This window comes from Scyliorhinus torazame, chromosome 6 (genome assembly GCF_047496885.1).
Source record: "Scyliorhinus torazame isolate Kashiwa2021f chromosome 6, sScyTor2.1, whole genome shotgun sequence".
NCBI lineage: Eukaryota > Metazoa > Chordata > Chondrichthyes > Carcharhiniformes > Scyliorhinidae > Scyliorhinus > Scyliorhinus torazame.
In genome coordinates, this window is record NC_092712.1 from 111,229,532 (window position 1) to 111,301,620 (window position 72,089).

Consider the following 72,089-nt stretch of genomic DNA (forward strand, 5'->3'; position numbering starts at 1 on the left):
AGAAGCGAGGATGAGGACACGGACAGCGATGGAAGCCATCGGCCTGCATCCCGTGACACCCCGGAGCTCAAGTCCGGGGAAGACACTGACTTTCCATCACAGCTGTTTCCAACGCTCTCCACCATCCCAGAGACACTCATCTCCATTGGTCACTTTAGTGAAGAGGCTCCTGGGGCACTATCTGGTACACACCACAGACATTCTGTGGTAAATCAGTTGAAGGTAGGAACCACCTAAGGGGAAGACAGTTTTGGGCTTCTGGAAAGGACGGTCCCATCTATAGTGGAGATGCAGTCACAGAGCCAGGGACTGCATGACGGGTTGTCAGCAAACATCAATTGCCTGCAGGTGCAGTTGGAGGAATCCAACCACCTGCAGGAGCAGAAAGTTGCGTCAACCATGCGTGCCACACAGGCAAACACCACACAGGTAGCATCCGCAGTGGAGGCCTTGGGGGTGAAGGCTTCGGCCATGGGTCAAGATGTCCAAGGCCTGCGGCAATCTGTTCAGGCGGTGGCCGAGGCCCGGGACAGGGCTTCCCTGTCACAGGCAGCCATGTACCAGAGCCACCTGGAAAATTGCTCCAGAGCCTGGCCCAGTCACAGCGGGTCATGACTGAGAGCATTGGTGGCATCGCACAGGCACTGGCACAGACCCAGAGGGAGGTGCCCCAGTCCCAGAGGGAGATGGCGGAGTCACTGGCTGATGTGGCACAGACCCAGAAGGTGGTGGCACCATCACAGTGTGATGTGGTGTAGTCCCAGAGGGAGGTGGTCCACTCCCTGTGCCCCATGAGCGTAAGCGTGGAGACCCTGGTTAAGACAAGAGCGGGCCTCCAGGACTGGCAGCGTCAAGTGGCGGGGGAGCCCCAGGGGTTAGCTCCACGTGCAACACATCCCATGGAGCAGTCCGTGGGCCATCAGCACCCCAAGGGAGGAAGAGGTGATGGGGCCCATGCTGGTACCTCCCGCAGTAGAGGTGCTGGAACACAGCAGCGCCTCGGACACCATCTTCCTGTCACTTGTGTATCACTTGGGCAGAGAGCAGAATGCAGCGGCACAGTGCCACCTGGGTCACCTGAGCAGCAGCCAGGCCCATCCAGATCCAGTCCCCTCAGAAGATGGCCGCCAAAGGAGACCCCCATGTCACAGGGTGGGAATAACAGCAGGCCACCTCCACTCCTGATGTACCTCCTGGGGATTCACCTAGACACTGCATTCGGGCCCGTAAGGCCAGAAAGGTAGACACCGGTTAGGTTGGAGGTTAGGTTGGCACAGGTGCAACACATCATACAGTCATAGGGGCTAGGGCACTCACCGTCCCGTGCCCAACCCACATCCCCCTCCTCCCCCCTCCCCCACCTCCATCACCCCAGGGATTCGGTGCAACCATGAGAAGGAATGGCTAGCTCGCATGCAGAGATCACCCAGGTGGACGGTGGAATGTGCTGCCGTAGGCAGGAGTCAGACATCGGCAAATGATGCGGAGCACCAGAGCTCATCGCAGAGCGCGCCGTCATCATAGGCTACACAGATTACACAGAGTTACAGTGCAGAAGGAGGCCATTGAGCACCGACTCTTTTAGAAAGAGCACCCTACCTAAGCCCATACCTCCACCCGATCCCCGTAACCCAGTAACCCCACCTATCCGTTTTGGACACTATGGGCAATTTAGCATGGCCAATCCACCTAACCTGCACATCTTTGGACTGTGGGAGGAAACCGGAGCACCCGGAGGAAACCCACAGGAACACGGAGAACGTGCAGACTCCGCACAGACAGTGACCCAAGCCGGGAATCAAACCTGGGACCCTGAAGCTGTGAAACAACTGTGCTAACCACTGTGCTACCATGCCGTCCCTCTATCGCCTCATCCTCCATCCCATGGACCAGAGCCGCTCCTCGTAATGAGGCAGGTAGATATCACGGAAGGGGTTACGGGGTGGGGGAGGGGGGCGGTGATAGCTCAAGGGGGGTGTTCATGGGAGAAGGGTGGTTGGCCAGGGGGGCGGGGGGGGGGGGGGCAGTGGGGATGGGATGGGATGCCCGTGCTGCTGGTCAGGCTCCCCAGTCAGTGAACCTGGATTAGAGCTCCCTTGTGCATCGGCCCTAGGGCACACATTGTGTGGCCTCCCATACTGTCCAGGCCCCACCTCCTGCCTATCCTTGCCCTCCCCCGCATCCTCCTCGTTGGACGAGGATTGACATTCATCCTCCTCCTCCAGCACGTCGCCCTTCTGCTGCACCATGTTGTGGAGATGATGCAGCAGGCCACCATGATATGGGGAACCCTCCTAGCACTATACTGGAGGGCCCATCCAGAAGAGTCCAGGCACCTGAACCACATTTTCAGGGTGCCGAAGCAGATCTCGATCACACTCCTGGTCGTGTATGGTTGTCACTGTAGCAGGTCTGCACATCAGTCTGTGGCCTCCGGATAGGTGTCATCAGCCATGACCGCAGCAGATAATCCCTGTCACCCAGGAGCCAACCCCCCAACCAGGGGTGCGCCTCAAAGAAGCCAGGAACTGTTGATTGTGCCAGGATGAAGGCGCACGCATGCTGCTCGGCTGTCGGCTGCAGACGTGCATAATGTGTATCTGATGGGCACACACCAGCTGCACGTTCATCAAGTGGAACTGCTTTCGGTTTGTGAAGACCGGCCTCTCATCTGCAGGCGCTCGTAGGGGGACATGTATCTCCTTGATCACCCCCTGAAACCGGGGCATCTTGGCAATGGCGGTAACCCTGCTGCCTGGGCATCCTGTTGGACTCGGTCCACATTGAAATTGATGTATTGTGCCGACCGGGCATATAGACCCACCATGAGTCTATGTGAGATCCCGGACAGGTCCCCCTCTGCGCCTGAAAAGGCCTCATGGCATAAAGATTCAGGGCGACCGTCATCTTGATGCACATCAGGAGTGGGTGTCCTTCCCCCATTCTGCTGAGGTGCCAGGTGTGCCATGATCTGGCAGATACATCGCACTGTCCCACTGCTCTTCGACGGCATGCCCGGTCCGGCAGGTCCTCGAATGACAGGCGCTGCCAGTACACACGAGGCCTCATGCGGTACCTCCTTCCCACCTCCTCCTCGTCCTTTTGAGCGGCCGGTTCCCCATTCTCAGCGGCTGCCTCCTGTTCCTCTTGGGCACGCTCTGCTGCTGCAGGGTGCTCCTCCTCGTACAGCCTCAGTGCATCCCCCAGGACTGCGCCAACTTGGAGGAAGGCCTTCATTCCTGATTGAGTGCCAATATCCATTGTCTGCAGGGGTGAAATGTCGACAAAGGTAGTTATACTCTGAGTAGCTCAAAAATGATTTGTCTAATCATTCAAAATTTGATTATTTGGACAAAGACTGTGAACACCCAAAGCCTATGAGTACAGCCACTTCCTGGATTGACAAGTCAACCAAGTAACTTGTTCTCGTCCACAAACGTAACTAAAATTTTGGACAAATGTAGAATAAACATTGACATTTCTGTGGCCCTTTTATCCAGTTGTGCACCCAATTCAATTGGAGATTTCTATCACTCAGATTTTGCAGTCAGTGGTAAAGAAACATCACCTCCTGTTCAACTTGCTGACAGCAGTCCAGAAAGCAAGCTTTTGATCACAGACTTACTCTAGTATGGCATCTGGGGCAAAATTCTCCGTTATCGGCGCAAAGTCCGCCGACCAGCGGCAAAAACGGCGCAAATCCCACCTGCATCACACCGCCAAAAATGGCGCAAAGTCTCCGGCCCGGAATGGGCTAGCAGCGACGTGACGCTATCTGCGCTGGCTCACGTGGTTCACGCCGTGCGGCGTCATACACGCCGCACGGCGTGACGGCTCATTAAGGGCGCGCTGCTCCCCCCACCCGGCCCGAACACCCGACCGGATGGCCGCCCACCGCTCAGCCGCGAGGTTCGAGTCTCGTGACATTGTGGCGCTCCTGGACGCAGTGGAGCAGAGGAGGGAGGCCCTGTATCCCGGGCACGGCCGCAGAGTTGCCCCACGCCACAGTCGGCGTCTGTGGAGGGAGGTGGCAGAGGTCGTCACCGCTGTGGCCCTGACACCACGGACAGGCACCCAGTGCCACAAGGTGAACAACCTCGTCAGAGCAGCCAGGGTGAGCCTCCCCCCCGCCCGATATCCATATACCCCATATCCCCCATATCCCCCCTCCCCCATATACCCCATATCCCCCCTCCCCCATATCTCCCTCCCCCATATCCCCCATATCCCCCTCTCCCATATCCCCGATATGCCCCCTCCCCCATATCCCCCATATCCCCCCTCCCCCATATCCCCCCTCCCCCATATGCCCATACCCCGTCGCCCCATACCCCCATATCCCCCCTCCCCATATCCCCCTCCCCCATATCCCCCATATCCCCCCTCCCCCATATCCCCCATATCCCCCCTCCCCCATATCCCTCCTCCCCCATATCCCCCCTCCCCCATATCCACCCTCCTGGACGCAGTGGATCAGAGGAGGGAGGCCCTATATCCCGGGCACGGCCGCAGAGTTGCCACACGCCACAGCCGGCATCTGTGGAGGGAGGTGGCAGAGGCCGTCACCGCGGTGGCCCTGACACCACGGACAGGTACCCAGTGCCACAAGAAGGTGAACGACCTCGTCAGAGCAGCCAGGATGAGTCTCCCCCCCTGCCCGATATCCATATCCCCCATATCCCCCCTCCCCCATATCCCCCTTCCCACATATCCCCCATATCCTCCCTCCCCATATCCTCCCCATATCCCCATCCCCATATTCCCCATATCCCCCCTCCCCCATATCCCCCATATCCCCCATATCCCCACTCCCCCATAACCCCATATCCCCCCTCCCCATACCCCCATAACCCCCTCCCCCATATCCCCATATCTCCCTCTCCCATATCCCCCATATCCCCCCATATCCCCCTCCCCCATATCCCCCCTCCAATATCCCCCATATCCACCCTCCCCCATATCCCCCTCCCCCATATCCCCCTCCCCCATATCCCCCATATCCCCCCTCCCCCATATCCCATCTCCCCCATATCCCCCATATCCCCCTCCCCCATATCCCCCATATCCCCCCTCCCCCATATCCCCATATCCCCCTCCCCCATATCCCCCCTCCCCATAATTCTCTTCCCCCATATCCCCCATATCCCCCTCCCCCATATCCCCCATATCCCCCTCCCCATATCCCCATATCCCCTCCCCCATATCCCCCATTCCCCATATCCCCCACATCCCCTACCCCATATCCCCCCTCCCCCATATCCCCCATCCCCCATATCCCCCATACCCCACTCCCCATATCCCCCCTCCCCCATATCCCCCATATCCCCCTCCCCCATAACCCCCTCCCCCATATCCCCCTCCCCCAAATCCCCCATCCCCCATATCTCCCCTCCCCCATATCCCCCATATCCCCCTCCCCATATCCCCCATATCCCCCCTCCCCCATATCCACCATTTCCCCCCTCCTCCATATCCCCCATACCCCCCTCCCCCATATCCCCCATATCCCCCCTGCCCCATAACCCCCATACCCCCCTCACCCATATCCCCCATATCCCCCCTCCCCCATATCCACCTCCCCATATCCCCCCTTCCCCGTATCCCCCATATCCTCCCTCCCCATATCCCCCATATCCCCCTCCCCATATCCCCCTTCTCCCATATCCCCCTCCCTCTTAGTCCCCATAACCCCCCTCCTCATACCCCCATATCCACCTACCACATATCCCCCCTCCCCCATATCCCCCATATTACCTCTCCCCCATATCCCCTCCCCCATATTCCCCCTCCCCCATATCCCCCATATCCCCCTCCCCATATCCCCCATATACCCCCTCCGCATATCCCCCATATCCCCCCTCCCCCATATCCCCCATATCCCCCTCCCCCATATCCCCCATATCCCCCCTCCCCCATATCCCCCTCCCCATATCCCCCATATCCCCCCTCCCCCATATTCCCCATATCCCCCTCCCCTATATCCCCCATAACTCCCCTCCCCCATATCCCCCATATCCCCCTCCCCCATATTCCCCAAATCCCCCCTCCCCATATCCCCCATAACCCCCCTCCCCATATCCCCCCTCCCACATATCCCCCTCCCCCATATCACCTGATCACTGCCTGCGTGTCTAACCATGCATGCTTCATTGTGTATCGCAGGAGCAAACCACACAATGCCACTGCTGTCACCAACACCCTCCACCATCGCAGAAACACTCACCTCGGTTGGGCACTTTAGTGATGAGGCGTCTGATACACTCACTGATGCGCACAACACAGCCGTCCCGGTACAGCAGGTGGAGGTAGGAGCAGCAGAGGGGCCGGGTGGTCGGAGGGCAGCCCAGCCGAAGCGAACATCTGCCGCCCAGATGGATCCCGGGTTCCTGGAGTTACCACACCCACCCATAGATCCGATGCAACCACCGAACCGGAGACGAGCGAAGAGGGTGCCGTCGGCTTGCGGCGGCTGCAGTCGCAGGTGGAGGAGTCCACCCGCGTCCAGGAGCTGGGAGTGGTGCCGGTCATGCGTGCCACCCAGGCCGACACCGCACGGGTGGCGTCCGCGGTGGAGGCAATGGGTGCAACAGTGTCAGACATGGGGAACGGTTTGCGAGGCCTGGGGCTTTCCGTGCAGGTGGCGTCTGTGGCCCAGGAAATGGCTGCCCTCTCACAGGAGGCCATGAGCCAGCGCCAGCGGCAGATGGCAGAGGCGCTCAACGCCATGGCCCAGTCTCTGCAGGCCATGGCCCAGTCTCAACAGTCCATAGCCCAGTCTCTGCAGGCCATGGCCCAGTCTCAGCAGACCATCGCTGAGGGCATCGGCGCCATTGCCCATGTGCGAGCCGGCGTCGCACAGTCACAGACAGGGTTTGCCAATCCCCTGAGCTGCAAACCTGCAGACCCCTGTCGATACCAGCACGGGCCTCCAGGACTGGCAGCGCCAGATGTCGGGGGGGGGTGTTGGATGGCCAGTCCGTTCGCATCCCCCACCCATGTAGAGGCCTGGGGGCCATCGGGCACCCCGAGGGAGGAGGAGGTGCTGTGGTCCGTCCCGGGTCCCCCTGTAGGGGAGGTCCTGGAACACCGCGACACCTTGGACTCCCCCCCTTCCGTCCCAGGTGCATCGGGTGGGCAACGGGCAGGACAGGCTGGCAGCTCGCCATTCCAGTCGCCCGGGCCGCAGCCTGGCCCATCTAGGCCAGGACGCCCCAGGAAACGGCCGCCAAAGGGATCCCGTGTCAGAGGGCAGGAATCACAGGAGTCCACCTCCAGTTCTGCTGTACCGTCTGGGGAACCACGTAGACGTAGTCATAGGGTCCGTAAGGCCAAACAATTAGACACTGAGTAAGTTGGCACGGGTGCAGGGCACAGATGAGTTTTAGGGGCTAGGGCACGTGCATGAACTCCTTTCGTCATTAAAGTCAATGTTACACCTACAGAAGCTGCCTTTGTTCTCTGTCCAAAGCATGCGGGGGTGTCATGTACGTTGAGCGCAAGTGTGTGTGTGAGGGGTGGTCTTACCTCAGCCCCAGGTGAGTCTGCCCCCTTCCCCCTGGGCTGCCATCAACATCCCCCCGGGCAGAGGACGGGACCGTGCGCTGCAGTGTCACAGCCGCATGCAGGGATGGTCCGGGTGGATGGTGGTACTGTGGCCATGGGTCAGACATAGTCCAACGATGTGGAGCCAGGAGCTCATCGCAGGGCGGGTTGTCATCATCCTCCATGGCCTGCATAGACACGCGTCCACCGGCAACTGTGTGAGCCCGGCCGTTGTGCCACAGGTGGATCGGCAAATGGGGGGGTGGTGTGCATGCGGGTGGGGTGGGTGGGGTTGGGGAGGGGGTGAGGGTGCTGGGTGGGTGGATGGGTGGGGGGTGTAGGTGGTTGGCTGTTGCCATGGTGTGCGGCCTGTGGCCATACTACCCGATTCCCACGCCCATCTAGTCAGTGAAGCGGGCGGCTATCAGCCTGTCCCGTGCCCGCTGGCCCAGCCGGTAACGGTGGACAGCCACCCGCCCGTGTCTAGCACGTCTGCCCTGACCATTGCCCCCATCCCCCTCATCTGGGGAGGACTGTGCCTCTTCCTGCTGCTCCTCCACTCCGCTCTCCTCTGCCTGCGGCACATCGCCCCTCTGCTGGGCTATATTGTGCAGGACGCAGCACACCACAATGATGCGGCCGACCCTATCTGACCGATACTGAGGGCGCTCCCAGAGAGGTCCAGGCACCTGAAACGCATCTTCAGCACGCCAAAGCACCTCTCTATCACTCCCCTTGTCGCTATATGGGCATCATTGTAGCGGTTCTCCGCCTCATTGCGCGGCCTCCATATAGGCGTCATCAGCCACGATCGCAATGGGTAGCCCCTGTCGTCCAGCAACCAGCCCCTCAGCCGGTGGATGGCGTCCCTCGTAGGGACGTGCAGGATCATCATGCGGTGGTCGCAGACCACCTGTATGTTCATCGAATAGGTCCCCTTCCTATTGGTGAACACGGCCCTGTTATCTGCAGGTGGCCGCACGACGATGTGCATCCCATCAATCGCGCCCTGGACCATGGGGAACCCGGCCACGGCAGAGAAGCCCACGGCCCGGGCATCTTGGCTGGCCCGGTCCACAGGGAAGCGGATGCACCGGTGCACCGATGTCTGCGATATGCCGGACAGGTCGTCACTCGGTGCCTGGAATGACCCTGTTGCATAAAAGTTCAGGGCCACCGTAACCTTGACAGACACGGGGAGAGGGTGTCCCCCGCCAGTGCCACGCAGTGACAGGTGCGCCAGCAGGTGGCAGATGTGTGCCACGGTTTCCCGGCTCATCCGGAGTCTCCTCCTGCATTCTCGGTCCGTGAGGTCCTGGTATGACTGCCGGGGCCGGTACACACGGGGCGCCCTCGGGTGCCTCCGTTGCCGTGGGGCCGCGATGTCCTCCTCCCCCTCCTCGTCCTGTCGGTCAGGTGTCCCTCCAGCCTGGTCGGCTGCCACCTGCCCCTCTGCGGCAGCATGCTCTGGCACGCCCCTCCTCCTCCTCCTCCTCATCCAGGGCAACATGGACATTAGCAGCTGCCGCCACGGCGGCCAACATCGCTGGCTGATCGGAAAACATGACGGCCTGGGGGGGGGGGGGGGGAACGACGGCATGTCATCATTGCCCATACCCCCTCCTCCCCCCAGCCAGGTGGCATGGACCGCATGGGTCCGACTGTTAGAGGCTGGCACCTGGCCAGGTGGACCAACTCACTTGCCCCCCCCCCCCCCCCCCAAGACCCTCCCCGGCACGGACCCCCCCCCCCCACCCCCACCCCCGCCGCGCACACACACACAAAACCCTACACACACCTCTCCCCCACACATTCAGACTGCGGCCACGCCTTCGCCTCTCCAGCGGCCAACCCCCCAGGCCGTCACCCACCTCCACGCCGATTGAAAGGAGGTTTGATTTACGCCGACGTGACCCGTCATCACGTCGACGGGACTTCGGCCCATCCGGACGGGAGAATATCGACAGCCCCAAAATCCATTGCCTTGCGCCCACCCGTGCCATTCTCCGAGGTGTGCGGCGCCATTGACGCCCCGCCGACTTTTCTCCCTTCGGAAACTTCGGCGGGCGGCGGGGGCGGAATTCACGGCGGCCAACGGCCATTCTCCGACCCGCTGGGGGGGTCGGAGAATCTCGCCCCTGATCTCAGAGTGTTTGTGAGCAGGTCATTGATCTTCCACCCATCAGATTGAAGAATCCTCCATGAGACATACGGGCTGCATTCCACCAGTCAGAAAGTAAGTGGAAATCCCAGCATAGATGAGATTAAATGTCTATCAGGTAATTAGCTGCCTGCCATTATATTCCCGCATCTTCGAAAGCAGAGGTCTCACCTCCAAGAGTTGCCAGCCACCTGACTGGATGGCTTCTTCAGTCCCAGCAGTGCCACAGGAGCAGTGACCACTGCTGGTACTGAATGAAGCCTGCAGCAGCTGTAAAAATGGCGGCCCTAGGACACAGTTAAGTGGGATAAGACTGCAGGCGCCAGACAGACAGGCCCCAGCAAAGTGGGTATCTATGTCAAGGGCAGGGTTTCTTTCAACAAGGTTGGATCTTGCCACTGGCAGGTGCACTCTGGGATATATGGTGCTCTATCAGGAGCGCCCTGCATCCTACTGAGCTTGCACACAGTCACCAGAGTATACCTGACAGCCCCTCCACATAGTGTACTGCACCCCTTGCCGCTGATATCATACCAGTAGTGAATGATGAGCCCTTAAGCAACCCTTCATTTGCCACGTAAGGACCTCAGTTACTCTGGGATGAAGGCCAATTTGGACCTTCCCAACACTGATTTAATTTAGGGGGGGTGGCAGAGGAGTAGTGGTATTGTGGCTAGACTAGTAACCCCGAGACCCAGGGTAATCCCTGAATGTCACCATGGTAGATAGTGAAATTTGAATTAAATTTTAAAAATCTAAGGGCAGCACAGTGTGCAGTGGTTAGCACTACTGCCTTATGGCACCAAGGACCCGGGTTCGATCCTGGCCCCTGGTCACTGCCTGTGTGGAGTTTGCACATTCTCCCCATGACTGCGTGGATCTCACTCCCACAACCCAAAGATGTGCATGTGACATTATACAAATGTACAGCATGTGAAGAGTTAATGTTATGTTAAGCCTCGCCACTAGAGGGAGCTGAGGGACAGTACTATAAATTACACTGACTCTTAAGATAGGGGGGAGGAGATTAGACTGGAGCTGACGAAGATAAGATTCATAGTGTATTGCAGAGTTAGTTAAGACATAATAGTTATAATTAGTAGATAAAAATAGTATTAGTGAGTGTAGTTTAATTCTTACACGTATGTTTGTTATTCAGAATAAGTGTCAAACTCAAATTTAGTAGCGTTAATAAAATTAGTTTTGTTCTTTCAAAGAGCTTTGTGCATCTTTATGATCACTATGCCTTCCATTCTGGAATCTCCTCACAAAGATCACCACAGTGCAGGGTAGGTGAATTGGCAATGCTAAATTGCCCCTTAATTGGAAAAAAGAGTTGGGTACTCGAAATTTATAAAAACAAAAAAATTGTTAAAAATCTGGAATTAAAAGTCTGATGAAATCATTGTTGTAAAAGCGGATCTGGTTAACTGATGCCCATTAATAAAGGAAATCTGCTGGCCTAATGTGACTCTGAATTGCCCCCTGATTAGCAAGCCACTCAGTTACCAGGCAATTAAGAATGGCAATAAATGCCTGTGGCACTCTCATCCAATGAATTAAAAAAGATTGGGACAAGTCTGCTCTCCATCTTGTACCTCACACCCAAATATATGGCCCACCCTGCTTTCTGGTATGGTGGGGCATTAAACCCCCCATTAGTTTTAAATTGTATACACGGTTAGAACAGAAAGATGGATTGAAGAGAGAGGTAAAAAAGATAACAAAAATAATATTTAAATTGTGTTTTTAAATCTCCATCACTCATTAACTACTGAAGTTAAGGAGACTCTGGGTGGGATTCTCCAATCTCTTCCGTTGCCGCCCAGCTGCAAGCAAGAACGGGGAATTTGGCGTTCCAGCCTAAACTCCAGTCCCTTTCAGCGAGACTGAAAAATCCCAGCCACGAGGTCGGAGCTCTTCAGCATCGACGTTTGTAAAGTCAAACTTTCAGCGACACACTCAACACAAGTCATCTGTGGATTGAACCAAGCAAGTTTATTGACGGATATGCATGTACAGGAGATCGCCAAGAGGCATCTCCCCAAAGCAAGTTTCTCCCATACGTCTAGAGTATTTTTGTAGACATTTATTTTTGTCGAGAATTTTACAGCATTTGTCATGATTACAAAATGTATCATATGTCAATGATTCCATCCTGTAGGTAAAAATGATATGCCCCGTACCTCATTCCTCTATTATTCTCCTCCCCCTCAGACCACACACATTGATCTTCTCAACTTTCTAGCTCCTTCTCATATCAGCTAAGGTATGCTGTAAGCTACTGCGAGAAAAACTCCCTCACCATGTGAATGGGCAAGCCCATGGTTAGGTTTGCTTTAAATGGCAGGGCGCAATGGCTCATATTCCTCCGCTCCTCTTGGTTGTTCAGTTGAAATGAAAATGAAATTTAAGAAAAATCGCTATTGTCACAAGTAGGCTTCAAATAAAGTTACTGTGAAAATCCCCTAGTTGCCACATTCCGGCACCTGTTCGGGGAGGCTGGTACGGGAATTGAACCTGCGCGCTGGCCTGCCTTGGTCTGCTTTAAAAGCCAGCTATTTAGCCCTGTGCTAAACCAGCCCCTGGTTGGTAGTTATAGGCCATGGCGTGTGTCATAATATACACCAGTATATCATGGTGCAGACACACACACACTGATGGACACACAGCAAGACCAATCAACACACACAACACCGCAGCCAATCACCAGTTAGAACACACTCACTATATAGACAGATATAGAGTTCCCACTCATTCGAGATGCAGCCTCTCAGAAGGACAGAGCTCACAGCTTACAGCACAGATCTTCACCATGTGCTGTGTGCATAGACTGGTTAGGACAGGCATAGGTCTTTAGTTTAATCTAACATCGTGTTAACCCACAGTGAAAGTATGTTCAACAGTTTCTAACTTAATAAAATAGTGTTGCACTATTTTAAGTGTTGGTGGCCTGTATGTGTTCCACGAATCCAGAGCACCCAACACATCATGGTACCAGTAGTTGAGGGATGTTAGAACTTCTTAGACCTACCTGCAAGTGATCTGCCTTCCACCGGCATACAGCCATCCTGCAAAATGGACAGCGTTCGCCCGCCGCCGCCGCTCCGCATCACCAGTAACCTTGGGGCCAACTGGAAGATATTCAAACAACGCTTCCAGCTCTACCTTGAAGCCACAGACCGGGAAGCTGCCTCAGACACCGGGAAGATCGCTCTCTTCCTATCTACGGCCGGGGAACATGCCATCCACATTTTCAATTCTCTCACCTTTGCTGATGGTGAAGATAAATCAAAATTCAAGACGGTCCTCCTTAAGTTTGACAGTCACTGCGACAGTGAGGTGAATGAAAGTTTTGAGCGCTATGTATTCCAACAGCGTTTGCAGGGTAAGGATGAACCTTTCCAGTCCTTTCTCACCCACCTCCGCATCCTTGCGCAGTCCTGTAATTACGAGCCCACCTCCGACTCCATGACACGCGACCAGATCGTTTTCGGTGTTCAGTCGAACCCCCTATGCCAGCAGCTCCTCAAGGTAAAGCAGCTCACAATAGTGATTGCCATCGAGACCTGCGTGCTACATGAACACGCCACTAGTCGGTATTCCCACATCCAAGCGACTGAAACGGCGCAGCAAGGTCCCCACAAGGCAGAACGGGTCCAAGCAATTGAGCAACTCCAGGGCCTCAGCCTGGATGAGGGCGGCCATTTTGCGTGCTTTTCGCGGACTCCCCCGCTTGTGCGCACTGAACGAGGGGGCGGCGACGTCGACGAACGTACTGTGCAGGCGCGCACCACGTACGACTGCACGACGCATGCGCAGTGGTGCAGCGAACGTACTGACGCTACAACGTGTGGCAACTGTGGCTCCGCCCACTTAAAGCGGCAATGTCCTGCCAAATCCCGACGATGCTTGCGATGTGGCAAACTTGGTCACTATGCTGCTTTTGCAGATCAGCTCAGCCTGCCAACTCTCGTCGCTCCAGCCAGCCTCGCAGGAATGTCCGGGCCATTCAACCCACGGTCACTGAGCCCGATTCGGACCTGCTACCCGATATTGACACCGAGGACCTGAAGGCGCTTTTTCGAGTCGGTATCATTACAAAAAACAGGGTGTCCCCGAAGCAAAGAATCCAGCCTCTATCGGTATACAGCATCGATCCGGATGTGTGCCACCCTTACGGTCAACCGATCCCAAATACGATTCCGCCTGGACACTGGTGCCTCCGCCAATCTCATTGCGCGGTATGACCTCCAAAGCCTTTGTGTCAAACCAGCCATCCTCCCATCAGCCTGCCAGCTATTAGATTATAATGGCAATGCCATTGCTGCCAGCGGCTCATGTCAACTTTAAGTGACGCACAGGTCACGCAAAGCCATCCTTCCCTTTGAGATCGTGGGCTCCTCGAAAGCCTCCCTGCTTGGCGCGCAGCTGTTGAACCTAGTTCAGAGAGTTCACTCTCTCTCTCCTGCTGACGCGTCTGCCTTTCAGAACACTGACTTCAGGGCACAGCTCGACGACATTATCAACCAGTACCACAACGTCTTCGGGGGCATGGGCACGCTCCCGTACACCTACAAGATTTTATTAAAACCAAATGCCACGCCTGTGGTGCACGCACCTCACAGGGTTCCTGCACCCCTGAAGGACCACCTCAAGCAGCAGCTGCAGGACCTCCGGAACCAAGGAGTGATTTCCAAAGTCATGGAACCGACCCACTGGGTCAGTTCCATGGTATGTGTAAAAAAGGCTTCCGGCGAATTGAGAATTTGCATTGATCCCAAGGATCTAAATCGCAATATTATGAGAGAGCACTATCCAATTCCCAAGCGTGAAGAGCTCACCTGTGAGATGGCTCGCGCCAAGCTCTTTACCAAACTCGACGCCTCAAAAGGATTCTGGCTAATCCAGCTCGATAAATCCAGCAGGAAACTCTGCACATTTAACACCCCCTTTGGAAGATATTACAAAGTACAAAGAACAAAGAAATGTACAGCACAGGAACAGGCCCTTCGGCCCTCCAAGCCCGTGCCGACCATGCTGCCCGACTAAACTACAATCTTCTACACTTCCTGGGTCCGTATCCCTCTATTCCCATCCTATTCATGTATTTGTCAAGATGCCCCTTAAATGTCACTATCGTCCCTGCTTCCACCACATCCTCCGGTAGCGAGTTCCAGGCACCCACTACCCTCTGTGTAGAAAAGTTGCCTCGTACATCTACTCTAAACCTTGCCCCTCTCACCTTAAACCTATGCCCCCTAGTAATTGACCCCTCTACCCTGGGGAAAAGCCTCTGACTATCCACTCTGTCCATGCCCCTCATAATTTTGTAGACCTCTATCAGGTCGCCCCTCAACCTCCGTCGTTCCAGTGAGAACAAACTGAGTCTATTCAACCGCTCCTCATAGCTAATGCCCTCCATCCTAGGCAACATTCTGGTAAATCTCTTCTGCACCCTCTCTAAAGCCTCCACATCCTTCTGGTAGTCTGGCGACCAGAATTGAACACTATACTCTAAGTGTGGCCGAACTAAGGTTCAATACAACTGCAACATGACTTGCCAATTCTTATACTCAATGCCCCGGCCAATGAAGGCAAGCATGCCGTATGCCTTCTTGACTACCTTCTCCACCTGTGTTGCCCCTTTCAGTGACCTGTGGACATGTACTCCTAGATCTCTTTGACTTTCAATACTCTTGAGGGTTCTACCATTCACTGTATATTCCCTACCTGCATTAGACCTTCCAAAATGCATTACCTCACATTTGTCCGGATTTAACTCCATCTGCCATCTCTCCGCCCAAGTCTCCAAACAATCTAAATCCTGCTGTATCCTCTGACAGTCCTCATCGCTATCTGCAATTCCACCAACCTTTGTGTCGTCTGCAAACTTACTAATCAGACCAGTTACATTTTCCTCCAAATCATTTATATATACTACAAACAGCAAAGGTCCCAGCACTGATCCCTGTGGAACACCACTGGTCACAGCCCTCCAATTACAAAAGCATCCTTCCATTGCTACTCTCTGCCTTCTATGACCTAGCCAGTTCTGTATCCACCTTGCCAGCTCACCCCTGATCCCGTGTGACTTCACCTTTTGTACTAGTCTACCATAAGGGACCTTGTCAAAGGCCTTACTGAAGTCCACATAGACAACATCCACTGCCCTACCTGCATCAATCATCTTTGTGACCTCCTCGAAAAACTCTATCAAGTTAGTGAGACACGACCTCCCCTTCACAAAACCATGCTGCCTCTCACTTATACGTCCATTTGCTTTCAAATGGGAGTAGATCCTGTCTCGAAGAATTCTCTTCAGTAATTTTCCTACCACTGAAGTAAGGCTCACCGGCCTGTAGTTCCCTTTGTTACAACAGGATGCCGTTTGACATAATCTCGGCATCAGAAGTGTTCAATAGGATTATGGAACAAATGATGGAAGGTATTGAAGGTGTACCCGTCTATGTCGATGACATAATCATTTGGTCCACCACCCCGAAGGAGCATGTTAGTCGCCTCCACCGCGTATACATGAGCAGGCCTCAACAAGGCCAAATGCTCTTTTGGTCAGACAGAACTTAAGTTCCTCGGGGACCACATCTCCCAATTGGGTGTGCAGCCGGATGCAGACAAGGTAGCTGCCATCACAGCTATGAAAACACCAGAGGACAAGAAGGCGGTCCTCCGATTTCTGGGCATGGTCAATTTTTTAGGGAAATTCATCCCTAACCTCGCCTCTCATACCACGGCTCTCAGGAACCTGGTCAGGAAGATGACAGACTTCCAATGGCTTCCTGCCCACGAGCGCAAATGGAGAGAACTCAAGGCAAAACTGACCATGGCCCCGGTCTTAGCTTTCTTTGATCCAGCAAAGGAGACCAAAATTTCGACCGATGCCAGTCAATCCGGCATTGGGGCAGTGCTCTTTCAACGTGCTGAGGCCTCATCATGGCCCCCGTTGCATATGCGTCATGTGCGATGACCCCCACGGAGCAGCGCTACGCGCAGATAGAAAAGGAGTGCCTGGGCCTTCTGACCGGTGTTGTTAAGTTTCACAATTATGTCTACGGACTTCCTCAATTCACCGTTGAGACCAACCATCACCCGCTGCTCAATATAATACAGAAAGACTTGAACGACATGACGCCTCGCCTCCAGCGTATTCTTCTCAAGCTCCGGCGATACGACTTCCAGCTGGTATACACCCCAGGCAAAGACCTCATCATTGCTGACGCTCTCTCCAGGGCAGTCAACACTCCATGTGACCCAGCGGGATTTGTCTGCCAGGTTGACGCCCATGTAGCATTCGTGGCCTCCAATCTACCTGCCTCGGATGAACGCCTCGTCCAAATTCGCCGCGAGACAGCGGCTGACCCCTTGCTACAGCGTGTCATGCGCTACCTAACCGACGGGTGGGTCAAGGGCCAATGCCCTCAGTTCTATAATGTCAGAGATGATCTGGCGGTAGTAGACGGGGTTCTTCTAAAACTGGACCGCATTGTCATCCCGCATAGCATGCGCCAGCTTTCCTGGAACAATTACACGAGGGCCACCTTGGCGTGGAAAAGTGCCGCTGACGGGCCCGAGAGGCAGTGTGCTGGCCCGGCATTAATGAGGACATAGCCAACACAGTGCTCAACTGCCCCACTTGTCAGCGCTTCCAGCCGGCCCAACCACGTGAGACCCTGCAGCCCCATGAGTTGGTCACGTCACCATGGACCAAGGTGGGCATCGACCTGTTCCACGCGCTGGGTAGACACTATGTCCTGATCGTGGACTACTTTTTGAATTACCCGGAGGTGATACGGTTGCACAACCTCACCTCGCCTGCAGTCATTCGTGCATGTAAAGAAACCTTTGCTCGACACGGCATCTCATTCGCGGTTATGTCGGACAATGGCCCCTGCTTGGTCCAACTTTGCCAGGCGGTACAATTTTGCCCATGTGACTTCCAGTCCCCTGTACCCCCAATCCAACGGCAAAGCAGAGAAGGGAATACATAGCGTCAAACGGCTCCTATGCAAGGCTGCCGATGCTGAGTCTGATTTCTACCTTGCCTTGCTCGCCTATCGCTCCGCCCCACTGTCCACTGGCCTGTCGCCAGCCCAGTTACTCATGAGTCGCACCCTGAGGACGACAGTGCCGTCCATCCATGTCCCAGACCTCGACCACGTTCCGGTCCTTCACCGGATGCAGCTGTCTCGTGCACAGCACAAGGCGGCTCATGACTCCCGTGCAGCTGATCTCCCTGCTCTGGCTCCAGATGACAACGTTCGCGTCCATCTTCCAGATTGTGGCTGGTCTGCAACCGCTGTTGTCCTTCGGCAGGTGGCCCCCCCGCTCGTTCCTGGTTCAGCTACCGGATGGCTTTATTCTGCGCCGCAATCGACGCGCCCTCCGTCTCGTTCCACGCTCGCCACGTGATCCTCCAGTATCGCCTCGCCCTCCTGCTGACCCTGCCACGAACTATGCAGAACTCCCTTTTACTCTGCCTCCCCCTGACCTTGACGCAGTCCAGCCCGCTCCTGAACCGGCGGCTCTCCACCCACCCTTGAGGCGGTCAACCAGAATTCATCGCCCACCTCAGAGACTAGAATTTATGAACTTTTCGAATTTATGGACTCTCTGAATTGTTTCGTTGCTTTGTTTGATCGTTTCCCTGGTTTGTATATAGTGTTGATCTCGTTACTCTAGTTGCATACTGCTTCTCTGTACCAGGAACCTTCCCATGTAAATAGCTTAGTTCTCATGTACGTAGTCCTGTAAATATATCTTCGCACCCCACACGTAGTTAGGAACATTCTCGCCACACATTATTTATTGCCACACACATACATTTTTTATTAAAAGGGGGATGTCATAATATACACCAGTATATCATGGTGCAGACACACACACTGATGGACACACAGCAAGACCAATCATCACACACAACACCGCAGCCAATCACCAGTTAGAGCACACTCATTATAAAGACAGAGGGCATCAGAGTTCCCGCTCATTCGGGATGCAGCCTCTCAGAAGGACAGAGCTTACAGCTTACAGCACAGATCTTCACCATGTGCTGAGTGCATAGACTGGTTAGGACAGGCATAGGTCTTTAGTTTAATCTAACATCGTGTTAACCCACAGTGAAAGTATGTTCAACAGTTTCTAACTTAACAAAATAGTGTTGTCCTATTTTAAGTGTTGGTGGCCTGTATGTGTTCCACGGATCCAGAGCACCCAACACATCAGCGTGTTGCTGGCTGCACCATAGAGCGATGGTAAATTGGGACTATTGGATTACTGCCAGAATTTGTGTTTATTATGTGACCATAGGTAGCATTCCTCCAACAGCGAAGGCATCACTCAAAAGCAGAACAATAACAATTAGCAATTGAATCACTACTGATGCATGGGAAACTATTTTAACCCATGGCTGAACATCAACCCCAAGGCCTCATGCCAGGTTGTCCGCCACCATGTGTCCTCAAACTCCTTTTTCACATCCTCTCCCAGACATTTAATCTCATGTTTGATCCAATGATATTGCTTCATTGCTGCCTTCTCTTAGCTGTAGCAGATGATCCAGTAGTTCAGAAATTTACTCCTCCCATGAAGCAGTTATTGCAGTAAATTGTCCTTTTCTTCTGCTACTGAGATTGCCAAAAATCCATTTACTATGTCTAGCACGGTGAATATTCACTCTTCCAGCTTGAGGTCATTGAATATCATCACAGGATAAACCACAGTCGGGTATTCCCTCGAGGTAAGCGCAGTATAATCAATTGTCAAGCAGTGTGATTGATCTGGTTTCTTAATGACCCACTAGGGTGGGTTTTGTGGGCGCCACGGCAGCACAGTGGTTAGTACTGTTGCTTCACAGCTCCAGGGTCCCAAGTTTGATTCCCGATTGGGTTAATGTTTGTGTGGAGTCTGCACATTCTCCCCATGTCTGCATGGGTTTCCTCCAGGTGCTCCGGATTCCTCCCACAAGTCCCAAAAGACATGCTGATAGGTGAATTGGATATTCTGAATTTTCCCTCTGTGTACCCGAACAGGTACCGGAATGTGGCGACCAGGGGCTTTTCTCAGTAATGTCATTGTAGTATTAATGTAAGCCTACTTGTGACAATAAGGATTATTATTATTAGTGGTCGCGGGGTCAATTAAAAATTCTCTTGCTCCTGAATGCACCAGCCCCAACCTTTAATGGCATCTTAGGTGGCAGTACCAATGGCCAATAACACTAGGTACCTACTATTGCATATCTTTCAATGCCAAGTCTACTGCTGGGGACTGTTGCAGCACATCCTGTGGAGGAGTGGGGTATCATTGACAACATCTTTCTGATTTCTGTGCTAAGATACGCATCTGTGAACACCAAAGTTGCTGTCCAGTTTCTTCATCGTAACAATCAGCATTGATAAGGTTGACCAAACAGGTGGATGAGGGTAAAGCAGTTGATGTGGTGTATATGGATTTCAGTAAAGCGTTTGATAAGGTTCCCCACGGTAGGCTACTACAGAAAATACAGAGGCATGGGATTCAGGGTGATTTAGCAGTTTGGATCAGAAATTGGCTCGCTGGAAGAAGACAAAGGGTGGTGGTTGATGGGAAATGTTCAGACTGGAGTCCAGTTACTAGTGGTGTACCACAAAGATCGGTTTTGGGGCCACTGCTGTTTGTCATTTTTATAAATGACCTGGAGGAGGGCGTAGAAAGATGGGTGAGTAAATTTGCAGATGACACTAAAGTCGGTGGAGTTGTGGACAGTGCGGAAGGATGTTACAAGTTACAGAGGGACATAGATAAGCTGCAGCGCTGGGCTGAGAGGTGGCAAATGGAGTTTAATGCCGAAAAGAATGAGGTGATTCATTATGGAAGGAATAACAGGAAGACAGAGTACTGGGCTAATGGTAAGATTCTTGGCAGTGTGGTTAAGCAGAGAGATCTCGGTGTCCATGTACATAGATCCCTGAAAGTTGCCACCCAGGTTGAGAGGGTTGTTAAGAAGGCGTACGGTGTATTAGCTTTTATTGGTAGAGGGATTGAGTTTCGGAGCCATGAGGTCATGTTGCAGCTGTACAAAACTCTGGTGCGGCCGCATTTGGAGTACTGCGTGCAATTCTGGTCGCCGCATTATAGGAAGAATGTGGAAGCATTGGAAAGGATGCAGAGGAGATTTACCAGAATGTTGCCTGGTATGGAGGGAAGATCTTATGAGGAAAGGATGAGGGACTTGAGGCTGTTTTCGTCAGAGAGAAGAAGGTTAAGAGGTGACTTAATTGGGGCATAAAAGATGATCAGAGGATTGGATAGGGTGGACAGTGAGAGCCTTTTCCTCGGATGGTGATGTCTAGCACGAGGGGACATAGCTTTAAATTGAGGGGAGATAGATATAGGACAGATGTCAGAGATAGGTTCTTTACTCAGAGAGTAGTAAGGGCGTGGAATGCCCTGCCTGCAACAGTAGTGGACTCGCCAACACTAAGGGCATTCAAATGGTCATTGGATAGACATATGGACGATAAGGGAATAGTGTAGATGGGCTTGAGAGTGGTTTCACAGGTCGGCGCAACAACGAGGGGTGAAGGGCCTGTACTGCACTGTAATGTTCTATGTTCTACGATAGTTATCATCCGTGGAACATCCAGTCCAGTATGTTTTAAAACAGGCGTAGCTGATATATCGGACTGACTCCCCAAATGCAGGTGCACCCAAATGCAAGTGCACCCAAATAAGACTTTTTGCTCCCCAGAAAGGAGTGCTGGGTCCCAGTTTCTGTAGCCTCTCACCCCTTGTGTTATCTCTTCTGTAGCTCTCTCACTGCAGCCTCACATGAACGAAGAAACATAGGACAAGATAGAATGGGGTCATTTAAAACTTTGGCTGGGGGGCGGAATTAAAGCGGTCGTGATTGCCTTCAACTGAAAGAAGTATTGGTGTGTATTGTCTGGCCAATCAATACTGCCAGTTTTACACACTATGACAGAATTGTAAATTGCTCCCAATAATTTCACTGCATTCTAACAATTGATAACTCAGACTTCCACAGAATAATATGAGATTCAATATTATCCTGACATGCAACAAATAACACAAATCCTTAGTTTATAAAGGATAATCTCCCGACATCAAACCATAATGTTTAATTTCAACATGTATCCTGTTTACAAGAATTAGCCATATTAGCAGTTGAAAAGAGGTTATGCCCGATAAACATATCTGAGTTTACGCAACCTTCAATGAGCCGCTGTGACATGCAACATAAATAAATAGGGAAATTAATTTATTACGATTACACTGAAGAGTTTAAGCCACTTAAGGAAAAATGTTTGCCTTCGTATTTTGCGCTCCGGAATTTGCTTCCATTGAGCAACTGAAACGGTTTATTTCAAACTGTACAGAAAAATACAGCATGATTATCTTGTCCCCATTCATTCCTGGTGTTTAATGTGTTTATTTGGAAAATCTTTCTCAATCACATGGTTGCAATCGTAGCGTTATTTGAAATGAAATGAAATGAAAATCGTTTATTGTCACAAGTAGGCTTCAAACAAAGTTACTGTGAAAAGCCCCTCGTCGCCCCATTCCGGCGCCTGTTCGGGGAGGCTGGTACGGGATTTCTGGGTCACGACAAAGCAATTTTGTTGTGAAAATGTCATTAAGAGTTAGAAATCAGGGCAAAATAACTATATGTACAAAGGTCAAATGGTGTAATACCCCTTGCACGATACTGCATCACAGTTTTTTGCATCAAGTGGAATATAACTCCAAACCAAACTTATCCCGTCGTCATGTGAGAGTACCTTTAAGAAATGGGTGTTTATAAATGGGTGTATATAAATATCTGTAGTGAGAGTACATTTAAGAAATGAGTGTTTATTACTGCAGTGATGTCCGAGAGTGGATGGAGCTGGGCTGTCTGTCAGCTTTTTACTTTCATTTTAGGCTGTTTGCTGCAGGGTGCGTTTTCGTTTCTTTTTCAGAGCTGGATATCTGCAGTCACACCCAGAAGGGGTATGAGTCTCTCTCTCTCTGTAATCTAAAAACTGTAAATCGATCCTTTGGTGATTTAAAACTAATAACTGCTCTCAGTAGTGACTTTAACCTGATGTGCTTCTGTTAAAAGTTATTTTTTAAGTCTTATAGATGTTAAAAGGATAGCTTAAGGATTACTTAGTGTTGTATTCTTTGGGGGTTGTATTTGAATTAATGATTGCTAAGCTGTTCACTGTATGTTTTAAAAAGATTAACTTGAGTTCATAGAATAAACATTGTTTTGCTTTAAAAAATACTTTTCCATTTCTGCTGTATGACGCCTGTAGAGTGGGCCATGTGCTCTCCATACCACAATCTAGTAAAAGTTGTGGGTCAGGTGAACTCCATGATACACTTTGGGGTTCTCTAAACCCTGGCCCATAACACCGTCATCACCGATGACGTATTTGTGCAGGAACCTTCCCTGGTTAGGCCTACATATGACTCCAGACCCATAGCAATGTGGTTGACTCTTAAATGCCCTCTGAAATTGCCAGGCAAGCCATTTTGTTGCATCCAAACACAACAAATGAAACAAAAAAAGGAATAAAGCTGGACGGACCACCTGGCACCAACCTAAGCACCAGAATGACAACCGCAAACCCAGCTCTGTTGACCCTACAAAGTACTTCTTACTAACCTCTGGGGAGTCTGCCATAATTGGGAGAGCTGTCTTACAGGCTAGTCAAGCAGCACCCTGACAAAGTCATACTCATGGATCATACCTTACAGATAATGGCCCAGACATCGGTATCACGATTCCTGGGTGTATCCTGTCCCACCGGGAGGAGAGACCCAGCAGAGGTGGGGCACAGTGGTATACAGTCGGGAAGGAGTTGCCCTGGGAGTCCTCAACATCAACTTTGGACCCCATAAAGTCTCATGGCACCAAGTCAAACATGCTTGGTAAAGCAAAAAATGCAGAGGATACTGGAAGTTGGTAAAGCAAAAAGTGCAGAGGATACTGGAAGTCTGCAGAGGGATTTGGATAATTTAAGTGAATGGGCTAGGGTCTGGCAGATGGTATACAACATTGATAAATGTGATTTTATCCATTTTGGCAGGAATAACAGCAAAAGGGATTATTATTTAAATGATAAAATATTAAAACATGCTGCTGTGCAGAGGGACCTGGGTGTGCTGGTGCAAGAGTCGCAAAAAGTTGGTTTACAGGTGCAACAGGTGATTAAGAAGGCGAATGAGTTTTGTCCTTCATTGTTAGAGGGATGGAATTTGAGACTCGGGAGGTTATGCTGCAACTGTATAAGGTGTTAGTGAGGCCACACCTGGAGTATTGTGTTCAGTTTTGGTCTCCTTACCCGAGAAAGGACGTACTGGTGCTGGAGGGTGTGCAGAGGAGATTCACTAGGTTAATCCCAGAGTTCAGGGTGTTTGATTATGAGGAGAGGTTGAGTAGACTGGGACTGTACTCATTGGAATTGAGAAGGATGCGGGGGCATCTTATAGAAACATATTAAATTATGAAAGGAATAGACAGGATAGATGCGGGAAGGTTGTTTCCACTGGCGGGTGAAAGTAGAACTAGGGGCATAGTCTCAAAATAAGGGGAAGTAGATTTAGGACTGAGTTTAGGAGGAACTTCTTCACCCAAACGGTTGTGAATCTAGGGAATTCCCTGCCCAGTGAAGCAGTTGAGGCTCCTTCATTAAATGTTTTCAAGATAAAGATAGATAGTTTTTTGAAGAATAAAGGAATAAAGGGTTATGGTGTTCGGGCGGGAAAGTGGAGCTGAGTCCACAAAAGATCAGCCATGATCTCATTGAATGGCGGAGCAGGCTCGAAGGGCCAGATGTCCTACTCCTGCTCCTAGTTCTTATGTTATGTTCTTATGGGCAAGGAAACCTCCTGTTGATTGCCACGCACCATCCACCTCAGCTGATGAATCCATGGTGAAACCATTTGGAGGAATCAAAGAGGGTGGCAATGGCACAGGATATACTCTGGGTAGGGGACCTCAATGTCCATCATCGAGAGCGGCTCGGTAGTACCACCACAAAGCGAGCTGGTCGGGCCCTACAGATGTGCGGGCTAGGTGGATTGGCCATGCTAAATGGTCCTTAGTGTCCAAAGATGTGTGGGTTCGGTGGGGTTACAGGAATGGGGCAGGCAACTGGGCCTAGGTAGGGTGCTCTTTTAGAGATTCAGTACAGACTCAATGAGTCGCATGGCCTCTTTCTGCACTATAGGATTATTTGGATTCCATGGATATAATTTCTCGACTGGGTATGTGGTAGGTGGTGGGAGAGCCAACAAGAGGGGGAAACACACTTTGCCTCATCCTCACCAACCTGCCTACCACAAATGGATCTGTCTATGACAGTATCAGTAGGAATGACCACAGCACAGTGCTTGTGGAGATAAAGTCTCATCTTCACATTGAGGATACCCTCCATTGTCATCTTCACATTGAGGATACCCTCAGGTGTTATTAGGATGCTAGGCAATGAACCACAATGCTACATCACCGCCCATCCATGGGATCCACTTGGGATGTGTGAAGTGCTCACTTAATCACGATTGCCAATGCCCTATTAGCAATAGCCTTCAGCCGCACGGCAGGAGGCCTCCGCAGTCAGTGACAGTTGTGGGTGGTCGGTGGGGCAGACAAGCAGGGGCTGTCCCCGGTATGTAAACACACAGTACAGGGATTGGCATGGCAGATCCGTGCACGCCCCCCACCCCACTCCACCACCATGTAGGGCCCCCCCAGACTCTTACCCCCAGACTCCCCCATGGCGGCCCACCCCCAACTGGGGCTGCACCCCCCCGGTTGTCCCCTCCATCCCACCCGATCACAGGGGCAGCATGTCCAGTGCCCCTGGGCTGATTGCCTGTGAGCAATGATGGCTGCTCACCCTCTCGGGTCCCTGCAGCAGCCCATCAGCCAGGTTCACATTTTTCAAAAGGAGGACTAATCGGTGCCAGTGTGACCACCTGCTTGGGAGCCGTGGAATCACAGGAGGCCGTTGGATATGGGCTGACTCCTGTTAATTATATGGAAGTAGGGTTGAAGTGGTGATAATTGGTTTCTCGCCGCGTTATGGCGAGAACGGGATTTCGCCTATGGGAGTGGGCTAGTTGCATGGTAAATGGTTTAGCGCCCAGCACGGTTCTCACTTTCTGCCTCTCCCGCTATTCACCAGCCTTGTCTCGTTCAAGCGAGAGCGCAACGAGGTCGGAGAATCGCGCCCTGTATCTCGATTTTGTGTATCACGTAAAAAAGAAAGATTTGTTTTATCCAGCACCTTTGACAAACACAGGGGCCGGGATTCCTCCCGGGGAGGGGGGGGGGGCGCAAATCACGCCCAGCTGCCCCCTTCCCCATTCTCCGGCTCCGTTTTTCGGGCGCTGGCGGGATCGCCGCCACGCCGGTCGGGGTCCGTTGACAGCGGCCCTCCCAGCGATTCTCCTGGCCCCGATGGGCCGAGTGGTCGACGGGTTTGGCCGAGTGCCGCCGGCGTGGATTACTCACCTCCCACACGGCGGGACCTGGAAGGTGAGTGTGCGGGGCCGACCTGGATCTGCGAGGGGATCTGACCCCGGGGGGGGTGGGGGGGGGCCACGGTGGCCTGGCCCGCGATTGGGGCCTACCGATCGGCGCGTGGGCTGGTTCCATGGGTGCCTACTTTATTCCGCGCGGGGCCCCTGTAGGGCTCTGCCATAATGCCCGGGGACCAGCGCGGAGAAGGGAATCTACACGCATGCGCAAAAATATGCCAGCCGTTCCACGCATGCGCGGCAATATGGCAGCCGTTCCGCGCATGTACGGGAATACACCTGCCATTCCGCGCATGCGCGGACTCGCACGGCCCGTTCCCTGCTGGCTGTAGCTGCGGGAACCACTCCGGCGGCAACCTAGGCCCCGAGAAAGGTGAGAATCCTTCACTTTCGGGGGCCGTTGACACCTGAGTCTTTGGTGCTGGTTTTCACACCGGCGTGGGGACATAGCCCATTATTAACAAATCCCGCCCAGGGAATACTAAAGTGCTTTTCAGCCCATAAAATACTTTTGAAGTTGTCACGGTTGTGATGTAGGAAATACAGCAACCAATTTGGGCATAGCAACCTGCCACAAACAGCAATGTGATAATGACTTGACAATCATTCTTTGTGATGCTGATCCCAGGATAAGTATTCGCTGGGCCACTAGAGATAACCCCACTAGACGACTTCAAAATAGTGCTGTGCGATCTTTTAAGTTTGCCTAAGAGAGCTGGCAGAGCTTCACCACACATCTCATCAAAATGTCAACGGCTGGAATTCCCTGACCATTGGGATTCTCTTGACCCTCCGGCAGCGCACCTCTGCCCGTTGGTTCCCCAGGTGGCATTGGGGTGGTTTCAATGGGAAATCCCATTGACATGAGGCGGGAGTAGAGACTCCCACTGCCACCGAATGGCACGCTGCCGAGAAACACATGGTTGGGGGACCGGATAATCCCACCCGGCATCTCCAACAGTGTAGCACTTGCTCACTGGATTGTTAGCCTTGATTTTTGGAGTAGGCCTCAATGTCATTACCTTCTCTCACAGAGGCAAGAGCTCTATCAACTGAGCCACAAATGACTCAGACAATGGAACATAGAAGTAGGCCATTTGCCCAACAGGTCAATCCCAGTTTTTAAGCTTGACCCAGGTCACCTCCCATCCTACTTCATCTAACCCTATCAGTATATTCTTCTATTCCTTTCTCACGCATTTGTTCCCATTACTTCCTGTAAAGTTCCAGGCGAATGGCCACACGGAAACGATGACTGTAAGAAAGACTCAAATTTATTTTGCCTATTATACTACAACTCCTACTCCCCAAGGCACACCCATGCCTGGCGCACACTTGGGCTGGAATATTTATGTCTCATGAGGCCTCTGGCTTATGGGTGTAGCTCTGTCCCCTCATCTAGGGAGATCGTACTCGGGTAAGGCACAGGGACTATGAGGTTGAGACCCCGTGGCCTCCCATCGAGATTTTACACTTCCCTTCAGCTATTTGGCTCAACTATCCCATGTGGTAGCAAGTTCCAAATTTACAGAATCTTTCAACTCTTCAGCCTACAGTTGGTGGGAAACTTTGTCCCTGCGTCCAAAATTGTTGTGCATTTTTTCTTTCTGTTAAACTATTAATGATATCAATCAAAGTGCTATTGGTGCAGCACGGTGACCCATTGGTCAGCACTGATGACTCACAACGCCAGGGACCCGGGTTCAATTACAGCCTTGGGTGACTGTCTGTGTTGGGTTTTGTACGTTCTCCCCATGTCTGCGTGGGTTTTCTCCGGGTGCTCTCGTTTCCTCCCAAAGTCCAAAGATGTGCAGGTTAGGTGGATTGGCCACGCTAAATTGTCCCTTAGTGCCCAAAAGGTTAGGTGGGTTTACTGGGTTACGGGGATAGAATGGGTGCATGTGCCTAGATAGGGTGCTCTTTCAGAGGGTCAGTGGTGATTTGATGGGCCGAATGGTCTCCTTCTGTGCTGTTGGGATTCTGTGATTCTGTGCTAAAAGTAAGGACAAAGTTCCTGCCTTTAAATTATGGAGATGTCAGTGAGGCCTGACCAACTATTTCCCAATGTCACTTTTTTTTTAAGTGTGAAAGGTTAGCTAGTGTTTGGACATAGACTAATATTATCTGGCATCATGTTTGGGGTGAACATTCTTATCAAGACCAAAGCGTACTAAAACCTCCAGACACTGCACAGAAAGTCTGGTGCAAAGCCAATATGGAATAACAACTGAATTTCCATCCTTCAGAACGTTCCTGATCAGAAACATATGAGAAGCATTTTTTAAGGGCAGATAATTTCTTGATTTTCCTTCCTTGTGATAGAACTAAGAGTGATGTGTGATGCCCTGATCCACATCTGTTGTTCTTAAAGCAGCCATTCAACTATTGTTGAAAGACATCACAACACTAAATATACCAGATTAACCAAAAAGTGGTTGGTGATGTACTGATTGCATTACGTTTGCATTATGTTTCCCATCTTAATGAAGCTGCCAGTGAGACCACTGATGGAGCCTGGATGGTACCCAAGAAGAAAGTAAAGCCAGTGGAAGGGGGTCCATCCTAAACCTGCTGACAATTCAGCAAGAGTACCTATTAAAAACTGAACATCAACTTTAATTTGCTTCAATTAATCATCAACAGGGTGTATTTGCATCTATCATGAAATTCCTCATTGTGCGTCTTGTATTTTTGTCACACATCTCTTTCAGTTACATATTTCTGTCACATTATTCCAGTTTGTTTCAGTGAGCTGTGAGTCACTGCTAATTCAGTCCTCTTTGCTGGATTTCCAAGTTAGGCAGCAGTAATAATCTATTGCTGATACTTAGTCACAACTGTCATTCATTGAGAATGCAATGAACTCGAGCCTTGGCTTCCTCCACTCGCAACTTCCAGGACCATTAGACCTTCAACAGTCAATTTTCATACTGCCTACTGCCTCTCTTGCTGCCTCAATGCCACTGTCAATATTACCTGGATATACCTGCCATTGCCACCTACCCACCTGTCTGACATCTTTGCTTACCTACCCATTCCAGAAGAGTCTACAATGGCATTCGCCAAGGTCAGAAGGAATTTCCCAGAGTTCAGTGCAGTGGTGTGAGCCCAAACAACTTCAAACATGTCTTGCCATCTGTCAGAAGGTCATTGCTTCGGCTGCTCATTGACAATTCCAGCTCCCTCCAGAATGAAGCAACTTGTGCCAGCTAACAAGAGGATTTGGAGAATATCCAGGCAAGAACAATTTGATTTTATATTCTACTTTTAAACTAGAAAAATATCGAAGGTGCATCAGATAGCCATAATAACACAGGAATACATGCCAAGGAGTTGAGAGAGTTCAGGAGTAGAGGGTTTTTTCCATTTTGATTCCTCCCCTGTTTGCATTACTTCCTCCAAGCTCAGCATCACACTGGCACTGAATGTCATGTACCACAATCGGAGGTAGACTGGACACTTCTTGGGTCCAAAAGTGATTATGTCGGGGCCGGTTCATGAATTTGCACGATACACAGCGCAAAACGATTTGATCAGGGTAGCCCTTATCCCAGAGTATGGCTTTGATGCTGAAATAGGGCACATTAAAGGCAGCCTGAAGTATAATTACTTTCTCAATCAGATTTGTGCACCAGACAAACACACAAACAGGACTAAGGCCATCACTCTCTGCCCTTGAAAAGTACCTCAGATTTTTACAATGAATTTTATTGACAGAGTGATGCTAGGTATGTAGGCCATACGTATATCATAAAGTTTGGCAGATGGTATCAAACAGCACATTTACGTGCACTGGAAGCTACATATATTAATGCATAGGGTCCTGTTTTCTTGCAGACAGAAAGAACATATACACACACCTGTTCAGCTAAACAAAATAAGTGAGAGACATTTACTACTTCATTCCTCAGGGCAACATCTTGACCAATCAGAGTCAAGCTGCCTGGTTTAAATTTCAAACAATGTTTGACAGTTCACTGTCAGTCACCATCAACTAGTACATTCTCCAAGGAACATCTCTACTGATCAGAATTCACTTTCCAACTGTGGTAGTGTGGCTCTTTGAAGGGTGTCAGCTCGATGGACAACGTGACCGGCTCAGGGCCAATCACACGGGAGTATGAGAACCGTGGCCAATACGGAGTTTGCGTGGGACCGTGTGTTCTATCTGTCCAAATCAGATACCTTTGAGCAGTTCACTTACTCTGGTGAGTCTCACACGATGTTTCTTCCTTCCTTCCTTCTCTGGTCAGTCGTCCTGATTGCCTCTGTGTGGAGGCTTCACTGCTGATGTGCCTTGGGTTCCTGTTTTAATTCCACTTCCGTCACGTCCTTTTGCCATTTCATTGGCTTTCTGCAAATGATGCCTCAGGAGGGAGTCTCAGCACCCAATGCTCAGGTTGATGACCGTTTGACAGGACACTTGAGCCCGCCCCAGGTGTCCCATCTCTGGTGGTGTGGGCTGCACGTGATCTATTCGCGTATAAGGTAACAGCAGAAACTCTGGGTGACAGAAAGTCTGGCCCGATCTGGGCTACTGACAATAGACCTTTGAATATCAATAGAGTGTGATGATCTGATTGTTGATTGACGGGGCTGGTCCAGACATGTTCAGACAGCTTGTCTGTTGGTTGTGTATTTGACTTTGGCAAAGTCTGAATCCCAATAGCCTGTCTGAGGTTTGACTGCAGTATGATTTTAAATGCCCAATTCTTTAATTTAGGATGTCTAATTTAATCGGCCTTAAAGCTAGGCCCTGGTAGGTCACCACACCTGTGAGCTGGACCCTGGGCAGTGTTGACCCCAGAACCAAAGTTATCAGACTTGTTAAATTAAGTTCTGTGCCTGTTACATAACCACCTTTACCTTTCACCAATAAACTCCTTGTTATCTACTGGAAGATTCCAGTTTATGTCTCGAGCCACCACACTGGTGACGTGGTAAAAGTTTCAGTCACAGCCTATTGTACATCATGAAGTGATTGAATTGAGGGGGGGAAGGAAGGAGCAGTTGAGGAAAGAAAGAAGCTCCAACAAGAGTGAAAATGCCTATCATCGGCAAACTAGATGCGTTTGACCAAGGGGTTGAGGATTGGAGTCAGTAAACTGAGCAGTTCTGCTATTGTATTTTAACCACAAAGAGATCACAGGTGAGGACAAGCAGAAGGTGTTACTTCTGACAGCTTGCAGCCCCCAAACATATAACCTCATTAGAAACCTGTAATAACCTGCCTGCTTACCATTGGCTGGGGACTAATGACAATCCCACAATCCTGTGGGAGTATGAGCTTCCCCAATGAGGGGGGCGGAGAAACCATTAGTAAACTCCAAGTATAAATAAAGCTGGCCAGTTTGGAAACAGCAGGAAGGAGTGTGCAGCAAGGGAAGTTGCTGCTGCTGTTATATATAGGTTTTTGTAAATAAATGTTATTACTTTGTATCCTTAAAACTCATGCTGGATTCTTCGTGGCCCTCACAAAACTGGCGACGAGGGGTAAAGTGAATAGCTGTCTACACTGCTGAAGCCACCTCCCTGGATTTTTGTTGGATACAGGTTGGAAGTTGTTTTCTATTATACCATGCCTCTGTACGGACGTTTGGATGTTTTTGATGCTGCGCTGGAAAGCTGGAACCAGTACACACAACGGATTCGTTACTATTTCCGGTCAAACAATATCACCGAAAATGAGCGCCAGGTGGTCATATTGCTCACCGCCTGCGGCCCGCATACGTTTGGGGTGATTAGGAGCCTTACATACCCAGCTGCGCCGGACACCAAAATGTTTGATGAACTTGTGAATATAGTGGGGCAACATTTTAACCAACCCCGTCCACGATAGTCCAGCGTTACCGGTTTAATACCGCTGAGAGGACCCCTGGAGAATCCCTTGCCGATTTTCTATTCAGGCTATGCAGGATTGCGGAGTACTGTGACTATGGTGAGACCTTGTCAGAAATGTTACGCGACCATTTGGTTTGCAGTATTAACAATGCGGCCACCCAATGAAAGTTGTTAGCTGAGCCAACATTGACTTTTCAACAAGCCATTCAAATAGTATTGTCCCGAGAAGCGCAGAACGAGGAGTGCAGGAGCTACAGGGAATGGAAGTGCATGCCTTGGGGCGCAACCCCTTCCGTCCGAAAACGTCCCCCCGCACTCCTGCGGTACCTTGGGCGGGGAAACATCCGGACCGACGCCAGTGGCTGTCGGACATTCCTCCCTGAAGGGAGCCTTCTCCAGAACCAATGGATGAGGAGCCATGTCCGTGTCAGACTTGTAGGTGCCGACCCCGTCGCGGACGGCGGTCCTGGGGGCGCCAGAGGCGCCGTCGTTCCGACCGAAACTGGGACCAGCCCAGGGGCCGTAACTGGGACCAGCCCAGGGGCCGTACCTTCCATGTGGATGAACCTGCGGCGACTACTCCTGAGGACGTGGAGACGGAGGACGACTGCCTGCAGCTGCATTGCGTGGCAGCTCCCCGTGTGGCCCCCATTAAGGTGACAGTACGGGTCAATGGCCACCCGCTTGAGATGGAGTTGGACACTGGCGCAGCGGTCTCCTTGATCGCCCAGAGGACATTCGACCGCATCAAGCAGGGTATACAGACCCTTACATTAACTGACTCACAGGCCAGGTTGGCCACATACACGGGGGAACCACTGGACATTGCAGGAACTACAATGACCCCTGTTGTCTATGGACGCCAGGAGGGGCGTTTCCCACTTATCGTGGTGCGCGGCCATGGGCCCAGCCTGTTGGGTCGGGATTGGTTGCGCCATTTGCGGTAGCAATGGCAGCACATCCTCCAAACAGTTTTTGAAGGGTTGACTGAGGTGCTAGGACGATACCCAGATGTATTCCAGCCTGGTTTGGGGAAAATAAAAGGGGCCATAGCCCGTATCCAAGTCGAACCAGGAGCCACGCTGCGCTATTTCCGGGCGCGCCCGGTGCCTTACGCCTTGCTCGAGAAGGTAGAAGGGGAGCTCACTCGTTTGGAGAGTTTGAGTATTATCAGGCCCATCCATTTTGCTGACTGGGCAGCACCAGTTGTACCTGTAATGAAGCCAGATGCCACAGTTCGCTTGTGTGGCGACGATAAACTTACAGTGAATACGGTTTCCCGACTCAACCGATATCCAATGCCTCGCATAGAGGATCTCTACGCGAAGCTTGCAGGTGGACTCTCGTTCACAAAATTAGATATGAGTCACGCCTACCTGCAGTTGGAGCTGGACCCTGCCTCCCGACCATATGTAATGATTAATACACACCGGGGCCTGTATGAATATACACGGTTGCCCTTTGGAGTATTCTCTGCCTGCGCAATTTTTCAACGTGTTATGGAGGGCATTTTTAGAGGTTTACCATGTGTTGCTGTCTACTTAGATGACGTTTTGATTACTGGGACGTCGGAGCAGGAACATTTGGAAAATCTGGAGGCTGTCCTTAGACGCTTTTCGGAGGCTGGAGTCCGTTTACGTCGCACAAAGTGGGTATTTCAGGCAAAAGAAGTAGTCTAGCTAGGTTATCGGGTGGACCGCGAAGGTTTGCACCCCGTCGCAGAGACTGTGCGTGCAATTCAACAGGACCCCGCCCTGACTGACACTTCGCATCTTCGTTATTTTCTCGGTCTCATAAACTATTACGGGAAGTTCCTCCCCAATCTGGCAACTACGCTGGCCCCTTTGCACCTTCTGCTAAAGAATAATCACACCTGGGTTTGGGGTCAGCCGCAAGAAACCGCTTTCCGGCGGGTAAAGCAACAATTGTCGTCGTCTGGGTTACTAACCCACTATGATCCTGGAAAGCCTTTGCTCGTCACATGTGATGCATCCCCGTATGGTATTGGGGCCGTCCTGTCCCACAAGATGGAGAACGGGGCAGAGCGACCGATAGCTTTCGCCTCCCGCACATTGACTGCAGCGGAGAAAAAGTACGTGCAGATCGAGAAAGAGGGCCTGGCAGTGGTTTTTGCGGTGAAACGCTTCCACCAGTACGTGTATGGCCACCATTTCACTATCGTGACTGATCATAAGCCTCTGCTGGGACTTTTCAGAGAGGATAAGCCAATGCCGTCCATTGCTTCCGCACGGATCCAGCGCTGGGCTTTGTTGCTTGCTGCATACGAGTATTCTCTGGAGCACAAACCAGGTACGCAGATAGCAAATGCCGACGCACTGAGCCGATTGCCTTTATCGACCGGCCCCATGTCGACCCCCACGACCGGTGAGGTGGTTGCAACCCTAAATTTTATGGACACCTTGCCTGTCACGGCATCACAGATCCGTGAGTGGACCCAGACGGAGCCAGTCCTGTCAAAGGTTCGGCACATAGTCCTGTATGGTGGGCAGCATAGACAGCTCCCAGACGAGTTGCAGGCATTTTCCTCCAAGCTGTCAGAATTCAGCGTGGAAGACGGCATCCTCTTGTGGGGGACGCGTGTGATTGTCCCGGAAAAAGGACAGGTGCTGATACTAACAGACTTGCACAATGGGCATCCAGGTGTGACCAAAATGAAAATGTTGGCCCGGAGTTATGTCTGGTGGCCAGGCCTCGACACCGACATTGAGAAGGTGGCCCAAAACTGCTCCATTTGCCAGGAGCATCAGAAACTTCCGCTGGCCGCGCCCCTACATCACTGGGAATGGCCAGGGCGGCCTTGGGCACGCTTGCATGCAGATTTCGCAGGCCCTTTTCAAGGATCCATGTTCCTTCTATTAATTGACACCCAGTCTAAATGGCTAGAGGTGCATAAGATGCAGGGGACAACGTCCTGCGCAACAATTGAAAAGATGCGTTTGTCGTTTAGTACGCATGGCCTCCCCGAGGTGCTGGTCACGGATAACGGCACTCCATTCACGAGTGAGGAGTTTGCGAGGTTCACGAAGATGAACGGCATACGCCATGTCCGCACTGCCCCTTACCACCCGGCTTCAAATGGGTTGGCAGACATTCAAAAGAGGCCTAAAGAAGCAGTCTTCCGGATCAATGGACACGAGACTGGCTCGCTTTTTGTTTACGTATAGGACCACCCCCCATGCGGTGACTGGAGTAGCTCCCGCAGAACTCCTAATGGACCGGAGACTTCGCACCCGCCTTAGTATGGTTTTCCTGGACATTGGCGCAAAAGTACGCCGCACACAAGAACGGCAGGGACAGGGATTTTCTCGGCATCGGCCGATTCAGCAGTTTGCGCCCGGTGACCCAGTGTTCGTTCGGAATTTTGCTGGCGGTGCCCAGTGGGTTCCTGGTGTAATCTTTCGCCAAACGGGCCCTATATCTTACCAGGTGCAAGCCCAGGGTCGTCTCCAGTGCAAACATGTAGACCACGTTCGGTCCAGAAGACTATCCCCTCAAAAGATTCCCCGCCCCCGGAGCTCATTTCTACAGCCGCAGAGACCAGAAACAAGGGAAGGTAGTCCTCACAATCTTCCACTGGTGCCTCACTCGAAGCCTGCACAGGTCGTTACAGAACCAAATGGAGATAGAGACGCTGACATGACGGAGGCAGCAGACTCTGACTCCGAGATGGAGACACAGGATGCATCAGAGGGGGAATACTCGAGTCCACGGGCCGTGGATGTACAACCGTTGCGCCGTTCATCACGGAAGCGCCGGTCTCCATCTCGTTATTCGCCGCCTGATCCAGCGCCGCGTGCAAATGGTGTCCAGCCTGCGGCAAAACGAGTCCGACGCCCTCCTTCGCCAGGGTCTTCAGTGGATTCCTTGGACTTTGGGGGGGAGGGATGTTATAACCTGCCTGCTTACCATTGGCTGGGGACTAATGACAATCCCACAATCCTGTGGGAGTATGAGCTTCCCCAATGAGGGGGGCGGAGAAACCATTCGTAAACTCCAAGTATAAATAAAGCTGGCCAGTTTGGAAACAGCAGGAAGGAGTGTGCAGCAAGGGAAGTTGCTGCTGCTGTTTTATATATATATGTTATTGTAAATAAATGTTATTACTTTGTATCCTTAAAACTCATGCTGGATTCTTCGTGGCCCTCACAAAAGAACCTCATGACCTCAAAGGCACCTGACTCAAAGATCTTTGAGCAGATTGTGAAGTTGGTAAAAGAACACTTCAACCCTCGACCACCCGCCAACATTATAAATTTAACTCTGCCATGAGGGACCATGAAGAGCCTGTCTCCACTTTCATAGCCAGGCGTCATCAGCTCACTGAACACTGAGTTCGAGACTGCACTTTGTGACATGTTGCGTGACCAGCTGGTTTGTGGGATCTATAACCCCAATATCCAAAAGAAACTCCTGACTGAAACCACCTTAACACTGTAAAATGAGATTGAGATAGCTCAGGCAACATAGTGCATCGAGAAAGGCACCACTGAGCTCCAAAGTCTGGCTGAAAGGGAGGACAATCAAGTCTGGAACTGTAAGGCCATGAGGTGCACAGCAGGATGAACAGGTACAGCAGAGAACCAGGCACAGTGCTTGGGACCAGACCACTCATCAGGCAGAGGTCCGTCAACCCAAGTCAGAGATGGACTGCTATCGTTGTCCATCACCAGAAGACCTGTCATGTGCGGGGTTTGTGTGTTTCCGATGCAAATGCGGGGATCATATTAAAGCACGTTGCCTCGCTCGGCGTAGCGTGCCAATGCAAAAAAATACAGCAGCAGTCCGCAGCGCCATTGAAACTAGCGGAGAAGAGATCTGATGAAGAGAATGCAATGTATTGGGTGAATGCAGTCCAGTTGAATAAGACAGCCCAACTGAAATCGGCTTATGGGTAAACAGCACACCCCTCAAAATGGGAGTCAACACCGGGGTTTCAGTGACCGTTGTGGGAGAGTAGACTTCAAATTTATCCGTGCTGGAACTCAGCCTTTAGGTTTGAACGGTACGACAGCCAAGCTTCCCATTACACTGCGGAAATCTTGAAAATCCTTGGAACCACCACTGAAGTACAGATTAGATGAGCTGGGCATAATTGAACCACTTCAGTTCACCGAGTGGGCAGTGCCAATAGCCCTTGTTCTCAAACCAGATCATCAGATAAGAATTTGTGAGGACGACGTCCGGTGGTGGCCATGGAGTGAGAGGTCACACTTTTGGTGGCTTCTGCTCAAGGGGAATTTTGTTGATCCTTCCCCACCCATATGGGGGTCTTTTTGAGGGCGAAAGGTGTGTGACTGCCCAGGGAAGTTAATACTCCTCTGGTGAGTCTGGTGCATGGATCAGAGGATGAGGAATGCCACGAGAAAGAGAGAGCAGTTGGAGCAGGGCCTTTCTTGTGCTGTGCCAGAGTTCAAGATGGCACAGGGCAAGGCGGCAGCGCTGCCCTCCCAGTGGTCGACAGAGCAGCTGGTGGGGTTTTTAAATAGTAATTTCCAGCAGCAGAGGAAGAAGACCTCATCAGACCTGGCTGAAGTGGGTGGAGCCGTTCAGGGCTGTGATTGAGAAAGTGGTGCAGAGGTTGGAGGCTCAGGGCCTGGAGATACACAAGGTGGAGGAGGCGGTGAGGGAGCATAAGGAGCGGATGGCCTCGCTGGCGGCGGAGTTGCGGATGGTGGTGGACAGCCAGAAGAGGCTGAGAGAGAAGTTGGAGGACCTGGAAAATCGCTCCAGACGACAGAATTCAAGGATATCGGAATGTCCGAGGGTATCAAGGCAGTGGACGCCACTAAGTATGTGGCAAGGATGTTGGAGCAGTTGATGGGGGAGAGGGCCTTTGATTGGCACCTCAAGGTGGATCGGGCACACAGGGTGCTGAGGAGGAGGCCGCAGGTGGGGGAGCCATCGAGGGCGATAGTGTTGGGGTTGCACCGCTTCTTGGACAAGTAGAAGATTTTGCAGTGAGCAAGGCAGGCCAGGAGGTGTACTTGGGAAGGGAGTGAGATGCGGATCTATCAGGAAACGGGGTGCAGAGGTGGCGAAGAAATGAGTCAGGTTCAACCAGGTGAAAGCTGCCCTCTTCAAGAAGGGAGTGAAGTTTGGGGTTTTTGTACCCAGCCCGCTTGTGGTTGACTTATCAGAAGAAAGAGTTTTATTTTGACTTACTAGAGGAAGCGATGGACTTTATGAGGGACCATGGACTGGGAGGAGTGAGGACACGGAACTTTGGAGGGGAGCTTTGTGTTTGTGGTGAAATGTTTTGGGTGGTTTTCTTGGGTGGGTTTTGACAGGGGAGCGGTGATGTTGTGTCTGTTTTTTTAATTCTTCTTTGTTTGTTGGTGGCTGGGGAGACGTGTGGTGGATTGGAGGGAGGTGGAGAGGTTACAGGTCTTGGGCATGGGCCACCATGCTAGCTGGGTGGGATAGTTAATGGAAGTGAAGTGGGGGGTTACCAGGAAAAAGGAGTGGGGAGGGATTGGATTGATTCTTTGTCTGGGGGGGTAGGGGGGGTGCTGCTGACATGGGATTGGCTGGAAGGGAGGGTGGGCCTGGAGGGGTGTGTTACGCAGGCCGGGAACTGGCACAAGAAGGGACACGGCTGATCTGCAGTTGAGGGGGGGCAAGGAACTCCCCGACCAGGTTGGTCATGTGGAATGTGCAAGGGTTGAATGGACCAGTTAAACAGTTGCGTGTGTTCTCGCATCTGAGGAGTCTGAAGGCGGATGTGGTGTTTCTGCAGGAGACTGCATCTGCATCTGAAGCTGGGGGATCAAAGGATGTTAGGGCAGGCGTTTCACTCGGGGCTGGATATGAAGACGAGGGGGGTGGCGGTATTGATTAACAAGAGGGTGGCATTAGGGGTGGGGAGCATTGTGGCCGATCCGGGGAGTGGGTATGTTGCCGTCAGTGTGAAGTTGGCGTGGATCCGGTGGTCCTGGTCAATGTTTATGCTCCAAATTGGGATGATGTGGATTTCATGAGGCGGGTGTTGGGGAAGATTCCGGATTTAGATATGCATCACCTGATTATGCGGAGGGATTTTAATACGGTCCTGGACCCGAGCCTGGATCGGTCGATCCCAATTCGTTGAGGTTGGCAGTGGCTCAGGAGCTGAGGGGGTTCATGGAGCACATGGAGAGGTGGCGGACCCATGGAGGTTTTGGAGGCCGAGGACGAACAAGTTTTCATACTTCCCCCATGTGCACCGTGTGTATTCCCGGATTGATTTTTTCATCATGGCTAAGGTGCTGCTGGCGGGGGTGTCCGACCAGGGTAATCGATGATCGTGGTCTCTGACCACGCGCCACACTGGGTGAATTTGTGGGTGGTCCAGGGGGGCCCAACGGCCACAGTGGAGGTTAGATATGGGGCTGGAGGCGGATGAGCAGGTGTGAGAGCAGGTGAGGGCTGCCATTCGGGGTTATGTGGAGGTGAATGATACGGGGAAGGTCACAGCTGCCGTTAGAGGGAAGTCTATCTCGATTCGGGCGCACAGGGAGAGGGTGCAGTGGGTAGAGAAGGCAAGGCTGGTCGAGGAGTTCTTGAGGGTGGACAGAAGTTACTCGGTGGCACTGGAAGAGGGGATGTTAAAGGAGAGGCAAAGGCTCCAGATGGAGTTTGGGTTAATGTCGACGGGGAAGACGGTGGGACAATTGAGAAGAGCCAGAGGGATAGTGCATGAATATGGGGAGAAGGCAAGCAAGGTGCTGGCCATTCAGTTGAGGAAGCAGGCAGCGACTTGGAAGGTTGGTAGAAAGAGGGTCGAGGAGGATAAGATCCCGATGATGGATACGGGGATACGGAGGGGTGAATGGATTATTTGAGGTCTTTTATAGGAGGCTATACGAGTCGGAGTCCCCGAGGGGGGAAAGAGAGGATGAGGCGGTTCCTTGATGGGTTGGAGTTTCCCAGGGTGGAGGAGGAGCGGGTGCAGAGTCTGGAGTCCCTGATTGGGCTGCGAGGGGTGATAGATAGCATGGGGGCGATGCAGGTAGGGAAGGCCCTGGGACCGGACTGGTTCCCAGTGGAGTTGTATAAGAAGTTTGGGGTGGAGCTGTGGCCACTGCTGGTGAGGGCGTATGATGAGGCAAGGGAGAGGGGGAACTCCCCCCCCCTACTTTGTCGCAGGCTTCTATCTCCCTGAATCTTAAAAAGGATAAGGAAGTGCAGCATGGTGGCGCAGTGGGTTAGCCCTGCTGCATCACGGCGCCGAGGTCCCAGGTTCGATCTCGGCTCTGGGTCACTGTTCGTGTGGAGTTTGCACATTCTCCCCGTGTTTGCGTGGGTTTCGCCCCCACAACCCAAAGATGTGCAGGATAGGTGGGTTGAACACGCTAAATTGCCCCTTAATTGGAAAAAAATGAATTGGGTACACTAAATCTATTTTTAAAAAAGGATAAGGACCCGGAGCAATGTGGGTCATACCGCCCAATATAATTGTTGAATGTTGATGCCAAGATACTGGCGAAGGCGCTTGCATCGCGGATTGAGGACTGTGTGCCGGGGGTGATTGGAAAGGATCAGACGAGGTTTGTGAAAGGAAGGCAGTTGTTGGCGAATGTCCGGAAGTTATTGAACATGATTATGATGCCCTCGGGGGGGGTGGGCAGGAGGTTGAGATATTGGTGACGATGGATGCGGAGAAGACTTTTGATTGGGTCGAGTAGGCGTATTTGTTTGATGTGTTGGGGAGGTTCAGGTTCGGGTTGGGTTTGTGAATTGGGTCCGGTTACTGTATAAGGCACCGGTGGCGAGTGTGCAGATGAACTGAGTGAGTTTGGGTTACACTGTGGGACAAGACAGCCATGTCCGCTCTCCACGCTGCTTTTCGCCTTGGCGATAGAGCCCTGGCAATGTGGGGGGGGTGGGGGGGGGGGGGGTTCTGAGCATAGGGTTTCATTGTCTGTAGATGATCTGCTATTATAGATTTTGGACCCGTTTGGTTGAATTGGGGGTATTATGGGGGATTTTAGCCAGTTTTTGAGGTATAAATTGAATATGGGAAAGAGTGAGGTGTTCCCGATCAATGATAAAGAGCAGGAAAGGAGCTTAGAGGAGTTGCCGTTTAAGGTGGTGGGGACGAGCTTTAGATACCTCAGTATCCAGGTGGCATGGAGTTGGGCCCAGCTGCATAGGTTGAACTTGGATCAATTGGTGGAGGGGATGAGCGTGGATTTTAAGAGGTGGGATTGCCATTGCCGTTGGTAGAGTGGGTACAGGCATGTAAAAATGACCGTGCTGCCTAGGTTGCTATTCATGTTTCAGAACCTCCCTATTTTTGTCCCTAAGTCGTTTTTCAAAAAGGTCAATGGGTTGATCTTGGGGTTTGTGTGGGCAGGGAAGGTCCCAGGGGTGCGATGGGCTTTCTGGAGTGGGGGCAAGGGCAGGGGGGCTCATGTTGCCGAATTTCATCGATTATTATTGGGCTGCAAACATAGCAATGATGAAGAAATGGGCCGTGGAAGAGAGGTCAGTTTGGGGACGGGTGGAGATGGCATCGCGTAGGATAACGTGCTTGAGGGCTTTGGTGTTGGCGCCTCTGCCGTTCCCACCAGCCAGGTATTCCATTAGTGCACTGGTGGTGTCATGTGTGAGATTTAAAGTATAAAGTGGTGCAGAGGGCCCATATGACGATGCAGAGGATGAGGATGTGTTTTGAAGAGGTGGAGACTAGGTGTGGATGGTGCGCGGGGGCTGGGGGAGGGGGGGGGGCACGCATCACGTCCATATGTTCTTGGGCATGTCCAAGATTGAGGGGGTTCTAGCAGGATTACGTGGATGTTATGTCCGAGATTCTGGGGGTGAGGGTGGCCTCAAGTCCGGGGGTGGCGATATATGGGGTGTCGGAAAACCCGGGAGAGCAGGGTGGGGGAGAGGCCTTTGCCTCCCTGATAGCCCAGGGACAAATTTTGTTATGTTGGAGGGACCCGGAGCCGCTGAAGGCAGAGTTGTGGGTGAGCGACCTGGCAGAATTCCTGCGGTTAGCAAAAATCAAGTTCGCTCTGCAGAGTCGGTGGAAGGGTTCACTCGGAGGTGGAAACAGTTCAGCGATTTCTTCAAAGAGGACTGAGGGGTCAGCAAAGGGGAGGTGGTTTTGGGGGTGGTAAGGGGGGGGGTTAAAAGGGGGCAAGGTGGGACGTGGTTGGGGTCAGTGTCAGAGGAGCTGGAGGGTTGGGGTTACAGGGGGGGGGGTTGTTGTGATGGTCTTTTGTTTCTTTTTGATATTTTGTATCTTTATATTTTGTTGAAAAGCGTTGAATAAAAATATTTTTTAAAAAGAAGAATTTGTGAGGACTACAAACTAAATTTAAATCAGGCTGCCGAGGATGATCAACACCCAATTCCCCAGATCGAGGACCTCTATGCCGAGTTGGTGGCGGGCAGGATGGGGGGGGGACCCTTACCGACTCAAAATTGGATTTTACTATGTATCCCTGTCACTAGAACTGGACAAAATGTACCAGAGGTTTGCCACCACAAGGGCCTCTTTCAGTATACAAGACTACCATTGCTTCAGCATGTGCTATTTTCCTTCAGTATCCTTGGAAGCATCTCATCCAGTCCTGGTACTTTATCAACTTTAAGTACAGACAGCCCACCTAATGCCTCATTCTTATCAGTTTTAAATCCTTCTAGTGTACCTTTTCTCCAAGGCTTGGGTAGCATCATCTGCCTTGGTAAAAACAGATGCAAAGTATTCATACAATACCGCAGCAATTCCTCTTGCTTCCATGCATAAATCCACTTTTTGATTCCTAATCATCCTTGTTCCTCTTTTTACCACCATTTTACTATTATATTCCTATAGAAGACTTTTGGATACCCTTATATGTTAACTTTGTTTTCATACTCTCTCTTTGGTTCTATTATTTGCTTTTTCACTTCCCCTTTGGACATCCTGGGCGGAATTCTCCATAGCCCCACACCGAAATCGGGATCGGCGATTGGGCGGAGAATGGCTTCCAATGCCGGATTCGGGGCAGGCGCTGGTTTGATGCCGGTTCATGATGCTCCGCCCCCTCCAAGTCGGCGTCATCGGGCCGCATGCATTTGCAACACCTTTGGCACGCCATCGGCTGGTCCACCCATGATGCTCCGCCGCCGATGGGCCGAGTTCCCAACGGCAGGAGCCACGTGTTGTCCCAGCGATTGGGAACCCGGCATGCCGGCTGCAGACAGCGTCCTGCACCGCTTCACTCATCCAGGATCCGTGCCGCTGGCCGTGGGCTTCTGCCAGAGCTGGGGGGAGTGGTGAGGTGTGGACAGGAGGTGGGCTGTGGGATGGGGTGGGCGGGTTAGGGTTCCAGCACGGCCAACGCCATGTTTTCCAGCGCGACCAGTGCAGGCCATCAGACCTGCGCATACGCGGCCCGGGATTCGCCAATTCTCTGGCCATTTTCCGTGCGATACACGGGTGGTTTATGCAGCACTGGTCCTAGCCTCATACCGGTACCAGATTCGGTGCGGGATCCGCACCAATGTTCCCTTCGAGAACCACCCGCAGATTCGCCATTGGCATCGGCACTTAGCCGCTGGAACGGAGAATTCGGCCCTGTTCAGCCTGGTTCTCCATCGCATTATCCATCTGACATCTGCTCTCAACACACTTTTTCGTTTTCATTTTAATCTCTATCCCTTCTGTCATCCAGGAAGCTCTGGATTTGTTTGGCCTACCTTTCCCCTTTTTGGGAATATACCTTGACTGTGCCCGCTTTATCTTTTTTTGGCTTATTGTTCACCTATCATTATTCCTGTCAATCTTTGATGCCAATTTATTCAGCCCAGATCCATTCTCACCCCTTTGAAGTTGTCTTTGCCTCAGTTAATTAGCCTACCTCTAGATTGCTCTTTGTCCTTTTCCATAGTCATAGCCATCCTTATGATACAATTTTCACAGTCTCCTACATGTTTTCCTACAGATATTGGATCCACTTGCCCAATCTCATTCCTAAGAACCAGGTTCAGCAGTGCCTCTCCTCGCATTGGATTGAAACCATTCTGCTATAGAGAATTGTCTCCTGCTATCCCTTCTGATTTGATTTCATTCGGAAGGAGGCCTCCTCAAAGAATATAACAAAAATAAACATTCTGAGGATTTCTAATCATCCAAAAAGTTGATAAAGGCATAAATATTTGGACAAAAAGAAATGAAAATTTGGAATTTTTTTAAAATCACAAGCATTTGAAGGAGAGAGTGGTGGACAAAAGCCTTAGTATTTCCTTATCTTAAGGAACCAGCATGGGTAAAGTAATGAAGCATCTATCCTAGGCTGAGTTGTTTTTCCGGCAAGTGACAGGGTAATTCATAAGGAACTTGGACGATAAACAGAAATGCCACTGTTTCCTGGCAGCTTTTATATTTACACAGCCCCACCTGATTGTGAAACAATTCTCTTCTCATTTCGAGTAATGGATAGCGTTAATCAGTCTCACTGAAATAGTACATATGTTCTTCTGTTTACCAGCATAGTTGACACTGATGTGTTGTCTGGATTGCACTGAATGTTGATTATACCTCCTCCCTTCTGCAGCTTTCCAAGGCTTTTAGTACCTGTGTCCTGCAATCACCTTTTTGTAAGCTGCAAACCAATGAAAAACTCGTAAGTTAATTCTTTTCTCTCCGAATGTGGGTAAGGCTTTATTTAAGAATGCGTGGGTTTCCTCCAGGTGCTCCGGTTTTCTCCCACAGTCCAAAGACATGCAGGTTAGGTAGATTGGCCACGCTAAATTGCCCTCAGTGCCAAAAGGTTAGGTGGGGTTATTGGGTTATGGGGATGGGTGGAGGTGTGGGCTTGAGTAGGGTGCTCTTTCCAAGGGCCGGTGGAGACTCAATGGACCGAATGGCCTCCTTCTGCACTGTAAATTCTATGATTCTATGATTCTAATGCAATATGTATTACAGAATTGGAGTAATGGAGGCAAGGCAAGGAAGAGGTGCAAGGGTCATTTACCTGAAGTTGATGCCAAAAGGAAACATGAACTTGTAGTATAAGGTCGAGCACAGATAAGGTTAATGTGGGACTGAGGACAGTACAGCCCTAACAGTAACGTAAGAAGTCAAATAATCCAGAGCCAGGAGCTAATGTGGTGTTTGGCAGGCACATGTCTTTACCTAAGTATGGAAACAGCTCTTAGCTTGTACCCTTTACTGCAGATCTATAAATAGTTCTAGTTGTTAATAGAGACTTACATTTAACCTACAAAGAGTATGGAGACTTATTTAAGACATACCGATCCATAACCAACACCCTCACAACACAATACCAGCAAATGGATAAAAACCCAGGACCTTGCTAAAATGCCCAGACAAACCAAAATTCTGTAAGACTGAAAAAAAAACAAGAAAGCATTCTGACCTGAAAGGAGGCATGGAAAGAAGCAGAGGTGCAAAGGAAAACTTACCAGAGAAAGTCCTGAGGGCAAAAATTTAAAATTCCTTATTGCAGCAAAAGACTCCATTGAATCTTCTTTGGAAGTCCAGTTCCACAGTGCAAAGTCGGCAAAACCTGCAAGGGTGAGCTAAACCTTTTAAAATTCCAGGTTACATCAACTGCTTCGAACTTGTTTCAGTAATTTTGTTTCAGAAGTTCCATTTGAAAGGAACCCGTTGCTAAAACACGATACCCAAGTCGCCCCACAGCTACAAGACTCCTCAACGACTCCCCCTCAGACTGATCTGTTCCCTGTAAGAACACTATTCATGGCGCCCTATGCTGCTGTTGCTCATGTATTTGCTTTGTTTGGCCCCTTATTCCACACTGTAACCAATCACTGTTTGTTGATGTACCATTTGTCAATGTACTCTGCTGATTATTCTTTTGTGTACTTTGTACGTACTGTGTACGTTCCCTCGGCCGCAGAAAAATACTTTTCACTGTACTTCGGTACATGTGACAATAAATCAAATCAAATCAAAATGTGGCATCCGAGTTGATCAGCGACACAAAATAATTAATGAATTAAATACTTTGGTACTGTGATGACAGTCATGACACAATAAAAAACAAGCAGAAACTCCAATTTGACCAACTCGACAGTTTAAAAATAAACAGCGGAACAAAAGAAGTCAACAGGCAGCCAATCCAGGTAGCCATTGTAAAAAAACATTTTAATGAAGAGTGACATTGCAGAAAGTTTGGGAAACACCTTCATCTCTGAGTGAAAGGTGACGGCGTCATAAAATTCAGAAATCTCTAAAACATACATTTATTAAAATTTTAACATAGATCACAATTCCACATTTCCAAGTAAATTTGGATTAATCCAAGGATCAGGCAAATCACAAAATTGGGGACTTTGGAGGAAAAGTTTCTTAAGATACAGCTTGCTTGAGGTTTAAACAAAGGGCGGGATTCTCTGTTGGCTGACACCGGCAAACCCAATTGGGTGGAGAATCGATTTTGATGAAAAATCGTGGCAGGCGTCGGTTTCACGCCAAATCGCAATTCTCTGGTGCCTCGACAGTGGTGTCAATGCGTTCCAATCTGCACGTACAGTAAACACCCCTGGCAAATCATTAGCGGGCCTGACCCAGTATTCTCCAGGACCTCCGCGATTCTTCGCCTCCACCGGGGTGAATTCCCGACGGCGAGGTTCACTTGTGCTTTTAAAAATCGTGAAACGGGCACCATGGCTGATGAGAGAGATAGAAGAGGTAGGACACGGAGAGGCATCTTGCTGCGCAGCCCGCTGACCACCCACCTTGACCCCTGGTTCTGCAGAGTGCCACCAGCCTTACAGGTGCGCCCACCCCACCAACTCCGCACCCCACAGCACGGCAGCATTGTGGTTAGCACAATTGCTTCACAGCTCCAGGGTCCCAGGTTCGATTCCGGCTTGGGTCACTGTCTGTGCAGAGTCTGCACATCCTCCCCGTGTGTGCGTGGGTTTCCTCCGGGTGCTCCGGTTTCCTCCAACAGTCCAAAGATCTGCAGGTTAGGTGGATTGGCCATGATAAATTGCCCTTAGTGTCCAAAATTGCCCTTAGTGTTGGGTGGGGTTACTGGGTTATGGGGATGGGGTGGAGATGTTGACCTTGGGTAAGGTGCTCTTTCCAAGAGCCGGTGCAGACTCGATGGGCCGAATGGCCTCCTGCACTGTAAATTCTATGATAATCACACTCCGTCAGATCACACCCCCCAACCAGCTGGCATCCACCGGCCCACCCAGGGCAACGGCCACAATAGCCCCTACAGATGGGGCGCAGAGCATACAGTTGGCAAGGGCAGCGCCAGCTGGTGGTACACCTGGCAGCAGGGGCAGGTGCCAGGGGCACAGGCCCCCACGGTGCCGGCACCGACAGGGTCAGGAGTGCAGAGAGGAGGGGGGGTGGGGAGATGCCATGCGGGGGCAGAGTCCGCAGTGTCAATCAGGGCCACCAAGTAGCCTGTTGGACCTGGTTGGGCATGGGGGTACACATCATGCTAACATGTCGGCATTTCACCCCCTGCAATGGATATTGGATTACAACCAGCAATGATCACCTTCCTGCGAGTCGCCACAGCCCTGGGCAATTCTCTGCGGCTGTACAAGCTGGAGCTGGTCGAGGAGGAGGAAGATGCAGCAGCGGAGCATGCAGCAATGGAACAGGAGGCAACCGGTGGGTGGGGATGAAGAGCCGACTGCCCAACAGGACGAGGAGGAGGTGGGAATGAGGCAGCCGCATGAGGCCTCAGGTGTACTGGCAGCGCCTGTCATTCGAGGACCTGCCGGAATGGGCATGCCAACGAAGACTCCGGTTGAGCAGGGGGCTTTACGGCACATCTGCCAGATGACGGCAACCTGGCACTGTGGGAGAATGTGGGAGGACACCCACTCCCGGTGGCCGCAAAGGTGATGGTTGCCCTGAACTTTTACGCCACAGGGTCCTTCCAGACACTGAGTGGGGATTTGTCCGGGATCTCACAGAACCCACATCGCACAGCAGAGGGGCTGGAGGAGGAGGATGAATACCAGTCCTCGTCCGACTAGAAGGATGCGGGGCAAGGGGACGTTGGGCAGATATGGAGCCCAGGCAGGTACGGGAGGCCGCACGAAGTGTGTGCTGGGGCCAACACACACGGGATGCACTGATCGTCTCCAGGTTCACTGACTTGGGGGTGTGGAGGATGGCCAAGGGCACGTACACTGGATACTACCCCCAGACCCCCCTGCCCGGCACGGCAACACCCCTCCAGCAACCCCCTCCATGATGCCTACTGTAGTGATCTCTGTATGTAGTAATACATGATCAGGTTATGTTAAGCTAGTACAGGCAACTGAACACTAGATGGCCACACTATCAGGACCTATAAAAAGGTTTTCCCACTCTTTCCTAGTGGAGAGTGTGTCTGGAGTGCAGAGAGTACAGGAAAGAGATAGTTAGAGAGAAGAAGTTAATAGATATCAGTATTCAGCTTCATCTTATTTAATAGTTTAATCTACAGTTATTTGTTTGTTTACTAGTTTAGTATTAAGTAAAAAGAACTCACGAGATTATTTTTATTACTAATTAAATTACTTTATCATCACTGGAAGACTACGTCTATATTTCAACAACTCGGCTAGACAAAAATAGTAATATGTATATTACAGTATCGTAATATAATACCTACCTTGCCACACTATGAGGATGCGGGCCCTGTGTTGGCAGTAACAGCGGGTCTGCCCCATGGGATGAAGGGTGATGACTACCCACTCTGCGATGAGCTCTGGTGCTACGCATCATATGACAACGTCTGACACCTGCCCAGGGTAGCACTTCCCACCACCCACCTGTGTGATCTCTGTATGCGAGCTGGCCATGCCATCACACGGTCCCATCAGATCCCTGGGGTGCCAGAGCTGGGGTTGGTGGGGGGGGTGGGGGGGGGGATACTGGACCAGTGAGCTGAACTGCAGTCCTGAGCCAAGCCCACCCCCAACGTCCACCAATTTCCCGAACCACCCCACCTGCTGCAGCTGGCCTAAACCAAACCCCCTCACCCCCATCTGACAGACCACCGAGGCAGGTTGCAACATTTCGTTTAATGTGACAACATATATACAGATTCATGCCCTAGCCCCGATTACTAAACAGTGCCCTGCACCAGTGCCAACTTAACTGGTGTCTAATTTTAGCCTTATAGGCACTAATGCTACTTCCAGGTGAATCCCCAGATGGTACATCAGGAGTGGAGGAAGCTTGCAGTGATTCCCACCCTGTGATCTGGGCCCCCGTTGGCAGCCGTCTTCTTGCTTGACTGCGCCTGGCTGCTGACCTGGTGTGCCAGGTGGCATGGTGTTCGCTGCCCACCAGATGTGCCAGGGATAGGGAGGGGGTGTCCTAGTTGCTGCAGTATTCTGACACCTCTCCTGCAGGAGTCTCCGGCAGAGGGTTCCATCACCTCCTCCTCCCTCGGCATGCTCAATGGTCCTCGGGCTACTCCATGTGACTGGTGTGCGAATGGAGCTGTCCCCTGAGGATCTCCCATCACCTGGCACTGCCAGTCCTGGAGGCCCAGTCTCGACCAGGGTCTGCAGACTCGTGGCCATGGAGCACAGGGAATGGACCACCTCCATCTGGGACGACACCACATTGATGGTGCCACCACCTTCTGGGTCTGTGCTACATCAGCCAGTGTCTGTGCCATCTCCCTCTGGGACTGGGCCACCTCCCTCTGCTTATGCACCACATCGGCCAGCACCTAGGCAATGCCACCAACGCTCTCAGCCATGGCCCACTGTGACTGGGCCACGCTGAGGAGCGCCGCTGCAATGTCCAAGTGGCTTGGCACATGACTGCCTCTGAGAGGACAGCCCAGTCCTAGGCCTCGGCCATTACCTGCACAGAATTCCCCAGTCCTTGGACATGCTGATCCATAACCACAACCCTCACCCCAAGGCCTCCACTACGGACGCCACCTGTGCCTACAGGTGCTGGATGCCCAGCGTCATCCCCCCATGTAGACTATGGCTCTGCAACGTCATCTCCACAATCGATGGTTTGTTCCAGAAGCCCGAAACCCGTCTGGATGGCAGCTAGTCCCTGGGACGTCCCTCCCTCCGACCGTCCGCCCCCTCTTGAGTTCCTACCTCCATCTAATGCACCAGAGTATGTGTGTGGTGAGCACCAGAGACTCTTCACTAGAGTGCCCGACCGGGGTCAGTGTCTCTGGGATGGTGGAGGGTGTTGGAGACAGCTGTGACGGGAAATCTGTGTCAACATTGTCCTCGGGCCTTTTGGCTAAGATGAGCGTGAGATCAGGTGTAATGCCTGGATCTGGTATGTCTCATTTGTGGGGACCATGAATTGGATTCAATTTGAATTGGTTTTTGGAGCAGGGAAGGAGCTGGATTAGGGGTTTGACCCCGTGCACACTCTGAGCTCCGGCTTTGTAACTCATACAAAGTAAAAAAAAAATATCGGACTCGGACTCTGGGATGTCCTGGGTTTTGGGCATATGGGAAACCTCTGTGTCGGTGTCATCGTCGCTGCTCGGCTCCTGGAGTTCTGGCTGTGGCTGGGGATGGGGACACCAGAAGTGCCCGCCCCATCATCAGCGGGTCCTGCAAGACACAAGACAAGTCAGTGAATCTTGGTGCCGCTCTCCTCGCTGCCATCTTGTTGGCTGGGATGGTGTGTGTTGGGAGTGAAGTGTGGATATGCGGCTGTCAGCCTCCTGAGTGTCAATTGCGAATCCGGTGAATCCTGCACCGTTTCTCATTGGCATCAATTGTGTTCCATGTGGCGCTGGTGCTAGCCCCTTAACGGTCACTGAATCAGTCCAGGTGCACCGCCAGTTTTGCTGAAGTGCAACTCCACAAATCCTGTCTCAGGAACAGAGGGCGGGATTCTCCCCTAACCGGCGGGGTGGGCCGTACCGGCGCTGAGGAGTGGCGTGAACCATTCTGGCGTCGGGCCACCCGGAAGGTGCGGAATCCTCCGCACCTTCAGGGGCTAGGCCAGCGCCGGTGTGGTTGGTGCCGTGCCAGATGGCGCCGAAGGGCTTGGCGTCGCGCCAACCGGCGCCGAAGGGCCTCCACCAGCCGGCGCGAGTTGGTGCATGCACGGGAGCGCCAGCGTGTGCTGGCATCATCCCAGCACATGCGCAGGCGGTTTCTTCTCTGCGCCGGCCATGACGGACCATTACACTGCCTGGCGCGGAGAGAAAGAGTGGTCCCACGTCACAGGCCCGCCCACTGATCGGTGGGCCCCGATCACGGGCCAGGCCACCGTGGGGGCCCCCCCCCCGCTCACCCCTGAGGACTCCGCAGGCCGCCCACAGAGCCAGGTCCCACCGGTAAGGATCTGGTGTATTTCACGCCGGCGGGACCCCCGAAAACGGGCGGCCACTAGGCCCATCGCGGGCCAGAGAATTGCCGGGGGGGGCCGTTGCCAACGGCCCCCAACCGGTGTGGCGCGATTCCCGCCCACGCTGAAAAACCGGCACCGGAGAATCCGTCAGCCGGCGGCGGGGCAGGATGCACGCCGCCCCCCCCCCCCCCGGTGATTCTCCGGCCCGGCGGGGGTCAGAGAATCCCGCCCAGAGAATCCCACCGAAAAAGTCTGAAGAAGAGCAGGTGAACAGATCAGTAAGCCTGGTTGCAGACAACATCATTGAAGCCAAGGAACAACTGCATCATCTCCAAAATTCGAAAAGTTACTAAACTCATTTAACATTTATTTCAATCTAAGAATCAGTAAAATATTCAGAAGAGCTAAATTCAATGAGTCAGTGTAAGGCTTAGATTTTCAAGATATCTTCTATTTAAAAAAACTCTTAAGGTCTGAACTCATAATTTCCAACACTAGGTTCCTCAGTTGTGCTTGATTTTACATATTCTTAACGCAAGCAGTGAAGACACTGTAGAAGTTTCTCGTCTCTCAAAATCCAAGGAGATCTTGGTGTTGCTAACACATCCAATGTCCTTCTCTCTTGTGTCTTTGAAGTGATGTTGAACTGCATCGAGAAGAGTCAAACCCCATAAGCCATGGTATCACTGTGCCAACAAAGACCGTGGGCGTCATTCTCCGACCCCCCGCCGGGTTGGAGAATGGCCGTTGGCCGCCGTGAATCCCGCCCCCGCCGAAGTCTCCGCTCCCGGAGATTGGGCGGGGGCGGGAATCCGGCCGCGCCGGTTGGCGGGACCCTCCGCTGGATTCTCCGGCCCGGATGGGCCGAAGTCCCGCCCAGGAATTGCCTGTCCCGCCGGCGTAAATCAAACCTGGTATTTACCGGCGGGACCAGGCGGCGTGGGCGGGCTCCGGGGTCCTGGGGGGGGCGCGGGGCGATCTGACCCCGGGGGGTGCCCCCACGGTGGCCTGGCCCGCGATCGGGGCCCACCGATCCGCGGGCGGGCCTGTGCCGTGGGGGCACTCTTTCCCTTCCGCCTCCGCCACGGTCTCCACCATGGCGGAGGCGGAAGTGACTCTCCCCACTGCGCATGCGCGGGAAACTGACAGCGGCCGCTGACGCTCCCGCGCATGCGCTGGGAAACTGACAGCGGCCGCTGACGCTCCCGCGCATGCGCCGCATTTCCGCGCCAGCTGGCGGGGCAACAAACGCCATTTCCGCCAGCTGGCGGGGCGGAAATCCCTCCGGCGTCGGCCTAGCCCCTCAATGTTGGGGCTAGGCCGCCAAAGATGCGGAGACTTCCGCACCTTTTTGCCGGCGCGATGCCCGTCTGATTTGCGCCGGCTTTGACGCCAGTCGGCGGGCATCCCGCCGTTGGGGGAGAATTTTGCCCCGTATTCCTCAACTTTTATCCCTCAATCTCTCAGTATTTATTCCTTATTTGGAGATAGTCCAAATTCAACTCTTATATTGGCTACAGGATGAAAATCATCTTGTGTAAACCCACCTTTGCAACTATACCCAGATTGACTAAAGCCAAGTATTCATCCCTTTTCCCCTGCTTCATTCAGTTAATCAATTAAATCAATACATGGGATTATTCAAGGATAAATTGTCATTCCAAGTGCAAACTGCCTTTTCGCCATCTCTTGTAATAGAGCTTGACAAAAAACACCTACCTGTACTTTGGGTGATAAAACAGCATGCCGCTGCTGCAACTCAAAACAATTCTGATTCTTACGAGCAACTGCCTTTTTGTAAATAATTGCAGCTACCAGAATTTCAAACGGAACCATTTTAAAAGTGGTTAAAAAAAGATTCCGGGCTGGATTCTCCATTGGTGGGATCCGCAATTTCGCCGGCAGCACACTCATGCCCACGGATTTCCCGACGGTGTGGGGGTGCCCACAATGGGCCGGCGGGGACGCACCAGAAAACAGGTGTGGCGGGAAGGAGAATCCCGCCCGCCATATATACTACAGACCGTAAAAATGTTAGCAAAATCTTACATCGGTTCAACTGCCTGTTGGTTCATTCATCAATTATCTGTAAAGAATGGCAGAAAGTTGCAAATATTGAAATTTGGGGCGCGATATAACGGTCTCATCGTAACTAACTTGGTGTCAGGACGATGCCTTTGAATCTCGCAAGCAGCCTCTTGCGAGATTTGCGATGCTCAAAATGCCTCGCCAGATTTAACGATCTCAATCCAGATCAGCATATTTAAATGAGCCTAACGGCCGGGCCTGCGAGAGCTTGCCAGGATGGCGTTTCTTACTAGTATTCACAGCCGTGGACCAGTCACAATGGCACCTTGAGGGTGGGGGGGGGAGCCTCCCAGGCCATAAGAGACCCCTGTTTGTCGGGGGCAGGGCAGGATGACACGGTGGCACTCCCTCTGGCACTCAGGCATCTTGGTACTGCCAGTCTGGCACCCTGGCAGTGTCAGTGCCAGGGTGGCAGTGGCAAGTTGTCCTGGTATCAGGTTAGCACTGTGAGGGATCAGGCCTGGCGGGGCTTTCCAGGTGGAGGGGGATGAGGGGGGTCTCACAAATGGGTTGGGGGAGCAGAAAGTGGCAGAAAGATCAGTGCAGCCAGACAAAATGGTGCCCTGATCTGCGAAGTGTCTTCCCCGCAGGATATGACTCTAAGTGCGTCCTCGGTGGAGAGAAACTCACCAAGGCCAAAGGAGAAACGGCAAGGTGCCGTTAAATAGCGAGGTGTTTCCAAACACTGCAGCCACCTAGAAACACCCCGCTAAACACTCCCAAAACTGGACATAGATTTTTTTTTTCCCGCTTAAATCGCGCCCTTAATATCTGAACTCATCACAGAAGAACAGTGTGTTAAGAGTAACCGACAATGATCTCCGGCAAGCAAAGGAAGATCTAACATTGGACAAGGCAATCCAGATAGTTCGACACTCAGAATCCTGTCCTGTGAACAGCACAGGACAATCTTAAGGGAAGAGGATAAAACATGGTCCAGGGGTCAACCATCGGTCCAGCTTGTCAGGCCATAAAGACACAGGGACGCTCTAAGAACGGGATCTTCTAGTTGTGCCCACCCCAGAACCAGGAATGTCCACCCGAGGTCAACGACCTTCAAATGGTCCATCAAATTATCCATCCCACCTACAATAACTACCGAAAACACTTCTAAGTCATAAGTCAGGGAAGGGACCAGAAAACACTTCTAAGTCATAAGTCAGGGAAAACAATTCCTGAACCAGCCAAGACTGGGGCAGAGGAAGGGACTATTATAGAGCTGGAAGGAGGCAGTCTTGGTAATGGAGTGAATGTGGGGTCAGAAGTCCAGCTCATGGCCATTTTCTTTCATTCATTCATAGCATGAGAGCACTGCTGGCAAGATCAACGTTTATTGTTTATCTCCAATTGCCTTTGAGAAGTTGATGGTGAACTGCCTTTCCGATGCAGTCCATGTGGCGTAGGTACATCCACAATGGTGTTAGGGGGGCATTCCAGGATTTTGACACAGCAACAGTGAAGGAACAGTGATATATTTCAAAGTCAGGACAGTGAGTGACTTGGAGGGAACTTGCAGGTGATGGCGTTCCCATGCATCAGCTGCCTATGGTCTTCTAGGTGGTAGAGGTTGCAAGCTTGTAGGGTACTTTCCAAGAAGCCTTGGGGAGTTGCTGGAGAATATGTAGGTGATGCACAAGACTGACTCTGTGTAATTCTGGTGGAGGGAGTGAATGTTTAAGTTGGTGGATGGCGTGATGATTAACCTAGCTAATTTGTCTTTGATGGTGTCCAGTTTCTTGGGTGTTGTTCAAGCTGCATTCATCCTTGCAGGTTGTTGGTATGCCATCACATTCCTGACTTAAACATTATAAATGATGGGTATACAGGAGGTGAGTTATCCACCACAGAATTCCTCCCAGGGCGCGATTCTCCGAGCCCCGCGCCGGGCCGGAGAATCGGCGCAAGCGCGCCACGCTGCCCCGATGCCGGCGTGCGATTCGCTGAGGTGCGGAGAATCGGCTCCATTTGCGCCGGCGCATTTGGCGCGGCGCCGGTTGCGGGCCGCTGTACGAGGCCGGGCCGCCGATTCTCCGGCCCGGATGGGCCGAGCGGCCACGCGGAAACATTCACCCCTGATTGCTGCCGGTGGGAATGCTGCACGGAGGGTCGTGGGGGGGCCTGTGGGGTGGGGAAAAGCGCTCCTTTTCCGGGGGAGGGGGGGGGTGCGATGGGGTCTGGCCTGCGATTGGGGCTCACCGATCAGTGGGTCGGCCTCTCCCCCCCCGGGCCTACTTTGTTCTGCTTCCAGCCCAGAACCCCCGCGCCATGTTGCATCGGGGCCGGAGCGTTGAAGAAGTCCCCCGCATATGGCGTGAACCGCTCCAGCGCCGTGCTAGCCACCTGTGGGGGACAGAATTGGTTGTCCACATGCCCGTTTTGCGCCGTCGTGAAACGTGATGGCGTTCACGACGGCGTGAACACTTAGTCTCCATTTTGGAGAATAGCGCCCCCAGTCTCTGACCTTTTGTAGACATGTTATTTATGTGGCTGGTCCAGGTCAGTTTCCAGTCAATGGTAACCTCCAGTATGTTGCTTGTTGAGCATAGTAATGTGATAATGCTGTTGAGCATCAAGGATAGATGTTACATTCTCTTTAACTGGGGATGATACTTGCCTAGCACTTGTGTGGAACATAGGAACATAGGAATTAGGAGCAGAAGTAGGCAATTCAGCCCTTCGAGCCTGCTCCAACATTCCATCAAATCATGGCTGATCTCTTCCTGGTCTCAAATCCACCTCTCTACTTATTCCCCATACCCCTTTAACCCTTTTTAAAATCAGAAATATATCTATCTCCATCTTGAAACCATTGAATGATTCAGGTTCCACCCCACGACGGGGCAACGAGCTCTACAAATTCACTATAGAATCATAGAATCCCCACAATGCTGGAGGAGGCTATTCAGCCCAACGAGTCTGCACCAACCCTCTGAAAATACACCTCACCAAGGGCTAGGTCGCCACCTATCCCCGTAACTCAGTAACCCCATCTAACATTTTGGGCAACTAAGGGGCAATTTTTACATGGCCAATCCACCTAACCTGCTCATCTATAGACTATGGGAGGAAACCGGAGCTCCTGGAGGAAACCCACGCAGACATGGAGAGAAAGTGCAAACTCCACACAGACAATTACCCAAAGCCAGAATTGAACCCAGGTCCCTGGTGCTGTGAGGCAGCAGTGCTAACCACTGTGCCACCGTGCCACCACCTTCTGAGAGACGTAGTTCCTCCTCATCTCAGTTCTAAATCTACAGCCTCTCAACCTGTATCATTTCCCTCTCATTCTAGAAGGGGGAACATTTGGTCTACGTTTACTTTATCAATCCCTTTTAGTATTTTATATACCTCCATCAGATCCCCTCTCATCCCGCTAAACTCCAGTGAGCATAAGCCCAAACTGTTTAATCTCTCCTCATACGTCAACCTTTTCATCCCCGGAATCAATCTGGTGAACCTCCTCTGAACTGCTTCCAATGTCACCACATCCTTCCTCAAATAAGGAGAGTGGGTTTCCTCCGGGTGCTCCGGTTTCCTCCCACAGTCCAAAGATATGCAGGTTAGGTGGATTGGCCATGATAAATTGCCCTTAGTGTCCAAAATTGCCCTTAGTGTTGGGTGGGGTTACTGGGTTGTGGGGATAGGGTGGAGATGCTGACCTTGGGTAGGGTGCTCTTTCTAAGAGCCGGTGCAGACTCGATGGGCCGAATGGCCTCCTTCTGCACTGTAAATTCCATGAAATTCTATGAAAAACTGGACACAATAGTCCGGATGTGGTCTCACCAACACCCTGTACCATTGCAACAATAGTTCTCTACTTTTATACTCTAGTCCTTTTGTAATAAACACTGAAATTCCATTTGCCTTTTTAATACATGATGTACCTGCATCAGACTTTCTGTGATTCATGAACAAAGACACCTAGATCCCTCTTCCCAGACACATTTTGAATCTGCTTTCCATTTAGATAATAATAGGCCTTTCTATTTTTTCAGCCAAAATGGATAACCTCACACTTATCCACATTAAACTCCATCTGCAAAATTTTGGTCCAATCGCCAGGTATTACTTGCCACACATGAGCCCAAACCTGAATGTTGTCCAGGTCTTGCTCCAGGTAGGCCCAGACTGACTCAATATCTAATGAGTAGGAATTCTGTAATCAACAGCAAAGATCCACATTTCTGTCCCTATGTTGAAGGGAAAGTCACTGAAGGAGAAGCTGAAAATGGTTGCCTCTTGGACACTGCCTAAAAGTAGAGAAAGAGGCAAATGTGTGGCTAGACCCGAATGAAACCTCAGAGAGAGTATGGCTTGCCTTTGCGGGCAGGGGGAGTCAAGTATGGCAGCAGAGTCAACTGAACAAATGGCCTCATATTTAATGACAAAAGAATTTCACAAATTATTTTCTCTTATTGGATGTGAAGATTGAGGGAGCAGGTGTGGAAAATAAATCTTTGTTTCCAGGATGATGTAGCAATTTTCAGTCGAAGAGAGTAAGCTCAATAGTCCTTGATGAATTCAGCTGGATCTGGCGGTGACTGTATTCAGATTAAGATTGACAGATAGTAAAATAATTCATTTTTATGAGGTTCCAATTTCATATCAACCTCTATTGTTGAAAACATGTAATTCTGCACATGGTTAACAGTAACATTTTGGAACCCCCTTCAACTTAAAGGAATGAAGTTGGGAGCCATACTGAAAAAACTACTAGGGTGATAGAGCAAGTGTTTTACTGGGGACAAGGGCATCAACATGGATCTGAGTGTATGCATTAATATATAAAGCTTCAGAGGTGAAAGAAGGACTAATGGTTGGACAGCTCAGAGTTTGACAGTATCATTGTAAGTGACGTGGAGAGAATTTCTTCTTGTGGCAAATGCAGGAGGAAGTATGTTTGGAAGACATGGCAGGAATAGAGCAGGGTTTGGCTAGTTCAGGAAACATGGAAGTGAGCAGAGGTGACCTGATTGAGAGGATAGGAATGGAGAAGCCATGTGCGATGGCAAGATTGATGGAATTACTATAAAATGGTTAGGAGAGTTTACATGAAGAGGTAGCTTAAAAAGGGACAAGAAAATGTCCCAACTTGGTTTTGAAAACTATCAAACAGCTTTTTGTCATTGTTTCTACTGTCAGATGAATTATCATAATTTGCCATGGGGTGTGGGTGGATTTGAACTCACACCCACTAGGTGAATAGTTCAAGCTCACCACGAAGCTACTGGACAACAAAATACAAGCCCCACTGATTAATTACTCTGACCTAAAGAAAATATGTACAACTCTTCAGTAGAGAACTGTAAATATGTGTTTGTCGCCAAAATATATTATCCCACACATGTTTCTTATCTCAACTAGGTCATCGGTGACAACAGGTCTCCCTTGAGGACGGGTTGGCCAGTGTTCCATACATCTATGAACTCAGTCACAAGTAGTCACTGCCAGAAGCCTGGAAGTAGCTCAAAAGAACATCAGAGACTTTTGCTAAGTAGGTCATTATTTTTATTCCTTCATGGGATCTAGGCCAGCATTTATTGCCCATCACTAATTGCCCTTACAAAAGTAATAATGAGCCACCTTTTTGGAAAGCTGCGGTGTTTGTGGTGAAGCTACTCCCACAGTGCTATCCGACGGGGAGTTCTACAATTTTGACCCAGCAGGGAAGAAGAAATGGTGATATATTTCTGAGTCAGGATAGTGAATGCCTTGGAAGAGCACTTGGAGTTTGTGGTGTTTCCAAGCGGCAGGCGCCCAAGTCCTTGTCAGTGCTAGAGTTTGAGGCTTTGGAAGTTCCTGTCAAAGAAGCATTACATAAGAACATAAGAACATAAGCATGAGAGAGCTTATGAATTGCACCTTGTGGATGATGAACACTACAGTTAAGATACACTGGTTGTGCAGAGAATTAATGTTTACAGAGGTGTATGAGGTGTCAGTCAAGTGAGAAATTTTGTCCTGGACGATGGCAAGCTTCTTGAGTGTTGTTGGAGCTACACACAGTCAGGTAAGCGGAGACTATTCCATCAAACTCCTGACTTGTATTCTTTTAGATAGTGGAAAAGCTTTTGGAAGTCTGGAGGTCCATTACCTGCTGCAGGATTCGCAGCATCAGACATGCTCTTGTAGCTACAGTATTTATGTGAGTGGGCCAGTTACTTTTTTGGTCAATGGCAACCTCATAGATGTTAACAGCTGGTGTTCAGTGATGGTAATACCATTGTATTTTAAGGGGAAACAACACAATCTTGTTGGAAATGGTCATGCCTGGCACTTTAGTGACATAAAAGTTACTTGCCAGTTGTTAAACCAAACAGTGCAATGCTTAAGCATATGAGAGGTTGAAATCAACGATCATAGCATCCAATTTAATTTTGCTGACTGATTAACTCCAGAACGTTGAACTACAGGATACAGGATCAGGCTGCCCTGACACCTGCAGTAGCAACATTGCGTGCTAAAGAGCACTCCCTGTACTCAAAAACCCTGGGATGAAGACCACCAGGACAGCCAAATGTTTCCTAGCTCCTCAAGTACTTCAAGCTTCCTGCACCCTCGATTAGTTCTTCTCTTTTTGTGGTGCCTTATTATCAACAATTTCCTTGAGTATTTCATAAAATGAGACATGCTGTTGAAGCTTTTAGTCTTATGCACAGCAGGACAGATGCAAGAACGCCAAATTTCAAAAGGAGAAAAGAGTGCTGATTCGTTAGCAATTTGACTCTGATTGGTCGAGGCATTGCCATGGAGAATGCCTCGGAGAACTAATATCCCCCAGGCTTTTGTTGAAGTAATAAAAAGGTGCAATGCTTAAACATGTTCCATTTGCCTTTAGAGGACAGGTCCCTGCATATGAATATATATAGCTTCTCGCAAGTATAAGTGAGCGATGTTGAGAACCAATCTACATTCTTCTATTCAATGTAAATATGCCAGTCATACAATAAGAATTGGAAAGAACAATAATGTTGGTTCTTTATATGAAGATGAGACAATATACATGATGATCGATCAATAACTCCTGAGACGAGATTGGAGACAATTGAAGGCTTTATTGCACTAGATGTTTGCCCCAGCAGCGCTGTTACAGAATGCAGCTGCTGGGGAGACACGGGCTCTTATACTCCGCCTTACTGGGCGGAAACAGCAGGCAGGCTTCACCAATGAAAATAGCAGTCTCAGGTACCTCCCACACCAATGCTCTTACAGCATTATTCAGGGTACCATAATACCCCTATTACCGACTACCACATTCACCCCCAGTTAAAAAAGAGTCCGGCGGGGGTGGTGGTCTTGCGTTATACAGTGGTAGAGGTGTAGGTTATGTTGGTACCCGGTATACATTAGCACAGTGTTTTGCCTCGTTACATGTTGCAACTATTTACAGTAATTATTTACAGTCAGAGTGAAGCAATTAGTCGATCGGGGTCCCTGGTTGTTCTCTGCGATCGTCGTAGCTTCAGCGGTGATGCAGGCGGCGGCTCGGACATCCGTGGCTCCGGGAGCATGACTTCGGCTTCTTCAGCAGCTTCATCACCCCTAGAGGGACCAGTGGAAGAACCAATCCACCTGGGAAGTGGGCGGCTGTGGGGTGCGCCGGTGGGAGGGAGGATTGGGTCGGTAGTGGAGGTGTGGGTGGGGATCCAGCGGGCGCCAGGTCCCGTAGGGAGACCGTATCCTGTCGGCCGTTGGGGTACGCCACGTAGGCGTATTGAGGGTTAGCGTGCAGGAGGTGGACCCTCTCCACCAATGAGTCCGACTTGTGCGCCCACACGTGTTTGCGGAGCAGGATGGGTCCAGGAGCTGCCAGCCAGGTTGGGAGCGAGGTCCCGGAGGAGGACTGCCTAGGGAAGACAAGGAGACGTTCATGAGGGGTTTGGTTGGTCGTGGTACACAGTAGTGATCGGATGGAGTGGAGAGCATCCGGGAGGACCTCCTGCCAGCGGGAGACTGGGAGATACCTGGACCGTAAGGCCAGTATGACGGTCTTCCAGACCGTTCCGTTCTCCCTCTCCACCTGCCCGTTTCCCCGGGGGATGTAACTGGTCGTCCTGCTCAAGGCAATGCCCTTGCTGAGCAGGAATTGATGCAGTTCGTCGCTCATGAAGGAGGACCCCCTATCACTGTGTATGTAGGCGGGGAAACCAAACAGCATGAAGATACTGTGGAGGGCTTTTATGGTGGTGGCTGCGGTCATGTCCGGGCAGGGGTTGGCGAATGGGAACGAGGAGTACTCGTCAATCATGTTCAGGAAGTACGTGTTGCGGTCGGTGGAGGGGAGGGGCCCTTTGAAGTCCATACTGAGACGTTCAAAGGGATGGGAAACCTTTATCAGGTGCGCTTTCTCTGGCCTGTAGAAGTGCGGCTTGCACTCCACACAGATTTGGCAATTCCTGGTGGCAGTCCTGACCTCCTCGATGGAGTAGGGCAGGTTTCCGGTCTTAATGAAATGGAAGAATCGAGTGATCCCCGGGTGGCAGAGGTCCTCGTGGCGGGCCCGGAGGCGGTCCACTTATGCGTTGGCACATGTGCCGCAGGATAGGGCATCAGGAGGCTCGTTTAGCTTCCCAGGACGATACAAGATCTCATAGTTGTAGGTGGAGAGCTCGATCCTCCACCGTAAGATCTTATCCCCGCTGTGCATTATCGAACATGAAAGCAACCGACCATTGGTCAGTGAGGAGAGTGAATCTCCTGCCGGCCAGGTAATGGCTCCAGTGCCGCACAGCTTCTACTATGGCCTGGGCCTCCTTTTCAACTGAGGAATGGCAGATTTCTGAAGCATGGAGGGTCGGTGAGAAGAAGGCCACGGGTCTGTCCGCTTGGTTGAGGGTAGCCCCCAGAGCTACATCGAACGCATCGCACTCGACTTGGAAGGGGAGGGATTCGTCGATTGCGTGCATCGTGGCCTTTGCAATGTCCGCTTTGATGCGGCTGAAGGCCTGGCGGGCCTCTATCGACAGGAGGAAGACTGAGGATTGAATTAGTGGGTGGGCCTTGTCCGCAGAATTGGGGACCCACTGGGCATAAAACGAAAAAAATCCCAGGCAGCGTTTCAGGGCCTGGAGCAGTGGGGGAGGGGGACCTCCATGAATGGGTGCATGCGTTTGGGATCTGGGCCTATAACTCCATCATGCACTCCGTAGCCGAGGATGGCTAGACGGTCAGTGCTGAACACACATTTGTCCTTGTTATATGTTAGATTAAGGATTTTTGCGGTATGGAGGAATTTCCGGAGGTTGGTGTCGTGGTCCTGCTGGCCGTGGCCGCAGATGGTAACATTATTGAGGTACGAACACGTGACCCGCAAACCGTACCGGTCAACCATTCGGTCCATCTCCCGTTGGAAGACCGAGACTCCATTAATGACACCGAAGGGAACCCTTAGGAAGTGGTAGAGCCTCCGATCTGCTTTGAATGCAGTGTATTTGCGGTCGCTAGGGTGGATGGGGAGCTGGTGGTAGGCGGATTTTTGATCCACCATGGAAAAGACCATGGGCGAAATTCTCCGACCCCCCCCCACCGGGTCGGAGAATCGCCGGGGGCTGGCGTGAAACCCGCCCCCGCCGGTTGCCGAAGTCTCCGGCACCTGAGATTCGCCGGGGGCGGGAATCGCGCCGCGCCGGTTAGCGGGCCCCCCCGCTCGATTCTCCGGCCCGGATGGGCCGAAGTCCCGCCGCTAAAATGCCTGTCCCGCCGGCGTAAATTAAACCACCTACCTTACCGGTGGGACAAGGCGGCGCGGGCGGGCTCCGGGGTCCTGGGGGAGGCACGGGGCGATCTGGCCCATGGGGTGCCACCAGGGTGGCCTGGCCCGCGATCGGGGCCCACCGATCCGCGGGCGGGTCTGTGCCGTGGGGGCACTCTTTCCCTTCTGCCTCCGCCACGGTCTCCACCATGGCGGAGGCGGAAGAGACTCCCTCCACTGCGCATGCGTGGGAAACTGTCAGCGGCCCCAACGCTCCCGCGCATGCGCCACCCGGAGATGTCATTTCCGCGCCAGCTGGCGGGGCACCAAAGGCCTTTTCCGCCAGCTGGCGGGGCAGAAATTCGTCCGGCGCCGACCTAGCCCCTCAATGTTGGGGCTCGGCCCCCAAAGATGCGGAGCATTCCGCACCTTTGGGGCGGCGCGATGCCCATCTGATTTGCGCCGTTTTGGGCGCCAGTCGGCGGACATCTTGCCGTTTCCGGAGAAATCTGATTGACCAGATCAGATATGCGGGGGAGAGGGTACGCATCGAGCTGCGTATACCTGTTGATGGTCTGACTATAATCGATGACCATCCTATGCTTCTCCCCGGCCTTTACAACCACTACTTGAGCTCTCCAGGGACAGTTGCTAGCCTCAATAATACCTTCCTTCAGTAACCGCTGGACTTCCGACCTAATGAAGGTCCGGTCCTGGGCACTGTACCGTCTGCTCCTGGTGGTGACGGGTTTGCAATCCGGGATGAGGTTCGCAAACAGGGAAGGCGGATCGACTTTGAGGGTCGCGAAGCTGCAGACAGTGAGGGGTGGTATAGGGTCGCCGAATTTAAAAGTTAAGCTCTGGAGGTTACATTAGAAGTCTAATCCTAGGAGCGTGGCAGCGCAGAGGTGGGGAAGGGCGTAGAGCCGGTAATTTTTAAAATCCCTTCCCTGGACTGTGAGGTTCGCTATGCAGAACCCTTTGATCTCTACCGAGTGAGACCCGGAGGCCAGGGAGATTTTTTGGTTGACTGGGTGGATAGGAAGAGAACAGCGCCTTACCGTATTGGGGTGTATGAAGCTCTCTGTGCTCCCGGAGTCGATCAGGCAGGAAGATTTATGGCCGTTGATGAGCACGGTCGTCATCGCAGTCGAGAGTGTTCAGGGCCGAGACTGGTCCAGGGTCACCGAGGCAAGTCGTGGCGAAAGTTTGATGTTTTCCTCGGGCGGTGTTTGGTCATCTGAGTCGGGGTCCTGAGAGTCCAGCCAAGATGGCGGTGCCCACTGGTGGCACATGGCTGGAGGTGTACAAGATGGCGGCGCCCAGCCGTCGCACGTGGTCCCCGGGGGACAAGATGGCGGCCCCTGGAGGCCGCACGTGGCCCTGGAGAAGGAAGATGGTGGCGCCCGATGGCCGCACGTGGCTCGTGGAGAGGTTTGTGGTGACGATCCCGGTTCGCCCCCGGAGACCGGGGACCGCCCGGGCCTGGCATACTGCCACAAAATGGCCCTTTTTGCCGTACCCTTTGCAGATGGATGAGCGGGCCGGGCAGCGCTGCCAGGGGTGCTTGGTTTGCCCGCAAAAATAGCAGCAGGGCCCTCCGGGGTTGCCTGGAAGTCCCGCAGCACAAGCTTGTGGGAGAATGGGGGATGCATCGGAGTCGGCCGCAGGGGGTTCCACGCTGCCCAAGGGCTGCCGCACGGTCAGGGACGTAGGCGCGGGCGTTTCGGGAGGCCACATCCAGGGAGCTAGCAAGGGCCCGTGCCTCCTTGAGTCCTCGTGTCTCTTTCTCCAGCAATTGCTGGCGGATTTGGGAGGACAGCATACCTGCAACGAAAGCGTCCCGGATCAAAAGTTCTGTGTGGTGCTGGCCGAAACTTGCGGGCAGTCACAGTTCATCCCTAACACCAGGAGTGCACGGTAGAACTCCTCCAGCGTTTCCCCGGGAATTTGTCGCCTCGCCGCTCGCAGATGTCGGGTGTAGACCTGGTTTACAGGGCGAATATAATGTCCTTTCAGCAGAGTCATTGCGGCCTCGAAATCGTCCGCATCCTCGATGAGGGTGTAGATCTCTGGGATCACCCTCGAGTGGAGAACTTGCAGTTTCTGGTCCTCCGTGGGTTCAGTCGTGGCCGTCCTGAGGTTCCCTTTGAAACGCGCCAGCCAGTGTTTGAAGGTTGCCGCTGAGTTTGCCACGTGGGGGCTGAGTTGCAGACACTCCGGCTTGATTCGGAGCTCAATTCTTTAAAATCTAGTGCAATAAATTGATGCTCGATCAATAACTCCTGAGACAAGATTGGAGACAATTGAAGGCTTTATTGCACTAGATGTTTCCCCCAGCAGCGCAGGTACAGAATGCAGCTGCTGGGGAGACACAGGCTCTTATACTCCGCATTACTGGGTGGAACCAGCAGGCAGGCTTCACCAATGAAAATAGCAGTCTCAGGTACCTCCCACACCAATGGTCTTACAGCATTATTCAGGGTACCGTAATACCCCTAATACCGACTACCACAATACACACTGCCATTTTTTGTATTTGACTTCCATATCTGAGGCTGTATTAGATACAGAGTTCGGATTTCACCACATCATGGGCAAAATTCTCTGGTATCGGCGTGATGTCCGCCAACTGGCGCCCAAAACGGCGCAAATCAGTCGGGCATCGCGCCGCCCCAAAGGTGCGGAATGCTCTGCATCTTTGGGGGCCGAGCCCCAACCTTAAGGGGCTAGGCCGGCGGCGGACAAATTTCCGCCCCGCCAGCTGGCGGAAACGGCCTTTGGTGCCTCGCCAGCTGGCGCGGAAATTACATCTCCGGGCGGCGCATGCGCGGGAGCGTTAGCGGCCGCAGACCGCATTCCCGCGCATGCGCAGTGGAGGGAGTCTCTTCCGCCTCCGCCATGGTGGAGACCGTGGAGAAGGCGGAAGGGAAATAGTGCCCCCACGGCACAGGCCAACCCGCGGATCGGTGGGCCCCGATCGCGGGCCAGGCCACCGTGGGGGCACCCCACACGGCCAGATCGCCCCGTGCCCCCTCCAGGACCCCGAAGCCCGCCCGCGCTGCCTTGTCCCGCCGGTAAGGTAGGTGGTTTAATCTGCGCCGGCGGGACAGGCATTTTAGCGGCGGGACTTCGGCCCATCCGGGCCGGAGAATCGCGGGGGCGGGGGGCCCGCCAACCAGTGCGGCGCGATTCCCGCCCCCGTCGAATATCCGGTGCCGGAGAATTTGGCAACCGGCGGGGGCGGGATTCACGCCAGCCGCCAGTGATTCTCCGACCCAGCGGGGGGTCGGAGAATCTCGCCCCATATCCTGACTTGGTGACAGTGACTGACCTCAGTTTAAGACATGCCCCCTTGAAATAAAATGTACATCATATCACAATATCCTGTCTCTTCCCTTTATTCTAAACAAGAAGTATAACCTTAAAAAAAATCTAACTATTACATGACAGTAAAAGAAAATAACATCACCATGACTAAGAGTTCTTTGGCATGATGAAACTAGCAGATATGTCTGAAAGTCAGGAGACATGCCCCCGAACATGGCACTTCCCAATTTTGTGGAGATGGGGAAAGGATGGGGGTATATTTCGCACATGTGCCGTTTACAGAGACAGCTGGCCATTTAACTCATAGAACCATAGAATCCCTGCAGTGCAGAAAGAGGCCATTTGACCAATCGAGTCTGCATTAACCCTCTGAAAGAGCACCTTACTTAGGCCCAGTCCCCGCCCGATCCCCATAACCCTACCTAACGTGCACATCTTTGTAAACTAAGGGGCAATTTAGCATGGCCAATCCACGTAACCCGCACATCTTTAGATTCTAAAGGGCAATTTAGCATGGCCAATCCACCTAACCCGCACATTTTTGGAATGAAACCCATTTTTGTCAAGTGCATTGTATCTGTCAACAGACCTATCAAAGTTAACAATTGTTGGCATTTATCAGAGGCAACTGTCAAAGGGACTAATTTCTCAACCATCCATTATAACAGAAGGGTGGGAGCCTTCCATTTCACAATCTGATTGATAACTACAAGTGGTTATAGATGCTTTGATGTGGGTCTAAATTCCAATGCCTGTTGTTATAAGGGATCATGCACCTGAATGAAATGTTTGTTAGCATAAGATAGTTGAAGGGGTGTAAATGTAGTAAATGTTATTTTTATGAATTATTTCAATACAGTGAAGCCAGCAATAAACAGGTAGAACTTTAGTTTATATGACTTTATTTTATCTCATCTCTGCCTGAGTCCTGAGATCTGCCCATGATGGATACATCATGGCATGGTAGATGTGAGGGCAAAGAATGGTGGGTGTGGGGCATAGATTGGCATGAGAAGGCAGTCAGTTAGGTTCAGAGCTATAAAAGGCAATGGGGTGTGGGTACAGTGCACAGGTGGGCAAAAAGGATATGAGGGGGCCATGAAGGTGAGTACAGGGCACGGATGGGGCAGGGGTGTGTGTGTGGAGGATGAGAGCAGTTGAGGGGTGATAACTGGAGGGATGTTTTATGGTTTAATCATTATTTTGTATTCAGCACAGTGCGAGAGCCCTGAGGCAGGCCTTCCGCCCAGACAACCGCCGCACCGGACAGCCTCCTCACTTTTTCCTGGATCTCCCGCACCGACTCCTCTTCTCGCCTGCCTCCCCAGACCAAATATCCGATGTATGGACAGCTACTTTTAAAGGTCAGATTCACAAATTCAGGAATTCTGCTCCCCTGAACAACTGACCCAGGTGTGAAAATCTGGGCCATTGTGTACAGCCTGATACAAAGCTAAACATTTACTGGTCTCTTTCAAAGTAGATGCTTATCCAGACAGACATAGTTATGGAGATCAAGGTTGGAGGATGCTGTCTGTGGGATTCTCCATCGGCGGGATCAGCCGCTTCGTCGGCAGCACACCCACGCCCGCGGGTTTCCCGGCAGTGTGGGAATGCCACAATGGGAAGCCCATTGGCTACCAGAACGAGACTCCCGCTGCCGGCGGGACACGCCACACCAGAAAACGGGGCTGGATTCTCCGCCAGCGGGATGCTCCGTTTTGCCGGCAGCCCGGGGGAGTTTCCCGACGGCGCAAGGCTGCCCCACAATGGGAAACGCCATTGACCGGCCGGTGTAACAGAGCATCCCGTCGGAGGGGTGAAACAGGAATGTGGCGCGGCGGGGCGGAGAATCCAGCCCCCGGGACTGGCGGGACGAAGAGTCCGGGTCCGTCCCACCCAAGTTTACAGAATGCTGGTTAGGGATGCTTTGTTGGCGCTGTGTTTTAGATCACATTCTTTTCACAATGGGATTACTTGGTATTGCTGGTTGTGGTAATGTTCTGATTTATCATCTGTTTCATCATGCTGTCATGCCATTTGGTGTTTGCAGTTGGTACGACCTTGGTTCTGAACATGCACGATGATTTCTGCAGGATTGCAAGTCCAAACATTTGGGTATCGTACTCAGACATTTTGTCTGACATTCAGGTTGGGTAATCCATCACCAGCATAGGCATCTTTCACCTTCCTCTCTTTTTCAATTATTGACTATGGAGATTTGTCTACACTTGTCTGCCAAATCGTAATTTCACATTGGTTCCCCAGTATGATGACATTTGCAAGTTCAGAATATCTAGTCCCAATTTTGCCATATAGCCTGTCGGCTGATGCTCTTCATTGCAAAGTTAGGCGCTCTTCTCCCAGTGTAAGCCCTGGGCTACCAACGGTGCTCCTTTTGTCCTGTGTTCCTCATCATTACCTTGACAATACTGTAGATGGTGACCAAGGACAGATCCCTGCAAAGTGGTGGGCACCCATGGTGTCCAAAATATAAAATATCTGGGGTGACGAGGTTGAGTTGTTGTACCAACACTTGCGTATAATGGATCCGAGAGATGCAATCTCCATGCCATTGTATGCAGTGAGGTTGGCAGTGGTTGGCTGAACCACCATTTGCCACTTTCCATGGGTACATACATTTCAATGTGCGATGTGGAAGGATGCTTGCGCCTGCACCAGTATCCAGTTTTCATACAATTTGTGCTGTCCTTACATCTATGGGCAAATAGTCTGGATGCTGACAAAACCTTCTCTTAGCAACAAACACTGTATCAGGTGAAATGGCTGCTCATTTTGTGTAACAATGGTCTGATTATCCTCATCATCTGACCATGTAACATGGTTAACATTTTATGGAACCAGTGGCATAGTGGTACTGTCACTAGACGGATGATCCAGAGAACCAGGGTAATGCTCTGGGGACACAGGTTCGAATCACACCTTGGAAAATGGTGAAGTTTGAACTAAATAAAAATATGGAATTAAAAGTTTAATGATGACCATGAAACCTTTGTCATAAAAACTCATTGGAGAAGGAAGCCTGATCTGGCCTAATTCCCCAGCAATGTGGTTGACTCTTGATCCTTTAGCAATCTATTCAGTTGTATCAAACCACTAACAGGAATAAAACCTGAGGACCACCGGAATCGATTATAGGCACCAATAATGACCCATTCATGCCCTGTACCCACTTTGTACCAGAGGTCCCCAGCATCACAGATGCCAGTATTCAGCCAATTCATTTAATCAAGAAATGGATGAAGGCACTGGATACTGCAAAGGCCTGATAATATTCTGACAATAGTAATGGTGACTTGTTCTCAAGACCTTGCCATTTTCCTAGCCAAGCTGTCCCAATACAGGTAAAATGAAAGTCGCCATAAGCCACGAGGGCCATAGGCTGCTCTCCACTTTAGAGAAAAAGCTGACTGGTGTTGATTAAACCTTAGGGTGAGGGTCACCACACTTCAGGCAAGGGCTGAGGTAGAGAAGGCGGGGCCTTCTTGAATAACCTCAGCTGGTACGGGAATTGAATCTGTGCTGTTGGCGTCGCTCCGCATCACAAACTAGCTGTCCAGCCAACTGAGCTAAATGACCCACCAATACAGATACATCACTGGCTAGGATCCAGCAAAATGGAAAATTGTCCAGATATGTCCTCTACAGAAAAAGCAGGACAAATCCAACCCAGCCAATTACCACCCTGCCATTCTACTCTTGATCAATAGTAATGTGATCGAAAGCGTCATCAACGGTGCTATCAAGCAGCACTTGCTTAGCAATAACCTGCTCACTGTCACTCAATTCGGATTCTTCCAGGGTCACTTAGCATCTGATCTCATTACAGCATTGGCTCAAACATGGACAAAAGATCACCAGAGGTAAGGTGAAGTGAGCCAGGCAATGACCATCTCCAACAAAAGAGAATCTAACCACCATCCCTTGACTTTCAATGGCATTGGCATAGCTGAACCCCCATTCTTGGTTACCATTGACCAGAAAGTGAACTGGACTAGCCAAATAAATACTGTAGCTACAATAGCAGGTCAGAGGCTTGGATTCCTGTGGTGCTAAACTCACCTCCTGACTCCCCAAAGCTGTCCACCAACTACAAGGCACAAATCAAGAGCGTGGTGAAATACTCTCCACTTGCCTGGTTGAGTGCATCTCCAAAAACACTCAAGAAACTTGACACCTTCCAGGACAAAGAAGCCCGCTTGATTTGCACCATATACACAAACAGTCACCCCCTCCACCTCCGCTGCACAGGGACAACAACAGTGTGTACTATCTACAAGATACACTGCCACGACTCACCAAGCTTCCTCAGGTAACACCTTCCAAACCCACGTCCTCTACCATCGAGGAGGACAAGGGCAGCAGATACCTGGGGACACCACCACCTGGAATTTCCATTCCACACTACTCACCATCCTGACTGGGAAATTTATTGCAGTTCCTTTACTGTCGCTGTGTTAATATCCTGGAACACTCTGCTGAAGAGCACTGTGGGTATATGTACATCATATAGATTGAAGCGGTTCAAGAGGACAGACACCACCATATTCTCAAGGGCAATTAGGGATGAGCAATAAATGCTGGCACAGTCCATGAATGATTGATTGCATTGCATTGCAGCACATTGAAGGGCTCCAACTCGAGGCTTTATTTTTTAGAATTAATGCCCGGTCCCAGGTGCAATATTTGGTTGAATAAGTGCAGGAAGACATAAGGAAAAAAGATGTCCAAAACCAAAAAGAAAGCACCCATGAAGAAGGGGGCTAATGAAGGTTCGTGATCGAGTGGAAGGGTCGGCTCAGCAACTAGAAGGATGGCGGAGGCTCGGTAGCTGGGTGAGGCCGCACTGTTCACAGCAGAAAGGATGACTGAGATGATGGTCATGGAACTTGCAAAACAGTTCACAAAGCACATGGAGGTGATGAGGAAGGAGATGGTGGCGGTATTGAAGGTGCTGGTGGAGGAGGCGATTCCCCCAGTGAGGGCGACGGTATTGAGAGTGTGGTAAACCACTGTTACACCTGTATTAGGTGATGTAAGGTAGGACCTGTACTACAAGTTCGCCGATAGCCCCTGCCTGCTGGCTCCGCCCAGTAAGAGTATAAATATGTGTGTCCTCTATTCAGCAGCCATTTCGCCAGCTGCTGTGCGAGGCCACACATCTTAGAGCAATAAAGCCTCAGTTGTATCCAACCTGAGTCTTTGTACAATTGATCATGCATCAATTTATTGCAGTAAGATTTTCTATAAGATAGACCTCCGAATCAAACCAGATTGCCTGCAGCTGGATCCGCAATCAAGCGACGCCAGAAAGGACTTTAATCACTGGCCAGCCTGCTTCGAGGCCTATATCAACTCAGCGACCACCCCTCTGATGGAGGCTCAGAAGATACAGATCCTGTACTCAAGGTTGAGCTCCAGTGTGTTTCCGCTGATTCAGGATGCCCCGAACTACACGGACGCCATAGCGCTCCTCAAAGAAAACTACACACAGAAAGCGAACACACTCTTCGCCAGGCATGGACTCGCCACTCGCTCTCAACTCCCTGGTGAGTCCATTGAAGGCTTCTGGC